The 53,259-nt window shown below is 44.0% G+C and overlaps 1 protein-coding gene across 1 annotated transcript; it reads right to left on the bottom strand.

Moving 5' to 3' along the window:
- Nucleotides 1-14,705: 14,705 nt before the first annotated feature.
- On the bottom strand, nucleotides 14,706-52,867 carry LOC139460830 (uncharacterized). The gene is made up of 27 exons (XM_071242303.1): nucleotides 52,761-52,867; nucleotides 50,798-50,895; nucleotides 50,080-50,286; nucleotides 48,184-48,396; nucleotides 46,980-47,137; nucleotides 46,060-46,182; nucleotides 44,533-44,620; nucleotides 43,647-43,792; nucleotides 42,973-43,074; nucleotides 42,780-42,839; nucleotides 42,226-42,349; nucleotides 40,830-40,939; nucleotides 39,755-39,919; nucleotides 38,627-38,762; nucleotides 37,262-37,468; nucleotides 36,649-36,894; nucleotides 35,946-36,103; nucleotides 29,163-29,282; nucleotides 27,758-27,869; nucleotides 26,896-27,056; nucleotides 25,743-25,844; nucleotides 25,220-25,300; nucleotides 21,495-21,618; nucleotides 20,285-20,400; nucleotides 17,783-17,959; nucleotides 16,393-16,747; nucleotides 14,706-14,880 (listed from the first exon to the last, which is right to left on the bottom strand). The coding sequence occupies exons 2-27, from the start codon at nucleotides 50,889-50,891 to the stop codon at nucleotides 14,777-14,779; spliced, it is 3,789 nt and encodes a 1,262-aa protein (XP_071098404.1). The 5' UTR covers nucleotides 50,892-50,895; nucleotides 52,761-52,867; the 3' UTR covers nucleotides 14,706-14,776.
- Between the last annotated feature and the right edge of the window lie 392 nt (nucleotides 52,868-53,259).

Below are 53,259 nucleotides of genomic sequence, written 5' to 3'. Positions count from 1 at the left end.
CCATATATGCCAACATAACTCCCATGTATGCCTACATAACACACACATGTGTCAATATAACTTGCACGTATGCCAACATTACATCCATGTATGTTACCATTACATCCATGAATGCAACATAACACCTATGTATGCCAACATACCATCCATTTATGCCACCTTTACATCCATGTATGCCAACATAACTCCCATGTATGCCAACATGACAGCAAAGTATGCCACCATTACATCTAAGTATGCCAACATAACATCCATGTATTCCAACATTACACGCATGTATGCCAACATAACATCCATGTATTCCAACATTACACCCATGTATGCCAACATAACACCCATGTATTGCAACATTACACACATGTTTGCCAACATAATACCCATGTATTCCAATATAACATCCAAGTATGCCAACATTACATCTATGTATGCCACCTTTAGATCCATGGATGACACCATTACATCCATGTATACCAACATTACATCCATGTATGCCACCATTACATCCATGTATGCCACCATTACATCCATGTATGCAACCATTACATCTATGTATGCCAACATTACCTATGTATGCCAACATTACTTCCATGTATGCCACCATTACATCCATATATGCCACCATTACACCCTTGTATGCCATTATTACATCCATGTATGCCACCATAACATTCATGTATGCCAACAAAACATCCATGTATTCCAACATTACACCCATGTATGCCAACATACATCCATGTATGCCACAATTACATCCATGAATTCCAACATAACACCCATGTATGCCACCATTACATCCATGTATGCCACCATTACCCCCATGTATGCCAACATTACATCCATGTATGCCACCATTACATCCATGTATCCCAACATAAAATCCATGTATTCCAACATTACACCCATGTATGCCAACATACATCCATGTATGCCACCATTACATCCATGTATGCCACAATTACATCCATGTATGCCAACATAACATCCATGTATTCCAACATTACACCCATACATGCCAACATAACATCCATGTATTCCAACATTGCATCCATGTATGCCAACATAACATCCATGTATTCCAAAATTACACCCATGTATGCCAACATACATCCATGTATGCCACCATTACATCAATGTATTCCAACATAACACCCATGTATGCAACATAACATCCATGTATTCCAACATAACACCCATGTATGCCAACATTACAACCATGTATACCACCATTAGATCCATGTATGCCAACATTATATCCACGTATGCCACCATTACACACATGTATGCCAACATTACATCCACGTATGCCAACATTACATCCATGTATGTCACCATTACATCCTTGTATGCCAACATTACATCCATGTATGCCAACATCACATCCACGTATGCCACCATTACACCCATGTATACCACCATTACATTCATGTATGCCACCATTACATCCATGTATGCCACCAATACATTCATGCATGCCACAATTATATCCATGTATGTCACCATTAAATCCATGTATGCCACCATTTCATCCATGTATGCCAACAAAACATCCATGTATGCCACCAATACATTCATGCATGCCACCATTACATCCTTGTATGTTATCATTACATCCATGTATGCCAACATTTCATCGATGTATGCCAACATAACATTCATGTATGCTACCAATACATTTATGCATGCCGCCATTACATCCATGTATGCCACCATTACATCCATGTATGTCACCATTACATCCATGTATGGCAAAATTACATCCATGTATGGCAACATAACATCCATGTATTCCAACATTACACCCATACATGCCAACATAACATCCATGTATTCCAACATTGCATCCATGTATGCCAACATAACATCCATGTATTCCAACATTACACCAATGTATGCCAACATACATCCATGTATGCCACAATTACATCAATGTATTCCAACATAACACCCATGTATGCAACATAACATCCATGTATTCCAACATAACACCCATGTATGCCAACATTACAACCATGTATACCACCATTAGATCCATGTATGCAACCATTATATCCACGTATGCCAACATTACACACATGTATGCCAACATTACATCCACGTATGCCAACATTACATCCATGTATGTCACCATTACATCCATGTATGCCACCATTACATCCATGTATGCCAACATTACATCCACGTATGCCAACATTACACCCATGTATACCACCATTACATCCATGTATGCCACCATTACATCCATGTATGCCACCAATACATTCATGCATGCAACCATTATATCCATGTATGGCAAAATTACATCCATGTATGCCACCATTTCATCCATGTATGCCAACAAAACATCCATGTATGCCACCATTACATTCATGCATGCCACCATTACATCCTTGTATGTTATCATTACATCCATGTATGCCAACATTTCATCGATGTATGCACACATAACATTCATGTATGCTACCAATACATTCATCCATGCCGCCATTACATCCATGTATGCCACCATTACATCCATGTATGTCACCATTACATCCATGTATGGCAAAATTACATCCATGTATGGCAACATTACATCCTTGTATGCCAACATTACATCCATGTATGCCACCATTACACCCATGTATGTCACCATTACATCCATGTATGCCACCATTACATCCTTGTATGCCAACATTACATCCATGTATGCCACCATTACTTCCATGTATGCAACCATTACACCCATGTATGTCACCCTTACATCCATGTATGTCACCATTACATCCATGTATGCCACAATTACATTCATGCATGCCACCATTACATCCTTGTATGTTACCGTTACATCCATGTATGCCAACATTACATCCATGTATGTCACCATTACATCCATGTATGCCACAATTTCATCGATGTATGCCAACATAACATTCATGTATGCCACCAATACATTCATGCATGCCACCATTACATCCATGTATGCCACCATTACATCCATGTATGTCACCATTACATCCATGTATGGCAACATTACATCCATGTATGCCAACATTACATCCTTGTATGCCAACATTACATCCATGTATGCCACCATTACACACATGTATGTCACCATTACATCCATGTATGCCAACATTACATCCTTGTATGCCAACATTACATCCATGTATGCCACCATTACTTCCATGTATGCCACCATTACACCCATGTATGTCACCATTACATTCATTTACGCCACAATTACATCCATGTATGCCAATATAACATCCACGTACATGCCCCCAGGTACAAAACAGAACCTTATTTACATTTATCGCTTTTCTCAATTTTTCACAAACAACTTTTCACATGTACCAACCTTGATCTTTCTGCAAAAGATTTCACAATGCCATCTTTATGTTATCATTGTACAGAAGTCCAAGCTGATTTATTTTTGCATCAGAAAGTTTATTTAACAGCATTGTTGATTTCTTTATACTTTAGCTTCTGTCAGTTAAAAAATGTTTCTGCAAGATTAAGACAGTTTCAAAATACTTTGGTTGACACTTCCTCAAAGATATTTTATCTGCTAGCTGCTGTGAGTGAATCCCTAGGTATTGCTAAATCACTGAGGTCATGTTGACATGTTGACAACAAAGGAATCTCAAATGGAGATCTCAAGTAATAAGTGTCCCTTGAGAGATAAATGTACATGTTGTTTATGTTATCGCTGGGTGTATGCCAACGAACCTCCCAAGTATGCCAACATAACATTCATGTATGCCAACAGAACATCAATATATGCCAACATCACATCCATGTATGCCAACAAAATATATATGTATGCCAACATAACATTCATGTATGCCACCATTACATCCATGTATACCAACATTACATCCCTGTATGCCACAATTACATCCATTTTTGCCACCATTACACCCATGTATGCAACCATTACATCCATGTAGTCCACCATTACATCCATGTGTGCCAACATTACATCCATGTATGCCACCATTATATCCATGTGTGCCAACATAACATCCATGTATAACAACATAACATCCATGTGTGCCAACATAACATCCATGTATACCACCATTACATCAATGTATGCCACCTTTACATCCACGTATGACACCATTACATCCACGTATGACATCATTACATCCATGTATGCAACAATTACATCCATGTAGTCCACCATTACATCCATGTAGTCCCCCATTACATCCATGTATGCCAACATTACATCCATGTAGTCCACCATTACATCCATGTATGCCAACATTACATCCATGTATGCAACCATTATATCCATGTGTGCCAACACAACATCCATGTGTGCCACCATTACATCCATGTATGCCAACATTACATCCATGTGTGCCAACATAACATCCATGTATACCAACATAACATCCATATGTGACACCATTACATCATTTTAAACCAACATTACAACCATGTATGCCACCATTACACCCATGTATGCTACCATTACATCCATGTATGCCACCATTACATCCATGTGTGCCAACATAACATCCATGTATACCAACATAACATCCATATGTGACACCATAACATCCTGGTATGCCACCATTACATCCATGTATGCAACCATTACACGCATGAGTGCCAACATTACATCCATGTGTACCACCATTATATCCATGTATACCGCCATTACATCCATGTATACCACCATTACATCCACGTATACCACCATTACATCCATGAATGCCAACATTACACCCATGTGTGCCAACATTATATGAATGTGCGCCAACATTACATCCATGTGTGCCAACATTACATCCATGTATGCCACCATTACGTCCATGTGTCCCAACATTACATCCATGTATGCCACCATAACATCCATGTATGCCAACATTACAACCATGTGAACCAACATTACATCCATGTGTGCCAACATTACATCCAAGTGTGCCAACATTACACCCATGTATGCCACCATTACATCCTTGTATGCCAACATTACATCCATGTATGCCACCATTACATCCATGTATGCCAACATTATATCCATGTGTGCCAACACAACATCCATGTATGTCAACATTACATCCATGTATGCCACCGTCACATCCATGTGTGCCAACATTACATCCATGTATGCCACCATTACATCCATGTATGCCACCATTACATCCATGTATGCCACCATTACATCCATGTATGCCAACATTACACACATTTATGCCAACATTACATCCTTGTATGCTATCATTACATCCATGTATGCCAAAATTACACCCATGTATGCCACAATTACATCCATGTATGCAACCATTACACCCATGTGTGCCACCATTACATCCATGTGTGGCAACATTACATCCATGTATGCCAACATTACATCCATGTATGCAACCATTACACACATGTATGCCACCATTACATCCATGTACGACACCATTACATCCATGTGTGCCAACATAACATCCATGTATGCCAACATTACTTCCATGTATGCCAACATTACATCCTTGTAAGCCAACATTACAACCATGTATCCCACCATTACACCAACATATGCCACCATTAGATCCATGTATGCCACCATTACATCCATGTGTGCCAACATAACATCCATGTGTGCCAACATTACATCAATGTATGCAACTATTACATCCATGTATGCCAACATTACATCCATGTGTGCCAACATTACACCCATGTATGCCACCATTACATCCATGTATGCCACCATTAGACCCATGTATGCCATCATTACATCCATGTATGCCACCATTACATCCATGTATGCTACCATTACATACATGTATGCCAACATTACATCCATGTGTGCCACCATTACACCCATGTGTGCCACCATTACACGCATGTGTGCCAACATTACACCCATGTATGCCACCATTACATCCATGTATGCCACCATTACACCCATGTATGCCACCATTACACCCATGTATGCCACCATTACATCCATGTGTGCCAATATTACATCCATGTGTGCCAACATTACATCCATGTATGCCACCATTACACCCATGTATGCCACCATTACATTCATGTATGCCAACATTACATCCATGTATGCCACCATTACATACATGTATACCACCATTACATCCATGTATGCCACCATTACATCCATGTATGCAACCATTACACCCATGTATGCCACCATTACATCCATGTGTGCCACCATAACAGCCATATATGCCACCATTACACCCTTGTATGCCACCATTACATCCATGTATGCCACCATTACATCCATGTATGCCACAATTAGATCCATGTATGCCAACATTACACACTTGTATGCCAACATTACATCCTTGTATGCCAACATTACATCCATGTATGCCACCATTACATCCTTGTATGCCACCATTACATCCATGTATGCAACCATTACACCCATGTGTGCCACCATTACATCCATGTGTGCCACCATTACATCCATGTATGCAACCATTACACCCATGTGTGCCACCATTACATCCATGTGTGCCAACATTACATCCTTGTAAGCCAACATTACGACCATGTATCCCACCATTACACCAATATATGCAACCATTACACCCATGTATGCCATCATTATATCCATGTATGCCAACATTACATCCATGTGTGCCAACATAACATCCATGTATGCAACCAATACATCCATGTATGCCAACATTACATCCATGTATGTCACCATTACATCCATGTATGCCACAATAACATCCATGTGTGCCAACATTACATCCATTTATGCCAACATTACATCCATGTGTGCTACCATTACACCCATGTATGCTACTATTACATCCATGTGTGCCACCATTACATCCATGTGTGCCAACATTACATCCATGTATGTCACCATTACATCCATGTATGCCACCATTACATCCATGTATGCCAACATTATATCCTTGTAAGCCAACATTAAAACCATGTATCCCACCATTACACCCATGTATGCCACCATTACATCCATGTATGCCACAATTACATCCATGTGTGCCAACATAACATCCATGTTTACCAACATAACATCCATTTGTGACACCTTAAAATCCATGTATGCGAACATTACATCCATCTATGCCACCATTACACCCATGTATGCCACCATTACATCCATGTGTGCCACCATTACACCCATGTATGCCACCATTACATTCATGTATGCCACCATTACACCCATGTATGCTATCATTACATCCATGTATGCCACCATTACATCCATGTGTGCCACCATTACACCCATGTGTGCCACCATTACACCCATGTGTGCCAACATTACATCCATGTATGCCACCATTACATCCATGTATGCAACCATTACACACATGTATGCCAACATTACATCCATGTATGCCAACATTACATCCATGTGCGCCACCATTACACCCATGTATGCAACCGTTACACCCATGTGTGCCAACATTACATCCATGTATGCCACCATTACATCCATGTATGCAACCATTACACACATGTATGCCACCATTACATCCATGTATGCCACCATTACATCCATGTGTGCCAACATAACATCCATGTATGCCAACATTACATCCATGTATGCCACCATTACATCCATGTGTGGAAACATTACATCCATGTATGCCACCATTACATCTATGTATGCCACCATTACATCCATGTATGCAACCATTACACACATGTATGCCACCATTACATCCATGTGTGCCAACATTACATCCATGTATGCCACCATTACATCCATGTGTGCCAACATAACATCCATGTATACCAACATTACACCCATGTATGCAACCATTACACCCATGTATGCCAACATTACATCCATGTATGTCACCATTACATCCATGTATGCCACCATTACATCCATGTGTGCCAACATTACATCCATGTATGCCACCATTACATCCATGTATGCAACCATTACATCCACGTATGCCAACATTACATCCATGTGTGACACCTTAACATCCATGTATGCCACAATTACTTCCATGTATGCCACCATTACACCCTTGTGTGCCACCATTACATCCATGTGTACCAACATTATATCTATGTATGTCACCATTACATCCATGTATGCCACCATTACATGCATGTGTACCAACATTACATCCATGTATGCCAACATTACATCCTTGTAAGCCAACATTACAACCATGTATCCCACCATTACACCAATGTATGCCACCATTACATCCATGTATGCCACCATTACATCCATTTATGCCAACATAACATCCATATATACCAACATAACATCCATGTGTGACACCTTAACATCCATGTATGCAACAATTACATCCATGTATGCAACCATTACACCCATGTATGCCACCATTACATCCATGTGTTCCACCATTACACCCATGTATGCCACCATTACATCCATGTATGCCACCATTACTCCCATGTATGCCATCATTACATCCATGTATGCCACCATTACACCCATGTTTGCTAGCATTACATCCATGTATGCCAACATTACACCCATGTATGCTATCATTACATCCATGTATGCCACCATTGCACCCATGTATGCTATCATTACATTCATGTATGCCACCATTACACCCATGTGTGCCACCATTACACCCATGTATGCCACCATTACACCCATGTGTGCCAACATTACATCCATGTGTGCCACCATTACATCCATGTATGCCAACATTACATCCATGTGTGCCACCATTACACCCATGTGTGCCACCAATACACGCATGTGTGACAACATTACACCCATGTATGCCACCATTACATCCATGTATGTCACCATTACATCCATGTATGCAAAAATTACATTCTATGTATGCCACCATTACATCCATGTATGCCACCATTACATCCATGTAAGCCAACATTACATCCATGTAGTCCTCCATTACATCAGTGTATGCCAAAATAACAATCTTGTTTGCCACCATTACATCCATGTATGCCACCATTACATCCATGTATGCCACCATTACATCCATGTGTGCCAACATTACATCCATATATGCCAACATTACATCCATGTAGTCCACCATTACATCCATGTATGCCACCATTACATCCATGTATGCCACAATTGCATCCATGTATGCCACCATTACATCCATGTATGCCACCATTACATCCATGTATGCCATCATTACATCCATGTATGCCACCATTACTCCCATGTATGCCATCATTACATCCATGTATGCCACCATTACACCCATGTATGCTAGCATTACATCCATGTATGCCACCATTACATCCATGTGTGCCACCATTATACCCATGTCTGCCACCATTACACCCATGTGTGCCACCATTACACGCATGTGTGCCAACATTACACCCATATATGCCACCATTACATCCAAGTATGCCACCATTACATCCATGTATGCCAAAATTACATTCTATGTATGCCACCATTACATCCATGTATGCCAACGTTACATCCATGTATGCCAACATTACATCCATGTAGTCCTCCATTACATCAGTGTATGCCACAATTACATCCATGTATGCCACCATTACATCCATGTATGCCACGATTACATCCATGTATGCCACCATTACATCCATGTAAGCCAACATTACATCCATGTAGTCCTCCATTACATCAGTGTATGCCAAAATTACAATCTTGTTTGCCACCATTACATCCATGTATGCCACCATTACATCCATGTATGCCACCATTACATCCATGTGTGCCAACATTACATCCATATATGCCAACATTACATCCATGTAGTCCACCATTACATCCATGTATGCCACCATTACATCCATGTATGCCACAATTGCATCCATGTATGCCATCATTACATCCATGTATGCCACCATTACTCCAATGTATGCCATCATTACATCCATGTATGCCACCATTACACCCATGTATGCTAGCATTACATCCATGTATGCCACCATTACATCTATGTGTGCCACCATTATACCCATGTGTGCCACCATTACACCCATGTGTGCCACCATTACACGCATGTGTGCCAACATTACACCCATATATGCCACCATTACATCCAAGTATGCCACCATTACATCCATGTATGCCAAAATTACATTCTATGTATGCCACCATTACATCCATGCATAACACCATTACATCCATGCATACCACCATTACATCCATGCATACCACCATTACACCCATGTATACCACCATTACACCCATGTATACCACCATTACATCCATGTAGTCCTCCATTACATCCATGTAGTCCTCCATTACATCAGTGTATGCCACAATTACATCCATGTATGCCACCATTACATCCATGTATGCCACCATTACATCCATGTAGTCCACCATTACATCCATGTATGCCACCATTACATCCATGTATGCCACAATTGCATCCATGTATGCAACATTAGATCCATGTATGCCACCATTACATCCATGTATGCCACCATTACATCCATGTATGCCACCATTACATCCATGTATGCAACCATTACATCCGTGTATGCCAACATTACATTCTATATATGCCACCATTACATCCATGTGTGCCACCATTACATCCATGTATGCCACCATTACATCCATGTGTGCCACCATTACATCCATGTGTGCCACCATTACATCCATGTAGTCCACCATTACATCAGTGTATGCCAAGATTTCATCCTTGTTTGCCGCCATTACATCCATGTATGCCACCATTACATCCATGTATGCTACAATTGCATCCATGTATGCCACAATTGCATCCATGTATGCCATCATTACATCCATGTATGCCACCATTACTCCAATGTATGCCATCATTACATCCATGTATGCCACCATTACACCCATGTATGCTAGCATTACATCCATGTATGCCACCATTACATCTATGTGTGCCACCATTATACCCATGTGTGCCACCATTACACCCATGTGTGCCACCATTACACGCATGTGTGCCAACATTACACCCATATATGCCACCATTACATCCAAGTATGCCACCATTACATCCATGTATGCCAAAATTACATTCTATGTATGCCACCATTACATCCATGCATAACACCATTACATCCATGCATACCACCATTACATCCATGCATACCACCATTACACCCATGTATACCACCATTACACCCATGTATACCACCATTACATCCATGTAGTCCTCCATTACATCCATGTAGTCCTCCATTACATCAGTGTATGCCACAATTACATCCATGTATGCCACCATTACATCCATGTATGCCACCATTACATCCATGTAGTCCACCATTACATCCATGTATGCCACCATTACATCCATGTATGCCACAATTGCATCCATGTATGCAACATAAGATCCATGTATGCCACCATTACATCCATGTATGCCACCATTACATCCATGTATGCCACCATTACATCCATGTATGCAACCATTACATCCGTGTATGCCAACATTACATTCTATATATGCCACCATTACATCCATGTGTGCCACCATTACATCCATGTATGCCACCATTACATCCATGTGTGCCACCATTACATCCATGTGTGCCACCATTACATCCATGTAGTCCACCATTACATCAGTGTATGCCAAGATTTCATCCTTGTTTGCCGCCATTACATCCATGTATGCCACCATTACATCCATGTATGCCACAATTGCATCCATGTATGCAACATAAGATCCATGTATGCCAACATTGCACCCATGTAGTCCACCATTACATCCATGTATGCCAACATTAAATCCATGTATGCCAACATTACTCTCAGGTATGCCACCATTACATCCAGGTATGCAAACATTACACCCATGTATGCCAATATAACATCTATGTATTCCACCATTACATCCATGTAGTCCACCATTACATCCATGTTCTCCACCATTACATCCATGTGTGCCAACACTACACCCATGTATGCCAACATTACATCCATGTATGCCAACATAGCATCCATGTATGCCACCATTACATCCATGTGTGCCACCATTACAACCATGTACATGTATGCCACCATTACACCCATATAGTCCACCATTACATTGATGTAGTCCACCATTACATCCATGTATGCCACAATTACATCCATGTATGCCAACATAACATCCATGTGTGCCAACATAAGATACATGTATTTCCAATATATGTTTGGGAAGAAATGCCATCCATTCATTCATTCATTCATTCATTCATTCATTCATTCATTCATTCATTCATTCATTCATTCATTTATTCATTCATTCATACAGACACAGTGATGTAACACTTATTGAAGACATCTGAAAAATGACACTTCCCGGGGTTTTAGGGAAATGCATGGTCTTGCTGGACGTTTCTTAGGGCAGCGCATACTTACTCTTTTAGCGAATACCTGGTGTCATCACTGATCTTCAGTGATACACGCATATACCAATATTTCGCCTTTTACGCCCAATAGAATCTTGTTTCGGAACTCCACAATATGGTCAAGCAGCATTTTTTGGTGCATTCCTAGAGAAATGGTTTACAAACTAAGGGAGGGGGTAAAATGTCTGTGGTCTGTGGTGCTATGGGGTCGGTTTCAACAGCATGGGTCAACACGTGATTTGCCAAGGTCGGGACGACCATGAGTAACCAAGACCCCCGACCAAGATCGCTACATCCGACTGCGCCACCTACGTGAAAGGACGACCACAGCCACCTCAACCGCATTCCAAATAACCGGACTGCGCGGAAACTCCGACCAGAGTACGAAACCCTTTAAGAGCAGCAAGTCTACGAGCAAGACGTCCTGTTCGACGCGTCATATTGAGTCGGCAACACCGTCAACAATGACTGCATTGGTGTCGTCAACACAGGGCATGGCCTCAACTGCGATGGAGAGCTGTTTGGTTCCGCGATGAATCAAGATTTCTCCTCCCTCGAGGGATGGAAGTGCACGGGTATACAGACATCGGCGTACAGGAAGTAGATAGGTTTGATGGGTGTAGCGTTATGATGTGGGCGGATATCTCTCACCATGGCAGGACAGGTTTGGTCCATATCCAGGGCAATCTTACGGCTCAAGGATACAACAACGAAAGTTTTCTACCACATGTCCTCCCAATTGCAACCAACGGCAACGGTGTATTCCAGCAGGAAAACGCCCGACCGCATACAGCATGGATCACAAGAGCCTGTCTACACAACAACAACGTTGATGTTCTCCCCTGGCCCTCCAGATCCCCGGATTTGGACCCGTTAGAGCACCTGTTGGGTCAATTGGATAGACGGCTACGCCGACGTCAACCACAACCCCAGATGTTGCAACAGTTGTTTTTTGCGTTGCAGGCCGAGTGGGCTACCATTCCACATGATGTGATTCGCCTATTCATCTCATCCATGGGAGATGTCATGCCGCTATCGATTCCATCGGGGAACATACGCGTTATTGATGGTAGATGACCTTCAACTTGGACGTTTCCTATGTACCGATAACTGAGATGACTGCAGTAAAAAACTGTTCCCTCCACAACATGAATGTATTTTCCTACCTCACACAAATCTGGCTTTGCGTTTCTTTTTTTGTAAGAGTATATCAGCTGGCATGTTGTACACACCAAATACTGATACGTTACTATAAGCTCACGTGCAGCATACGACACCCACTGACGCGTTAATATAGGCTAGCGCGCAGTAAATAACGAACAAAGACACGTCATTATAAGCTGACACTACAACCCCAATTCAATCACGCAGGCACGTGTTATACTTCCTTGTCGTGTTGATAGAGTAAGCTAAGACCTGGAAAGAATACAATCGGTGTTTTTTGTTCCATTTCTTCTGTAACATTCTCGAAGAATGGGTTGTACTCACCTGTGATCGATTTTTGCCTTCACGTTGCTCGTATCCAGAGGAATGTCTTTGCTGACAAAGTTTCATGCACCTGCCTCAGACACGCACTGACCTGAAATATCTCCCCGTTTAAACTACTGACCTCCTTTAATTCAATAAAAACATCTCACAGATAAACTAGTCATTAATTAATGTGCACTTCGTGTCTCTTCCTGATAGTGGTTGTCTGTCCCATACCATCATGAGGTTTTATTTTTATAAATACTTCGCACCTACGTGCCTGTGTTAGACGCGACAATTTGAGGCACACTTCCAAAGGAAGACAAACGACAAGGCAAAATGATATATCAATTACACTGACCATTCATGATTCATTTCATGCGATATTATTTCTGTTGGAAATGCTGGTTGCTAACATTTCGTGGAGTACACTGATGACAATCTTCGAGAGGTGATTGTAGTTCGTTGTTAAACTCCACAGTCCATATCCAAGCTGTATCAGGGTAGCCTTTATATAATGGTATTCACTGATGGTATTTGTGTTTGGACTCAAACCCGGCTTATCAGCTTGACGAGCCATAACTTTATACATGAGACAACCCCACCACCATAATTAGAAACAGATAAACTTCAAGAAATGTGTTATTTTTAAACATTTGAATATGACAGGTTTGCATGCATGAACGTGTTCTACATGGTTTGTGTGTGGGGTGTTTATCGCTTCACTCAGCAATATTCCAGCAATGTGATAGTGGGGTACAATGTGAGAAGCACTTTGCTGGTGACCACGCCCTGGACTTTGCTGCAGCTGGAATATTGCTAAAAGAGACGTAACCCCACTCTCTCCCCAGCTGCTTGAGGCGATGTCTAACAAAAAAGCCGTTGCAGTTTTTACCGTCTATATGGAGCTAGAAATGTAACAGATGAACTTTTTTTATTTTTTTTATAGTTATTGTTGCCCCATAACAGACATGATCATGGAAATCAGTTTGAAACAGTTAAAGTAAGCAGAATGTGTGTAGGTAGAGTCACATCATCGGAATCCGATGTTTCTTCTTCTAGACATATAGATGGCCGCCCCAGTCCCCAGTACGCCCCCAACAATCACCATGGCGACACTCACGCCCACCACGACACCTGGAAGGAATAGGTACACAAGTTATAAAGGTCACATGGTGCAGACTCAGTTGATCCCACCTTAATTAAAAAGGAGTATATTATTAAACATGTTTTTTCTTCAAAGAAAATCAGTAAACGCACTATCGTGATTGTCTGGTTCATCGATCACATGATTGTCTGGATTGTTTACAGACCATCGTCACTTTGCAGAAGTACTGCTATGCGGCTGCAGACAGCTTATACTTCCTATTTTACGCAAATTGTGTGACTGGCGGGTTCTACAGCTAGGGCAGGACATGCTAGCTAACCTTTCCGCGAACACCTGTGTCATCACTGATTTTCAGTGATCCAATAATATAACTATCACAACTATTTGTCCTTTTACACCAAATGGAGATTGTTTCGGCGGATAATCGAGAACATAGGTTCTCTTGCGTTGTCGTTTCAGAAAACCTCCAGTGCCTTCATCCTTTTATTCTCCAATCAGGTTAAATCTCACGAACAGGGATGCTATGATATACTCATGATTGTTATTATACAATTTCCATTGATATTGTAACATGTGAATGTATCTTGCTAGAAATTTAGTTTACATTTGAAGACAATGTAATGACATGTGGAATGGTGCAAACCGAAAAGTGAAAAAAAAAATTACGCCCGTTTTCTTATGTTCATGACAAGTATGTTTGAAACATGTAAATGTTGATTAATTATGTTTCTTTTTTTTGCGGTTTATAAGTTAGATGAAACATTTACCCTCGTCCCTGACGCCCCCCCCCCCCCCCCCCCCCCCCCCCCCCCCACCCGATTTTATCCCTTGGATTCAGGTTTTAAATCGCATTAAACCCAATAACCTGTTTTTTCATATACGTCAAATATCTGAACGTTTTTGATTAATCGCGTGTACAACTGGAAAACTCTAAAGGTCTTCTTCGTGCTTCTACATCGACAAAACACACCCCACTGCCATGGCAACATTTTTTGCCGATCTTTGTAATATCTGCAATTCAAGCTTCTTACAGCCAAACCGGCGTCTGAGATATTAGGTTATACCTTGATGTACCTGTCGACTTGAGTGAGTGAATGTGGTTTTACGCCGCCTTTAGCAATATTCCAACAGTATCGCAGCAGGGGACACCAGAAATGGGCTTCACAAACTGTACCCATGCCGGGAATCGCACCCGGGTCTTGACGAGCGCAAGCTTTAACCACTGTGGAGTAGTCAAGTGGTCACACAGAGAGCCCAGGTTCGAGCGGCGTAAAACCATGCTCACTCACTCGATAGATCAATGTATTCATAGGCAAGTTGTCGTGTGGATAGGCCTAGTAATTTTGAAGCATGTAGTAGCATTAGATACCTGATTTACTTATTGTTTTGACCAATAATAAGCAAGCATTCGTCAGTGTCATGGAAGAGTTTACTGATATTGCCCAGTGGAGTTTGTTATTAACCGACTCTTCATACACGTGAGTGATACTGTTTCTCTACAGCTGGGTATTAACACAAGCTTCAATCAGTCGACTCCTTACCTGTTTTGTATCCTGCATGGCCGTATCCACACAGAATATTTGCCAACGAAGAACCATATAGACCTGGTGTTGTTATATGGAGTTTTGCTGTTGTTGGTTTGAGACCCTGACCATGTGAGCTCCTCCCAGGGCGGGGCACGGGGGTGGTCGAAGCTTTAGTCGCCTTCCCCGAAGGTTTTGTTTGTGGGACTCCAGTTGTCACAATTTTCGTGGGTTTTAATACTTTTGATGTTGTCCGTGTTGTTGGTGATGGAGATTTAGTGGCTGATGCGGCTGGTGATGTTGTTGCTGATATTGCGGTCGTTTTACCTTCCTCTGTAATGTCACGGAATGACTTAGGTAGAGCTGCAATTGCCTACGAAAGGGACATAAATACATTTAAAATTTTAAAAATCAATTCCTATGAATGTTCACTTCTATATTGAGGTTGTGTATGTTTCTTTGTTGTTTAATGCCGCAATCTGCAATATTCCAGCATTATGACGGCGGACCGTAAATAATCGAACCTGGACCAGATAATCCAATGATTGAAATCACAAGCATCCATCAAAGCAATTGGGGTACGATGACATGCATCAACCAAGTCGGCGAGCTTGGCCATCCGAATCGAACACACGCTACTGGCGTGACTGACACAGTTTTAATCGCCAGGTTACCCAACATACCCCAAGGTATTATTAAACGATAATATTAACCTTTACTTAGAAGTGAGTTAGTATTTTGGGTTTAAGGCCGCTTTTAACATTAATCCAGTGATATCTTATCGCGGCGTGTCAGCCCAATATGGGAGGAAAGCCTGAAGTGATGCAGTTCTCAGACGTTTACCACTTAGGTGAAAGCCACAAGCACGGGTATGGTGCTGACAAACCTAGAAACATAATCGGGGCGAACCGGGATTCGAATCCACAAGCAAAGGTTTCTGACGTGCCCAAGAGACGCAGCTCTGCGCAGGGAACTGAGTCGCTGTTGACGACCCGACCACCTTTCCCGATGTAGTTATGTACCATTGTGAACACCTTCGTAATATACAAAGGACGAGGAACCGTTGTGTATTATGTTATAATGTTGCGACAATAATGATAGAGTATTGCGCCGTTGTTCTCGCAGCTGCTTCTTGTTATCTATCTATTTTAGAGCATAGCCACATACTTGAGTTGCAAGAAGAGCATATCAGTATAGGTAGTAAACAGCTCGCGACAACGTCTCTATTCATTTCCATTCACGGTCATCGAAACCACAGACTAGGCAGGCGTCTGTGCAATTCTCGAGCAGCAGTGTACATTGGGATATAACTTTTTACACGTGACCAAAATGATGAGCGCACATTGGATGAGAGCATTTCACTGGGGTCCTATTCGTTGCGAATATATTCAAACACGACAGTACTAACCTCAACGTAACTGCCAAATACTGCTTGAATCATGAAAGCATGGTCCTTAATAAGTTGCGCAAGTTTTGCGACAGCACTGTCGAGCGACGTCTCTGTGATGTTGACGTTCACGTCCCCTTCGATAGGCGCAGTGCCCAGCAAGGTGAATCTCACGCTGACGGTGGTGGTGAAATTTATCTGAACAATGCAAATGTAATAGCTTAAATTAGATGGGAAAAGTGTAGAGGGACGTGTGTCACATGTCGGTGACATATCTGTGCTTTATGTTAGAATATAAAATATTAAATTTGAAACCTTATTTTTTTCAAATGTGTAAATGACGACGGTTTAGCAATTGCAATTATCAGCCAATGACTTCACTGGTGCTGCGTTAATAACATATAAGCTTGGCCTGCTAAAGACTGGGTTTTCTACCATACGCCATGGAACATCCGGTGTTCGTAACATGGAGTGATGAAAAGGAAAACGCTAACTGCCAGTCAATTTTAAAACATGTCACACTATACCATAATATTTTTTTACTTTTGACCAGGTCATGTCTCGTCTTTTTATCACACGAGAAACACTTACCTGTAGGTGAATAATATTAATGCGGAGAGGTGAGACAATGAGAAACACTTACCTGCAGGTGAATGTCATTAATGCGGAGTGGTGAGACAATGAGAAACACTTTTCAAGTAGCTGAATAATATTAATGCGGAGAGGTGAGACAATGAGAAACACTTACCTGTAGCTCAATGTCATTTATGCGGAGTGGTGAGACAATGAGAAACACTTTTCGAGTAGGTGAATAATATTAATGCGGAGTGGTGAGACAATGAGAAACACTTACCTGTAGCTAAATGTCAACTATGTGGAGTGGTGAGACAATGAGAAACACTTTTGAGTAGCTGAATAATATTAATGCGGAGAGGTGAGACAATGAGAAACACTTACCTGTAGCTCAATGTCATTTATGCGGAGTGGTGAGACAATGAGAAACACTTACCTGTAGCTCACTGTCATTGATGCGGAGTGTTGAGACAATGAGAAACACTTACCTGTAGCTCAATGTCATTTATGTGGAGTGGTCAGACAATGAGAAACACTTTTCGAGTAGCTGAATAATATTAATGCGGAGAGGTGAGACAATGAGAAACACTTACCTGTAGCTGACTGTCATTTATGCGGAGTGGTGAGACAATGAGAAACACTTTTGAGTAGCTGAATAATATTAATGCAGAGAGGTGAGACAATGAGAAACACTTACCTGTAGCTCAATGTCATTTATGCGGAGTGGTGAGACAATGAGAAACACTTACCTGTAGCTCACTGTCATTGATGCGGAGTGTTGAGACAATGAGAAACACTTACCTGTAGCTCAATGTCATTTATGTGGAGTGGTGAGACAATGAGAAACACTTTTCGAGTAGCTGAATAATATTAATGCGGAGAGGTGAGACAATGAGAAACACTTACCTGTAGCTGACTGTCATTTATGCGGAGCGGTGAGACAATGAGAAACACTTTTCGAGTAGCTGAATAATATTAATGCGGAGAGGTGAGACAATGAGAAACACTTACCTGTAGCTCAATGTCATTTATGCGGAGTGGTGAGACAATGAGAAACACTTTTGAGTAGCTGAATAATATTAATGCGGAGAGGTGAGACAATGAGAAACACTTACCTGTAGCTCAATGTCATTTATGCGGAGTGGTGAGACAATGAGAAACACTTTTCGAGTAGCTGAATAATATTAATGCGGAGAGGTGAGACAATGAGAAACACTTACCTGTAGCTCAATGTCATTTATGCGGAGTGGTGAGACAATGAGAAACACTTTTGAGTAGCTGAATAATATTAATGCGGAGAGGTAAGACAATGAGAAACACTTACCTGTAGCTCAATGTCATTTATGCGGAGTGGTGAGACAATGAGAAACACTTTTCGAGTAGCTGAATAATATTAATGCGGAGAGGTGAGACAATGAGAAACACTTACCTGTAGCTCAATGTCATTTATGCGGAGTGGTGAGACAATGAGAAACACTTTTCGAGTAGCTGAATAATATTAATGCGGAGAGGTGAGACAATGAGAAACACTTACCTGAAGTTGAATGTTATTAATGCAGAGAGGAGAGACAATGAGAAACACTTACCTGCAGGTGAATGTCATTAATGCAGAGAGGTGAGACAATGAGAAACACTTACCTGAAGGTAAATGTCATTTATGCGGAGAGGTGAGACAATGAGAAACACTTACCTGAAGGTGAATGTCATTAATGCGGACAGGTGAGACAATGAGAAACACTTACCTGAAGGTGAATGTCATTTATGCGGAGAGGTGAGACAATGAGAAACACTTACCTGAAGGTGAATGTCATTTATGCGGAGAGGTGAGACAATGAGAAACACTTACCTGAAGGCGAATGTCATTTATGTGGAGTGGTGAGACAATGAGAAACACTTACCGGAAGGTGAATGTCATTTATGCGGAGAGGTGAGACAATGAGAAACACTTACCTGAAGGTGAATGTCATTTATGCGGAGAGGTGAGACATTGAGGGAATCTTGTAAGGCTGAGAGTGTGTCATGTTTAAACGTCTCTCTGCTGGAGGATATCTGGGAACTGTAGGACCCTGTGGAGAATGAAATATTTGTTTGTTGTGTTATTTGGGTGGCTTTTTCGTAATCAGCAGTATTCCAGCTGTATGGCGGTGTTCTGCAAAGAAGTGAGTCCAGACCATCCAGTGATTGACATCATGAGCATGGATCCACGCAATTGGGCGACGATAACATGCATGAAACAAGTCAGCGAGCCTGACCACCCGATCAGTAAAGTCGCCTCTTATGACAAGCAGAAGTTACTGGACAGATATATTCTCACCGAAATGTTTCCACGCAAAACACAAAAACATATGGACATGCATGTAGTGTGAAAAAACTTTGAATTATTTGACACATATTAATACTAATTTTATTACGTAATTATATCCAATGGTTTTATATATACCGATGGCCAGGACAGCAAGTATTTCAAGTTTACGTTAACTTCAACGGGAAACAAACTTCAAATTCGTCATGACAATCATGAGATGTGTGTCACGCGCTGTCCAGCCTTCGCTCTATGTTAATCAAACCGAAAGTTCAATAACACAAAAGAGCTGCAAAATCTAAATCATGAACATTCTGGATTGTCCAGTATATAATATCTCCCTTCCATCACGATCAATGATCTGGTCCCTTTCGCCGCATTAAGCTCGTTTTGAGCCCTATTGGAATGACACGGCACTTAAATGGGTATACAGGGGCGGTCGGGTAGCCTAGTGGTTTAAGTGTTCCCTCGTCACACTGAAAACCCGGGTTCGATTCCCGACATGGGTACATTGTGTGAAGCCCATTTCTGGTGTCCCTCGCCGTGATATTTCTGGAATATTGCTAAAAGCTGCGTAAGACCATAATCACTCACTCAACAAAATGCATTTCCAATCAAATTATACGGTTTGTCGATGATTGCAACAAGCGAACGATACTAGCACTCGACTCGCCGAGCCGTCTCAAACACAACTGTAAACACATAGTAGCATAAAGACTTTGTTCCCCTTTTCCCCACAGCCATGAAGACAAAGGCGACAACTACTCATCATTTAATGACAGTCCTCCGGATACTTACTTTGCATTATATACTTCAAGCCTCTGCCATTACATACTTACTAACTAACTTACTACCCACCAGGAATTGAAAACTGTAGAATCCTCTTCTCTTGACCCCTGTAGCATGAGCGGATGTCCCAGCTCAGGAGGTTGGGCCTAGCCTGGATGAAGTTGTAGATGTTGTACGTGTACTTGACGTTGTACTGCAACCACAAGAGGGAATGTCTCAGTCTGAGTAGACTAGTTGTAAGAAGTCCCCAGCAACTCCAAGTCGTAAGAGGCGATTCAACATTGTCCCCACCCACACCCACACCCCCACACCCAACCACCCCCTCATCCCCACCCACACCCACACCCACACCCACACCCACACCCCCAACCACCCCCACACCCCCACCCACACCCACACACCCACCCACACCCACACCCCCACACCCAACCACCCCCACACCCCCACCCACACCCACACCCACACCCACACACCCACCCACATCCACACACCCACACCCAACCATCCCCACACCCCCACCCACACCCACACACCCACCCACACCCACACCCACACCCACACCCACACCCACACCCACACACGCCTGAACTAACTAAGCAGACACGAGACTAAGCATGAAACTCACTCACTCAGCAAGGTAGTACTTATGCAAGATAAAAGGTGCACAACTCCCTGCAGACATGCTGAGATATTGATCAAGGGGGCGTTTAACGCAACTCACTCACTCGCTCAGCAAGGCACCACACACAATACTTATGCAAGATAAAGGGGCACAACTCACTGCAGACATGCTGAGATATTGATCAAGGGGGCGTTTAACGCAACTCACTCACTCGCTCAGCAAGGCACCAAACACAATACTTATGAAAGATAAAGGGGCACAACTCACTGCAGACATGCTGAGATATTGATCAAGGGGGCGTTTAACGCAACTCACTCACTCGCTCAGCAAGGCACCACACACAATACTTATGCAAGATAAAGGGGCACAACTCACTGCAGACATGCTGAGATATTGATCAAGGTGGCGTTTAACGCAACTCACTCACTCGCTCAGCAAGGCACCAAACACAATACTTATGAAAGATAAAGGGGCACAACTCACTGCAGACATGCTGAGATATTGATCAAGGGGGCGTTTAACGCAACTCACTCACTCGCTCAGCAAGGCACCACACACAATACTTATGCAAGATAAAGGGGCACAACTCCCTGCAGACATGCTGAGATATTGATCAAGGTGGCGTTTAACGCAACTCACTCACTCGCTCAGCAAGGCACCACACACAATACTTATGCAAGATAAAGGGGCACAACTCACTGCAGACATGCTGAGATATTGATCAAGGGGGCGTTTAACGCAACTCACTCACTCGCTCAGCAAGGCACCACACACAATACTTATGCAAGATAAAGGGGCACAACTCACTGCAGACATGCTGAGATATTGATCAAGGGGGCGTTTAACGCAACTCACTCACTCGCTCAGCAAGGCACCACACACAATACTTATGTAAGATAAAGGGGCACAACTCACTGCAGACATGCTGAGATATTGATCAATGTGGCGTTTAACGCAACTCACTCACTCGCTCAGCAAGGCACCACACACAATACTTATGCAAGATAAAGGGGCACAACTCGCTGCAGACATGCTGAGATATTGATCAAGGTTGTGTTTAACGCAACTCACTCACTCGCTCAGCAAGGCACCACACACAATACTTATGCAAGATAAAGGGGCACAACTCACTGCAGACATGCTGAGATATTGATCAAGGTGGCGTTTAACGCAACTCACTCACTCGCTCAGCAAGGCACCACACACAATACTTATGCAAGATAAAGGGGCACAACTCACTGCAGACATGCTGAGATATTGATCAAGGTGGTGTTTAACGCAACTCACTCACTCGCTCAGCAAGGCACCACACACAATACTTATGCAAGATAAAGGGGCACAACTCACTGCAGACATGCTGAGATATTGATCAAGGTGGCGTTTAACGCAACTCACTCACTCGCTCAGCAAGGCACCACACACAATACTTATGCAAGATAAAGGGGCACAACTCACTGCAGACATGCTGAGATATTGATCAAGGTGGCGTTTAACGCAACTCACTCACTCGCTCAGCAAGGCACCACACACAATACTTATGCAAGATAAAGGGGCACAACTCACTGCAGACATGCTGAGATATTGATCAAGGTGGCGTTTAACGCAACTCACTCACTCGCTCAGCAAGGCACCACACACAATACTTATGCAAGATAAAGGGGCACAACTCACTGCAGACATGCTGAGATATTGATCAAGGTGGCGTTTAACGCAACTCACTCACTCGCTCAGCAAGGCACCACCCACAATACTTATGCAAGATAAAGGCGCACAACTCACTGCAGACATGCTCAGATATTGATCAAGGGGGCGTTTAACGCAACTCACTCACTCGCTCAGCAAGGCACCACACACAATACTTATGCAAGATAAAGGGGCACAACTCACTGCAGACATGCTGAGATATTGATCAAGGTGGTGTTTAACGCAACTCACTCACTCGCTCAGCAAGGCACCACACACAATACTTATGCAAGATAAAGGGGCACAACTCACTGCAGACATGCTGAGATATTGATCAAGGTGGCGTTTAACGCAACTCACTCACTCGCTCAGCAAGGCACCACACACAATACTTATGCAAGATAAAGGGGCACAACTCACTGCAGACATGCTGAGATATTGATCAAGGTGGCGTTTAACGCAACTCACTCACTCGCTCAGCAAGGCACCACACACAATACTTATGCAAGATAAAAGGTGCACAACTCACTGCAGACATGCTGAGATATTGATCAAGGTGGCGTTTAACGCAACTCACTCACTCGCTCAGCAAGGCACCACACACAATACTTATGCAAGATAAAGGGGCACAACTCACTGCAGACATGCTGAGATATTGATCAAGGTGGCGTTTAACGCAACTCACTCACTCGCTCAGCAAGGCACCACACACAATACTTATGCAAGATAAAGGGGCACAACTCACTGCAGACATGCTGAGATATTGATCAAGGTGGCGTTTAACGCAACTCACTCACTCGCTCAGCAAGGCACCACACACAATACTTATGCAAGATAAAGGGTCACAACTCACTGCAGACATGCTGAGATATTGATCAAGGGGGCGTTTAACGCAACTCACTCACTCGCTCAGCAAGGCACCACACACAATACTTATGCAAGATAAAGGGGCACAACTCACTGCAGACATGCTGAGATATTGATCAAGGGGGCGTTTAACGCAACTCACTCACTCGCTCAGCAAGGCACCACACACAATACTTATGCAAGATAAAGGGGCACAACTCACTGCAGACATGCTGAGATATTGATCAAGGGGGCGTTTAACGCAACTCACTCACTCGCTCAGCAAGGCACCACACACAATACTTATGCAAGATAAAGGGGCACAACTCCCTGCAGACATGCTGAGATATTGATCAAGGTGGCGTTTAACGCAACTCACTCACTCGCTCAGCAAGGCACCACACACAATACTTATGCAAGATAAAAGGTGCACAACTCACTGCAGACATGCTGAGATATTGATCAAGGTGGTGTTTAACGCAACTCACTCACTCGCTCAGCAAGGCACCACACACAATACTTATGCAAGATAAAGGGGCACAACTCACTGCAGACATGCTGAGATATTGATCAAGGGGGCGTTTAACGCAACTCACTCACTCACCAAGCATGCCCCTATGTGAGATGAAGGAACACAACTTACTGCCGGTACACTAATCTGCATCTGAACTGGAACTCCGCCACTGAAGGTCTCCTGACTCTGCTGGACTCGGGCATATTGACTCTGAAATACACAATCATCTGTTCCTTGGCGCTCTGGAGATTGCTTGGGAAGGGTTTGAATGTAAGTGAGTGAGTTGGGTTTAACGCCGCTTTTAACAGTATTATAGTTATATCACGGCGTGTCAGTTTAATGTGGGAGGAAAGCCCGAAGTGAATTAGGTCTGAGACGTTTACCACTTTGATGAAACCCACGAGCACGGGTATGGTGCTGACAAACCTAAAAACATAATGGGGGCGAACCGGGACTCGAACCCACAATCATAGGTTTCTGGCGTGCCCAAAGGACGCAACTCTGCACAGCGAATCGCGGCGCCTTAGACGACTGGGCCATGCGTGCCCCCTCCATGGTGCACGAACGCTCCGGTCGGTGAGGGATAGTCTGGGATCCAGGTACGGAGCAAAAGTTGTATTTTTTACAGGGACAGATTCGCCAATTTACGCACAGAGGCAAATCGCCATTCAAACGTGGAGTTGAATCTTGTCTGCGGTGGATAGTCCGTCCTGACGGCCACAAACCTCTCTGTCGGGATGTCTCTTGTTGTTATCTGTCAACATCACAGTCACAAGTGTTAGGCAATTATATAAGATAGATACGCGATAAATCGCAAAGACCAATGAAGAATGAAGCGTGGTTTATTTCACGATAAAACATTGTTCTGTCATGACGTCATTTCTCGAGATTCGAACATACGCTTGCAACTTGATAGCGTCGTCTATTGGACGACGTTGTTTTTTAGAGGGGAAAGACACTAGATAAACCTAGTGGCCGAACCATCGCATCAAAAAGCGGGAGAGAAATGACAATCGGTATTGGGACAAAGGGTACTGGTAATCGACGTGAGTATTGTGAGAATATGCGGGAGATACCCACCTGTGATAAAATGGACATTGTCGAGGTCGGATTCGACAGAGGCAGTCATCATTATTTAAATACAAGTACATCATTTTAAAGCCTGTACATTTTATCATCATCCTTAAAGAGTTTGTACATAGTTTTGATATCTCATATAAGAAATAAACGACTCGTGGTCGTTGTTTATCGTACAATAAAACACTGCAGTGAGAGGAGTTAATTTCTTAAATACATGTTGGTACAAACAATGTGTGCTTCTTAATTTGCAAAGTATTGCCCCAGTTACCAATAACGTCTTCTGCTACTACCACTGCCACTACCACTACCATCACCACTGCTACTACTACTACTACTACTACTACTACTACTACTACTAAGGACTACGGCTACAGCAGTAACTACTAACACCACAACCGCTGCTACTACCACTACTACCACTACTACCACTACCACTGCTACCACTACTACCACTACTTCTACCAACACCACTACTATTACTACTACTACTACAACTACTACTACTACTACTAAGGACTACGGCTACAGCAGTAACTACTAACATCAATACCGCTGCTACTACCACTACTACCACTACCACTGCTACCTCTACTACCACTACTTCTACCAACACTACTACTACTACTACTACCACTGCCACTTCAACACACATGCGTTCCATCAGGTCAACACGAACTCAGCAGAATGTATTTCCAAGAACTTTATGTTTTCCTGACAACAGTTACCTGCCCTTCATAGGAATAGTCCTTGACATCCGTGTGGAAGATCTGTGATGCTGTCTTCATTTGGACGTAGATTCCGTTGTTACTGATGGCATCAAAACTGTTTTTTTCAATGGTCCGACACGTGCAGGTCCCGGTGTTCGTGTTCGTCACATAAGCAACCCCTAGGCCGAACATAACATGCACACAAGTTGTTTATAATTAAAATAATAAAAATACCGACAAAAACACGAATTAAGTTAAAATGTTGAAATGTTTCCGGGAAGCAAATTTACAAATGTAGGTTGATATGACATGGCAATTTGAATTCTTACAAGTGTTTAGTCAGGTGAGGTTAATTTAGCTTAAAGTTGAGTTTCAGAATATTACATTATTGCGCGCGCGCGCAGACACACACACACACACACACACACACACTACCACACGTACTAACACACACGCACACACACACACACACTACCACACTTACTAACACACACTAACACGCACACACACACACTACCACACTTACTAACACACACTAACACGCACACACACACACTCACACATATCAAAAGACGTCACAAGATGATAATTGATGGTACTTGCCCTTCCTGTGGCGCGGCATTAAGGGAATAAAACAAGGAGACAGCATATTGTGTCTGAGTAGGGTAGTCATGAAGACTGCGGTATGGTATCTCAATGGGACTTGCACTATAAAATTGATAACAATCGATAACCTCAACGCCATGCTCATGAAAGCGATGTCCTATCCTCCATTGCACTGCTGAGTGCGGCGTTAAACAACAAACCAGCCAGCCCATTTCACAAGATAACCGTAGCGCTAAGACGCGGCGTGGAGGCAGTTGCGCCTCCTCTCACTTACCGGTAGTGAAGTCATGTACTTCTGTCACACGTGGTCCAACATCTGTATCATTCAAGCTTGGTGCTTGAGTGTAGGTATATTTCGTCACCCGCAGCTTCGTGTCGTAACTCTCCTGGGTTTCAACCATACGATATTGTCAACAGTAATACATCAATGGATTGTTCGCGAAGTGTATTACGTATGTACAGTGAATGCTCCGTATCAACATTATACTGGCTGCTCCCTAGGCGACCATCACGTGTGGATGTACGCGCAGTGACAACAAGGTAACCACGCCTACAGTATAAAGTAACCGCGCCTACAGTATAACGTAACCGCGCCTACAGTATAACGTAACCGCGCCTACAGTATAACGTAACCGCGCCTACAATATAAAGTAGCCACTCCTACAATAGAAAGCAACCCCGCCTACAGTAAAAAGTAACCACGCCTACAGTATAAAGTAGCCACTCCTACAATAGAAAGTAACCACGCCTACAGTATAAAGTAGCCAGTCCTACAATAGAAAGTAACCCCGCCTACAGTAAAAAGTAACCACTACTACAGTATAAAGTAGCCACTCCTACAATAGAAAGTAACCCCGACTACGGTAAAAAGTAACCACTACTACAGTATAAAGTAGCCACTCCTACAATACAAAGTAACCCCGCCTACAGTAAAAAAGTAACCACTACTACAGTATTAAGTAGACACTCCCACAATAGTAAGTAACCCCGCCTACAGTAAAAAGTAACCACGCCTACAGTATAAAGTAGCCACTCCTACAATAGAAAGTAACCCCGCCTACAGTAAAAAGTAACCACTACTACAGTATAAAGTATCCACTCCTACAATACAAAGTAACCACGTCTACAGTAAAAAGTAACCACGCCTACAGTATAAAGTAGCCCCCCCCCCCCCCCCCTACAATACAAAGTAACCCCACCTACAGTAAAAAGTAACCACGCCTACAGTATAAATTAGCCGCTCCTACAATACAAAGTAACCACTTATACAGTAAAAAGTAACCACGCCTCCGGTGTAAAGCAACCAGTCCTGTAGTATAAAATAATCTCTTCTACAGTATAAGGTAACCACTTCTACAGTATAAACCACGCTTACAGTATAAAATGAGCACTCCCTCGTGCAGGTGAATGTCCTCTGACACCATCCACAATAAGAGTTGTATATGACATCTGCCTTGTCGACTCACCTCCCTGTGCCTGATGTGACCTGTGTCATCCACTATAAGAGTTGTACATGGCACCTGCCTTGTCGACTCACCTCCCTGCGCCTGATGTGGCCTGTGTCATCCACTATAAGAGTTGTATATGGCACCTGCCTTGTCGACTCACCTACGTGCGCCTGATGTGGCCTGCGTTATCCACTATAAGAGTTGCATATGGCACCTGCCTTGTCGACTCACCTCCCTGCGCCTGATGTGGCCTGTGTTATCCACTATTTCTACTGTGAAGGATCCTGCTGGCGCTATGGCTGGAAACGATCTTTTTGGTGTTCTTCCTGGGCATGTGATCAGGTCAGGTGTCTTTGAGAAACGCAAACATATTTTGGCTTTGAAACTTGATGTAAAAAAATAATTAATTGATCGTTTAACTATTACAAGGACAACAGCATAGCTTAACATAGACTGAGTGAGTATGGCTTTTAGAAGCATTTAGCAATATTCCAGCAATATCACGTCTGGAGGCACTAGAAAAGGGCTTCCCAAGTCGAAAATCCAACCCGGGTCTTTCGGCGTGACGCGCGTACCTGTTAATCAATGACCCCCCCTAGCTTAACATGAACAGGAAGTGAAAGTGAAAACTCACGCATTTACTTATATTCAAACTCATAATCACTTACCCAAGTCCATGCCGTTCAAATATCATTTGTTCCATTACCGACATGGGTACATTGTGTGAAGACCATTTCTGGTGTCCCCCGTCGTGATATTGCTGGAATATAGCTAACAGCGGCGTAAAATCAAACTCATCCACTCAAATATCATTTATATCTACCATTGTTTTTTAATCTTAATAAAAAATAATATTTTCATTGTATATTTGTTCATCTAAACTGTAGGTTCAGTTTGCAAACAAGTACCGGCAGCTAAATGGGAAAGTATAAATCCTGCTGGTCGTACAACAACTTTAACTCCTCATGGGTATACACTTAGTTACAGACCCGATTAAATGTATCGGTTGGTCAGATTGATTTGGTTTATGCGTGTCATCGTATCCCAATAGCGTGGATCGATGCTCATGATGTCAATCACTGATTGTCTGGTCCAGACTTGATTATTTACGGATCGACGTCATATAGCTGGAATATTGCTAAGTGGGCGTTAAACAACAAAACAAACAAACAAACATTTGGTTACTGGCGATCTGTAGCCAGATTGTGTATTGTACTTTCTGGTAATATTATTAATACGCAAATATTAGTTTGATATTATAAATGGGATAATCTAGTTATTGTACTGTCCATCTTCGATAGGTATTGATATGTTAGAACTTATTAACTTGTGCTAGTTGCGATATGGCTGAAATACCGCCGATGTTACTTTAAAGTTCAACTCACAATCATCTACTTTGTCATGTGGACACTGGACAATTATGCGAGTGAGTGTCCCTTCCCTTTGAACGGTATTTTAGTCCTATGATCTAAATGTGGGAGGAAATGGAATACAGGTCGTATACGCATGGTTATGTTGCGAGGGATTCGAACACTTGACTCATAGTTTCTTGCACAACTTATGAATGCGTCACTGCAGAGTACTGCAGCACCTTAAACTACTGAGACACCCATGTCGCACGATAGTGTGAAGCAGCAGATACAGTTTCCTAAATGCCTGTATCTGGTGTTGTCTTATCCGAGGCCATTTTGTAAAACGAAAATAATTGGTTTTAGAATCCTTCTAATAGGGGTTGTAATTTGAACACCGACGCATCGAAGACGGAACCATGTTCAACACAGTTGACTGAGCATCTATATCACGCGCCTGTACCCCCAACACAGTAGACTGAGTATCTGTATCCCGCCCCTGTACCTCCAACACAGTAGACTGATTATCTGTATCACGCCCCTGTACCTAAAACATAGTAGACTGAGCATCTGTATCCCGCCCCTGTACCTCCAACACAGCAGACTGAGCATCTGTATTACGCGCCTGTACCTCCAACATAGTAGACTGAGTATCTGTATCACGCTCCTGTACCTCCAACACAGTAGACTGAGTACCTGTATCACGCCCCTGTACCTCCAACACTGTACACTGAGCATCTGTATCACGCCCCTGTACCTCCAACACAGTAGACTGAGCATCTGTATCACGACCCTGTCTCTCCAACACAGTAGACTGAGCATCTGTATCCCGGCCCTTTACCTCCAACACAGTAGACAGAGTATCTGTATCACGCCCCTGTCCCTCCAACACTGTAGACTGAGTATCTGTATCCCGCCCCTGTACCTCCAACACAGTAGACTGAGCATCTGTATCACGCCCCTGTCCCTCCAACACATTAGACGGAGCATCTGTATCACGTCCCTGTCCCTCCAACACAGTAGACTGAGTATATGTATCACGCCCCTGTCCCTCCAACACAGTAGACTGAGCATCTGTATCCCGCCCCTGTACCTCCAACACAGTAGACTGAGCATCTGTATCACGCCCCTGTACCTAAAACATAGTACACTGAGCATCTGTATCCCGCCCCTGTACCTCCAACACAGTAGACTGAGCATCTGTATTACGCGCCTGTACCTCCAACACAGTAGACTGAGTATCTGTATCACGCTCCTGTACCTCCAACACAGTCGACTGAGTACCTGTATCACGCCCCTGTACCTCCAACACTGTAGACTGAGCATCTGTATCACGCCCCTGTACCTCCAACACAGTAGACTGAGCATCTGTATCACGCCCCTGTCCCTCCAACACAGTAGACTGAGCATCTGTATCACGCCCCTGTTCCTCCAACACAGTAGACTGAGCATCTGTATCCCGCCCCTGTCCCTCCAACACAGTAGACTGAGCATCTGTATCCCGCCCCTGTACCTCCAACACAGTAGACTGAGTATCTGTATCACGCCCCTGTACCCCCAACACAGTAGACTGAGCATCTGTATCACGCCCCTGTACCTCCAACACAGTAGACTGAGCATCTGTATCACGCCCCTGTCTCTCCAACACAGTAGACTGAGCATCTGTATCACGCCCCTGTACCTCCAACACAGTAGACTGAGTATCTGTATCACGCTCCTGTACCTCCAATACAGTAGACTGAGCATCTGTATCACGCCCCTGTACCTCCAACACTGTAGACTGAGTATCTGTATCACGCCCCTGTCCCTCCAACACAGTAGACTGAGCATCTGTATCACGCCCCTGTCCCTCCAACATAGTAGACTGAGTATCTGTATCACGCCCCTGTCACTCCAACACTGTAGGCTGAGCATCTGTATCCCGCCCCTGTCTCTCCAACACAGTAGACTGAGCATCTGTATCACGCCCCTGTCCCTCCAACACAGTAGACTGAGCATCTGTATCACGCCCCTGTCCCTCCAACACAGTAGACTGAGCATCTGTATCACGCCCCTGTCCCTCCAACACAGTAGACTGAGCATCTGTATCACGCCCCTGTACCTCCAACACAGTAGACTGAGCATCTGTTTCACGCCCCTGTACCTCCAACACAGTAGACTCAGCATCTGTATCACGTCCCTGTACCTCCAACACAGTAGACTGAGTATCTGTAGCACTCCCCTGTCCCTCCAACACAGTAGACTGAGCATCTGTAGCACTCCCCTGTCCCTCCAACACAGTAGACTGAGCATCTGTAGCACTCCCCTTTACCTCCAACACAGTAGACTGGGCATCTGTATCACGACCCTTTACCTCCAACACAGTAGACTGAGCATCTGTATCACGACACTGTGCCTCCAACACAGTAGACTGAGCATCTGTATCACGACCCTGTACCTCCAACACAGTAGACTGAGTATCTGTATCCCGTCCCTGTACCTCCAACACAGTAGACTGAGCATCTGTATCCAGCCCCTCTGCCTCCAACACAGTAGACTGAGCATCTGTATCACGCTCCTGTACCTCCAACACAGAAGACTGAGTATCTGTATCCCGCCCCTGTACCTCCAACACAGTAGACTGAGCATCTGTATCACGCCCCTGTCCCTCCAACACAGCAGACTGAGTATCTGTATCCCGCCCCTGTACCTCCAACACAGTAGACTGAGTATCTGTATCCCGCCCCTGTCCCTCCAACACAGTAGACTGAGCATCTGTATCCAGCCCCTCTACCTCCAACACAGTAGACTGAGCATCTGTATCACGCTCCTGTACCTCCAACACAGTAGACTGAGTATCTTTATCCCGCCCGTCCCTCCAACACAGTAGACTGATCATCTGTATCACGCCCCTGTCCCTCCAACACAGCAGACTGAGTATCTGTATCCCGCCCCTGTACCTCCAACACAGTAGACTGAGTATCTGTATCCCGCCCCTGTCCCTCCAACACAGTAGACTGAGTATCTGTATCACGCCCCTGTCACTCCAACACTGTAGACTGAGCATCTGTATCCAGCCCCTCTGCCTCCAACACAGTAGACTGAGCATCTGTATCACGCTCCTGTACCTCCAACACAGTAGACTGAGTATCTGTATCCCGCCCCTGTCCCTCCAACACAGTAGACTGAGCATCTGTATCACGCCCCTGTCCCTCAAACACAGTAGACTGAGCATCTGTATCACGCCCCTGTACCTCCAACACAGTAGACGGAGCATCTGTATCCAGCCCCTCTGCCTCCAACACAGTAGACTGAGCATCTGTATCACGCTCCTGTACCTCCAACACAGTAGACTGAGTATCTGTATCCCGCCCCTGTCCCTCCAACACTGTAGACTGAGCATCTGTATCACGCCCCTGTCCCTCCAACACAGTAGACTGAGCATCTGTATCACGCCCCTGTCCCTCCAACACAGTAGACTGAGCATCTGTATCACGACCCTGTACCTCCAACACAGTAGACTGAGTATCTGTATCACGCTCCTGTACCTCCAATACAGTAGACTGAGCATCTGTATCACGCCCCTGTACCTCCAACACTGTAGACTGAGTATCTGTATCACGCCCCTGTCCCTCCAACACAGTAGACTGAGCATCTGTATCACGCCCCTGTCCCTCCAACATAGTAGACTGAGTATCTGTATCACGCCCCTGTCACTCCAACACTGTAGGCTGAGCATCTGTATCCCGCCCCTGTCTCTCCAACACAGTAGACTGAGCATCTGTATCACGCCCCTGTCCCTCCAACACAGTAGACTGAGCATCTGTATCACGCCCCTGTCCCTCCAACACAGTAGACTGAGCATCTGTATCACGCCCCTGTCCCTCCAACACAGTAGACTGAGCATCTGTATCACGCCCCTGTACCTCCAACACAGTAGACTGAGCATCTGTTTCACGCCCCTGTACCTCCAACACAGTAGACTCAGCATCTGTATCACGTCCCTGTACCTCCAACACAGTAGACTGAGTATCTGTAGCACTCCCCTGTCCCTCCAACACAGTAGACTGAGCATCTGTAGCACTCCCCTGTCCCTCCAACACAGTAGACTGAGCATCTGTAGCACTCCCCTTTACCTCCAACACAGTAGACTGGGCATCTGTATCACGACCCTTTACCTCCAACACAGTAGACTGAGCATCTGTATCACGACACTGTGCCTCCAACACAGTAGACTGAGCATCTGTATCACGACCCTGTACCTCCAACACAGTAGACTGAGTATCTGTATCCCGTCCCTGTACCTCCAACACAGTAGACTGAGCATCTGTATCCAGCCCCTCTGCCTCCAACACAGTAGACTGAGCATCTGTATCACGCTCCTGTACCTCCAACACAGAAGACTGAGTATCTGTATCCCGCCCCTGTACCTCCAACACAGTAGACTGAGTATCTGTATCCCGCCCTTGTCCCTCCAACACAGTAGACTGAGTATCTGTAACCCGCCCCTCTCTCTCCAACACAGTAAACTGAGCATCTGTATCACGACCCTGTACCTCCAACACAGTAGACTGATTGTCTGTATCACGCCCCTTTCCCTCCAACACAGTAGACTGAGCATCTGTTTCACGCCCCTGTACCTCCAACACAGTAGACTGAGCATCTGTATCACGCCCCTGTACCTCCAACACAGTAGACTGAGCATCTGTATCACGCCCCTGTACCTCCAACACTGTAGACTGACATCTGTATCACGCCCCTCTACCTCCAATACAGTAGACTGAGCATCTGTAGCACGCCCCTCTACCTCCAACACAGTAGACTGAGCATCTGTATCATGTCCCTGTACCTCCAACACAGTAGACTGAGCATCTGTTTCACGCCCCTGTACCTCCAACACAGTAGACTGAGCATCTGTATCACGCCCCTGTCCCTCCAACACAGTAGACTGAGCATCTGTTTCACGCCCCTGTACCTCCAACACAGTAGACTCAGCATCTGTATCACGTCCCTGTACCTCTAACACAGTAGACTGAGCATCTGTAGCACTCCCCTGTCCCTCCAACACAGTAGACTGAGTATCTGTATCACGCCCCTGTACCTCCAACACAGTAGACGGAGCATCTGCAGCACGTCCCTATACCTCCAACACAGTAGACTGAACATCTGTATCACGTCCCTGTACCTCCAGCACAGTAGACTGAGCATGTATACCACGCCCCTGTCCCTCCAACATAGTAGTCTGAGTATCTGTATCACGCTCTTGTCCCTCCATCACCACATGAAACCAAAGCCTCATAACATCTTGTTTTTTTATCAATTGCCACTGTACATCAAAAGTGGCGTGTATAAACCTTGATACAGAACTCTCGGTGAATGTGAAAAATATGAATCGCTTTTATTTGTATTGTTATGGCTATAGAACAACTAATTATAAATAATTTTTTATGTTCGTGTGAGCCTCTCCACATTATTTATACGATGCTTTGCTATGCTTTGCTTTGCGGTTTACGTGGGGCGTTAAAAACTCCTCAGTCACTGACAGAGGCAGGTGTTGCCAGTATTTCTGGACATGCTCAACTAAATGCATCTTCCCGGTGCAATGGAGTTAACTGACTGTTAAAGTCCAGTTTCCACCCTTGCCGAACTTGGCTGCGCTTACCAGTATCCAATGACAGTCCCTTACCTCAAATGGGTCGTCGATCTGCAGGAAGTTCTTGAAGTGGAAGAAGTTGTAGATGTTCACATAGTTCAGAGTGGGCGTCACCCTTTTGTCCTCCCCCACTACTGTGGCCCTGACGGGGGCGTTAGGCCAGTTCAGGGCGGTGTCCCAGCCGTTAGGGTCTGAGACACAAGACCAGATGTTCTCATGGAGAACAATTCAGGAAATAATTCACCTCACAGATCTCTGGAGAATTTCATGTTGATTTAAGTAACTGAACAGCATTTCTAACAATGGAAAAATACATCGTATGTGGCTGTGGGTGTTTATCATACGCGTATGGCAATTATGGTAATTGTCCAATTGTATCGTACATAATATCATATTTGTCGAACTTACAATACATACATACACACACACACACACCAGAATTTGGTGTCGCGGGCCATGGGGTAGCCATTTGGGCACCCTCACGGACGACCAGGGATAAAATCCACACACGAGGACAAGGCGTAAACCTTGAGGTAAATTAGCAGTGGCATTACTACTTATTGCTAAAGCGTAGCCCGGTAGAGTGCACACTGATGGTCGAGTTGTTACAAACGACACATCGACTACAGACGACGTGGTTATAACGTGGACGTCGACTGGTTAACCCCACCATCCATTAATGCTGGTTACTAGTTCTGGAGAAAGTAGCTGAAACAACATTCACCGTCCCTCCTACCTGCGAAATACCACATGACGTCCATGTTGTTGTTGTTGCCGCCGGCGATGTTGATGTTGGTCACCGACCACGACCTGACTGCGATGCCCCTGATGACGTCGCTGCCCACGTAGGTGTAGTTGCGGCCTTTGTCGTACAGAAAGGTGCCGGCCAGGGAGAATATCCTCCCTTTGCCCTGAGCGTCCCCCGTGTAGCCGACGAGATCCGACAAGTTCCCCACACCCAGTCCTGATACCTTGCAGGTTCCTTCGGAGATGAAATGTGCATATTTCTAGTGCGCCACATGCACTAAGAAGGGGCTACAGTATTACCCCGGGGAATAGATGAGCGTGCACTCGATGTGCAATCTCAGCTCTCTGGGGAGTATACAACACAAGCTGCCTGTGAGGCGTTAGAGAAAAACATATTACCATCTCACCCTACCGGGTACCCATTCACTGCTGGGAGATCGTGACGAGAGCCATGCATATTTCGAACAAAGGAGAAACCAATCAAGTTGATTTGCTGTGATATAACCGGCCTTAAACAAAACCAACTCCAACCTCCCCCCGAAATATATATATTTATATATATACCATCTGGTTCTTTGTATCACGGCATCCGACCTACTTACCCTTCTGCATGTTGATTGTGCGGACTTCCTTGTTGCTGAGATTTATGATGGTCTGCGTGACAGCGCCCTCTGCTTTGTGACGTTGGGACAGCTGATTGGCTGTGTTGTTGAAAGCCTCGGCAGTTTCCGTGGACATGTCCATTTCCGGCATGATCTTCTGAATGATGACGTCATACACGAAGGGGAAGCTGGGCAAGGGAACGTAATCTGTAAATCAATTGTGTCTTTATTAGATTCGTTTGTTTGTTGTTTAACGCTGCTCTCAACAACATGTCAGCTATAGGACGGCGGTCCGTATATAATCGAGTCTGGACCAGACATTCCAATGTCTGACATCATGAGCATTGATCTACGCAATTGGGATAAGATGACATGCATCAACCAAGTCAGCGAGTCTGACCACCCGATCCGGATAGTCTCCTCGTACGACAAGCATGGGTTGCTGGGCATCTATATTCTTATTAAGTTTCTACACACAAAAATAAACACATGGACATTGCAAATAGTATTTGAATGCTTTGAATTATTTGAAACATACATATATCTATAGGTTGTATCTTAGCAAGCAAGGGTTGCTGAAGACCAATTCTCAATCGGATATTCAAAGGAAGATTATTTCATGTTTAAGAGGCTCACGCCATTGGCCCATTCTCATGTATGAGAATATATGTGTGTCCAAGTGTCCCCTGCTGTGACAAAGCGACTCAAAAAGCTCACTCTTTTGTTGTATTAAAGTACAGTATGTCGACTGTTTAAACGTTTTTTAAATTATGCGTGAAATAATTTCCGAGTGAGACGTCATATGCCCCGTTCAATTCTCAAACAAAAAAAATAGGGCTCCCCACAGCGAAGCCGACATCGCAAGCGCTGTGCAGATTAAACAGGCTAGATTGGGAGCTTTTAGAGTAGGTTCGTGTGGTTTTCTTACGGCTGAGTTACAAAAATACTATTTGACAGCTCGATTAGCTTAGAAGCCAGTGTTTATCAAACCTAGATTACAATATATATATATAGCTACGCGATGCATATTTTCGTCACTGGAGTAGAAACGGAATAAGGCTCGCACCCTTATCCCTTATGTCTTCTTGGCTGGCTGGCTTGTTTGTTTGTTGTTTAACCCCGCACTCAGCAATATTCCAGCTAAATGGCGGCGGTCTGTAAATAATCGAGTCTGGACCAGCCAATCCAATGACTGACATCATGAGCATCGATCAACGCAATTGGGACAAGATGACTTGCCACCAAGTCAGTGAGCCTGACCACCCGATCCCGTTAGTAGCCTCTTACGACAAGCATAGTCGCCTTTTACGGCAAGCATGGGTTGCTGAAGACCTATTCTACCCCAGATCTTCACGGGTCACTGACCAGAGGTCGTTGCTGGTATCGTCATAACAGTGGACGCAGTTGTTGGTGCCGTCATGGGCGATGAAGTGGACGCAGTAGATGGTTCATTCACAGAGATTTCTTTGAAGGAATTCGGGACTGGGGTGATGAGGAAAGGCTGAGAACACAAATGAACAGTTTCAGCTAGAGAATGTTTATCTAAATCTGCAGCCAGTAATAGTTAAGCTGCAAGCGCGTGGCAGCAATCAACGGCAAAAGAATATGAAAGGACGGGTACAGAATAAGTATTTGTGCCTTAATTTTACATTTTTACTCTGCCCGATATGGGCATTCTGAATTTTGTCCCTAACCTGGACCCCTAAGTACATTTAGGCCTGACTTTCCCCAAGATGGTCAATAACTCCTCCTCCAAGTAAACTGACTAATCCTCCCTCTATCCACATCTCAGATGAAGAATGATGCATTTGTCGAGTCCAAAGGACATGCCGATATCATTAGAAAAGGACTCGACAAGCAGAATCTGTTTTTTTTCAGTGTGGATCCTCCATTGGCAATAAGTCCAAGGTCACTGATAACCTTCCTCTTTGCTGAGCAAAAAACTTAAAGGCAAACAGAAAAGCAAAGGGCTAAAAGAATCGCCTTGACAGTAGCAGGAGTAGTAGTGAGTGAGTAAGTTGGGTTGAACGCCGCTTTTAACAGTATTACAGTTATACCGTGGCGTGTCAGCTTAATGTGGGAGGAAAGCCCGAAGTGATGCAGGTCTCAGACGTTTACCACTCCGGTGAAACCCACGAGCACGGGTATGGTGCTGACAAACCTGGAAACATAATCGGGGCGAACCGGGATTCGAACCCACAATCATAGGTTTATGGCGTGCCCAAGGGAAGAAACTCTGCACAGCGAATCGAGGCGCCTTAGACAACTTGGCCACCCGTGCCCCCAGTAGTAGTAGAATTAGTAGTAGAATTAGTAGTAGTAGTAGTAGTAGTGGTAGTGGTAGTAGTAGTAGTAGTAGTAGTAGTAGTAGAATTAGTAGTAGAAATAGTAGTAGTAGTTGTAGTAGTAGTAGTAGTAGTAGTAGTAGTAGTAGTAGTAGTAGTAGTAGTAGTAGTAGTGAAGTCCTATACTTTCCAATCAAGTGTCTCTTACCTTGTTCGTGTCGGGAAGATACACGAAGAACTTATTCTGGTGAAACGCGCGGCGTAACATATCGCCAGCGACACCTAGCGGTGTCTGTGTCACATTTCCCCTAACAGGGACGGGTGCCACTCCCAGCATGTCAAAATTGACAAGGAAATCCTTCTTGTTCTCCAGCTGAAATACGTTCACCACGACTAGAATAATCAGGCCCGCCATTGCTAGGTAATCATTGCACACGTGGTCAATGTTTATTATATACTGAGCCAAACTAGTAAGGGAGCATGAATAGTTTTGGGGATATTTTTTTTGTAGTGAAGACTCAGCAAACAATTTCACATTAATATCCTCCAAACTATTAGGTTGAGTATATGTGCTCCACAAACCGTTACTTACAATGTCTTACAAATATTTACAAACTTTCGTTTTGCAATTTGGATGTCATTAGTCAACATGTCCCTAATAGTGAGAGAGTGAGTATTGCATTATGCCGCATCAGCAGTCTTAGGCAGCTGAGAGTCCAGGTGAGGAGTGGTCAGCTGGTCAGACATCAGCCACGAATATTACAGCTACATGACGGTGGCCTGTACGTAATCACGTCTTGGCAAGACTAATGACCGACAGCAAGAACAAAGACCGGCCTCATCAGGACACGTAGACAAAATGCCAATACCACATGCATCCCCACAGAATTCTCGATGAAGCAGATTCTATTGGGCGTGAAGGCAGTTTCTGTTTGTAAACCTTTCAAGACAATCAGACATTTCAAGGAGGAGCGTTCATCATTTTTGTTCAACTATTCATTTCCACAATCACCAAGCCCGCGCTTAGAATATGACATAAACACTCCCCAAGCCCGTGCTTAGAATATGACATAAACACTCCCCAGCCCGCGCTTAGAATATGACATAAACAATCCCCAAGCCCGCGCTTAGAATATGACGTAAACAATCCCCAAGCCCGCGCTTAGAATATGACGTAAACAATCCCCAAGCCCGCGCTTAGAATATGACGTAAACGATCCCCAAGCCCGCGCTTAGAATATGACGTAAACAATCCCCAAGCTAGGGCTATATGACTACTGCACCTGGAAGTTGACAATCCTCAGCGGAGACACGCCCGTGAGACCAATGACAGACAGGACGACAGCGTACTTGAACAAATCAGGACTAGCTTGTATCTGGCCACTGTATGTACCTGGAGCAAGCAGAAACAGATGATCTATCTCTTCTGAACAATCCTCGACTAACCTGGAGTGGTATTTCTTCATTCTGTCCTGATAAATACACCTGACCCATTCTCCGCCACAGCAAGGGAGTTAACTCTAACTGACCGTAAAAGTCACCCTTGCCGAACTTGGCTGGAATTATGGATTCTATGGATAGCCCAATTTAAAATCGCTTAACAAAATCGACATCCACTTCGTAAACTGCCGTGCTGATTTCGGTCGATTGCAGAGTGAGTTAGTGAGTATGGTTTTACGCCACTTTTAGCAATATTCCAGCAATATCACGGCAGGGGAAACCAGAAATGTGTTTCACACATTGTGCCTACGTCGGGAGTCGAACCCGGGTCCTCGATGTGACGAGCGAACGCTTTAACCACAAGGCTACCCGACCGCCCCGTCGATTGCAGAATTTGAGCAAAAGACATGTTTACCGCCAATTCGGCGTCAAAAGATACTTTCCAAATCTGTTCAAGTTTTAATCAAGGTACTCACGTGATTTGATGCACTTCGCCAAATAGACCCGTTTTATTATAATATAGATTTTGATCATCGATGAAGCAAATGCAAGTGATATGAGAGGTGACATCTGATTGGTCAATAGGAGGGACATAGAAGGGACATAACTAGTAATAACCTCGGGTGGCGCTGCGATCGAGCCCAGAAATCCCAGCCTTGTTCGGCAAGGGTGGAAACTGGACTTCTACGGTTAGATAACTCCCTTGCCTCGGGAAGATGGGTTATGCAAAATTGTGTTCACTCGTTTATTGTGAACACGTTTGTATTAATACGAAATTACGAACAAAATAAGTCTGGGGCGTATTTTCAGGTTCTACAAGAATAGACACTCTTTTATCTGTGAGGTGAAATGGGGTTTAACGTCGCGTCCAAGATTATTGCACTTATATAGCGACGTGCATGTACGTGTGTGTGTTTGTGTGGCAGCTTGTACTAGTCCGGACTGATGCCGATTTATAGTGCTAGCTCACTGAGACACCATGCCGCAGTTTAACATGAATATCCCACTCAGACACTGTATACTGACTCTGAGCCGACCAGTCCTTGTTTTAGCCCCTTAATGCCGATCGCCAGACAGGGTAACAACAAGTACCATATTTTAACGTCTTTTAGTATGACGCGGCCGGGGATCGAACCCCGGACCTTCCGCTCTCCGGGCGGACGCTCTACCACTAGACCACGAAGGCGGTCCACTCTTTTATCCATTGAAACGTATACGTTGAGGTGAAGGAAAGTATACCCGACACGGAGAACTGGAACACACGCCTTGGAAGATTCTGGTAGCACGAGCTGACGTCCCACGTGTTCAGGTCAGTGTTGTAGGGGGTCAGGTAAAACAGGTTGTAGAGCAGCTTCTCTGCTATCTGCAATCACAGATCAAAGAATCTGTATCCAGTGTAGAATTGGATCCCAGGATCCTATGCTTAAATGATCGTCATCATCATCAGCAGCAGCAGCAACAGCAAGGTTATTGCTATTGTCGTTATTGGGTGACCAAGTCGGCAAAGGCGCTGCAATTAGCTGTGCAGCGTCCCCTGACACCAATCGTGGTTCCGAATCCCGGTTCGCCCAGATTATGTTTCTAGGTTTGACAGCACCGTACCCGTGCTCGTGGCTTTCACGGAAGTGGTAAACGTCTGAGACCTGCATTAGTTCGGGATTTCCTCCCACATTTAGCTGACACGATGTAAATAACTGGAATGATTTTCAAAGCGGTGTTAAATCCAACTCACTCACTCACTCACCCACTCACACACTCTTATTATTATTATTATTATTTATTTTTTTAATTACCTGCGGCATATTCATCCTCATCTGCAGAAGGGTCCCTGCTGCCAGCGATGTACCTTCTTTCTGATTATAGACAAAACACTGAAAAGGTTTTACCAGAACATAGGCACATTTGTTTCATAGGCACCCATTACACATGTAAAACATAAACTGTACTTCGTATCGCTTAAGTTAATTGTTCACTGAAGTCATTTACCTGTGAAAAGAACCACTCCAGTGTGGTATTCTGGGGCATTTCAGGAGGGTAGTCAGTGCGGGTAGCCACGAACACATCAGTCGATATGCCTCGAATAGCTTCCTGAAACCACGTCATTCACATCAACATTGACAATGGTAGATTATTGGCTGAATATGAGAGAGAGAGAGAGAGAGAGAGAGAGAGAGAGAGAGAGAGAGAGAGAGAGGGGAGGACTGAATCAAATACACACTCAGGAATTTATATTGTGTTGTTATTTGTGTTTTCATTATTTCAACAGGTTGTTTTCATCGTAATCACCCTGAATATCAAGGTGTCGCGGCTGGGCGATTCCATTTACCTGAGAGGCTTTGTTTAGAGTGAGTGCACCGTGTTCGTAGCCCACTTGTGTATGTGGGTGACATGTGGGGTCCGTGGGGTGAGTTAGTATGGTTGTATGCCGCTTTAAGGAGTATTCCAGCTATATAACGGCGGAGGACACCAGAAATGAGCTTTAAACATTATACCCATATGGGGATTCGAACCTGGGTCTTCGGCATGACGAGCGAACGCTTTAGGCACTAGGCTACCCCACCGCCCCGCGGGTGACATGAACTCAACAGTCTAGGCTAACGCCTGGTGCGTTGAAATCCACACCCCCTTAACAGGACAACTAGCGTATACTTCAATCTTACAACTCCTGTGTAGACGGCGTCAGTGACGTCCATCATGAACGCCTGCGCCGCTGTCTGGATCCGCCCCTTGTCTGTAGTGGCGTCATGAACGCCGATTGGGGAAACGCTACAGTTGCCCCATTCCAAGTCTATGACGTAGGCCACACCTACAAAAGAACGCCATAAACATACTTATACCAACCAGGTAGTTATAGTACCAGGGAATGCACTCTTTAAACTGATTGCCAGGCACACAAATGACGTACCTGCGATTAACTTCTTCAAAAACCGTCTAGAGCGTCTGCCCAGGGAGCGGAAGCTCGGGGGTTCGCGTTGTACCAAAAATACTCAAATCTGTGCTTTGAAACAAAATGCAGGGAGTCGAACCCTTTCGTTGGACGTGATGCTGAAGACTTTGAAATCTAATACCCCATCACCCGACAAGGTAAATGTTGAGACTTTCACATAACCCAGGAGAGAATGCAAAGTTTCGCTCTGATCACACATCCATATCACAGAATTGAAGCCTGATAGCAATATTTTTTCTTTGTTATTTGTTTAATGCCGCTCTTGGCAATATTTCAGCTATATTATGGCGGTCTGCAAATAATCGAGCCTGGACCAGACACCCCAGTGATTGACATTATGAGCATCGATCTGTGCAATTGGGATCGATGGCATGCATCAATAAAGTCATCGAGCCTGACCACCCTCTTACGACAAGCATAGTCGCCTTTTACGTCAAGCATAGTCGCCTTTTACGGCAAGCATAGTCGCCTTTTACGGCAAGCATAGTCGCCTTTTACGTCAAGCATGGGTTGCTGAAGACCTATTCATCCCCGGATCTTCACGGGTTGTCTTGGCAATGGGACATGTATGGCAAGTTCATGTGAAACATTCTACCCACCTGTGTTGAAATCCTGTATGTTCGCCAGATGAGCCGACTTTTGGTTGTAAATGTGTTTACCAAGTTTCATCTGTGTGTCCAGCCAAATCTACATAAAATTGAAAAAAACACCTTTTTTTATATATATGTGTGTGTCTCCCCGATCTTGAAGACAAGTATTGCTGCATGGACAATGTTTAGTTAATCTCGCAACAAGCAGCAATCTTTAATGTCATGTTTGATAAATGAATACATTGAATATCATTTTCAAGCATTCAAGCATTTTTTTACGTTTTTGTATCCACAAGGCGAAGGAAATCTAGGCCATGCCCACGAAATATGTTTCAATTGTTACCTTGTTTCGTTTTGTCCCTGTGTGTACATCTGACTGCACTTCTTAACGTTATCATAGGACAGACCGACTGTCAACAACGTCTGACCGTGGCCGTGACGTCTCATAGACTAGGGTTAGAGTAGCTTCCCTCTGACAACAGGCAGTTACTCTAGCGGACAGACCGATGGATTGCCGCGAAAGGCAATTACAAACGATTGTTGTTTTGCGTATATGTTGCTTCGCCACTGTATAAGAAACAGATATCAGTTGGAACTATATTGGCTACTGTCACTGTCCGACTGACACATCACTTACCCTGTGACGTAATAAATATTAATGCGCGCATTCCAGGAAGACTCGCAATGTTTCGGTAATGTTTGTGAGAGAGGGAAAGCGATTTTGAAGCACAGAATTAAAGAATGGCATCATATGATAAAGTGGTTATCACGCTTGTGTGTTTGGGATGTATTAAGAATAAACAATATGTATTTAGCTCGCCAGGGCTCGCTAAATACAATGTTTGTGCCTAATGCAGGATATTTACCATCCCCAAACACACTCGCGTGATAACCTCTATGTATTTTTGCTCTGACCGCCACTGATTTCGTATCGTTGTCTATCTTTGTGCATGTTACTGATTATTATCGGTGACCTATTATTTGACGCATCAGTGACAAAAATGATGTCAGATGCAATTCCCTATTTTGTCTTAGGTTCCCGTGTTTTTTCAAGTGAATAATTGACTTGCCTTTGCGGTGGGGCAAGATTCGCTCAGCTTTTTGGTATCATTTTCTGGTATCATTAGTCGATGGTGAGTCATAAACACTTGCTCATGGTATAGTCGGAATATTTTTGTGGCAGCGATCGCTGAATATGGAAAAGGATTTGTCGCGTGTATTTACTGATTAGATTTATCAAAGTGGCATACCAGTAACACCCGGCGTGGACACTGTAAACACTGTCAGCAATTAACTTGACGTCACGCTTGGATTCTGAGCAAGGAATTCACTGGTCATCTGAGCGGGCAATTCAGTGTCAGCTGCCAACCACAGGTCATTGTGCAAAGTTATGGAACAACTATGTTTCAACCATAACATGGTTTAAGTCGGATCCATCACTCGAATCTGTCGGGGCTCGTTGATTCTACATCCCGATTCAACAGATTCTGCTTATTTCTCCATCACGTAAAAATAAGTATCAATGTTCATTCCTACCTCAGTATTACTGAGTAGTTTCGTATGTGTCTCCAGCAGTTCAACTTGTACTGAAAACGATGATGGAATACTTGGCATCGCTTTGTGTACTCTGCGCCCGCCACAGTAGATGAGATCGGGCACCTGTTGAAGAAATACAATAGTTACGAAGAATTGTATACAGATGACATCAGATGCTGAATAAACTGTTTGTCAACAAGCAAGTGCGGATACAGTATGTTAGAGTGAGTGAGTTGGATTGAACAATGTTCCAGGTGTATCACGGCGTGTCAGCTTGATGTGGGAGGAAGGTGATGCAGGTCTGAGACGTTTACCACTTCAATGAAACCCATGAGCATGGGTATGGTGCTGATAAACCTAGAAACATAATCAGGGTAAACCGCGATTCGAACCGAAGATCATAGGTTTCTGGCGTGCCCAAGGGACGCAACTCTGCACAGCGAATTGCGGCCTTCCCTCTTACAGAACATATGCGTTCAGAAATTACAAATATGTTTTGAAAATATATCCCCAAATGAGTTATGGTGCAGTTACACGTTTACGTTTAGGTACACCCTTACACCGATACATAATTTAAATATATGTGTAACAAACCTCTGCTGTTCCACCCACCACCATGCCTTATGAGAATATAATGCATATACTCCGTATATATTGTTTAATAAGCAACAGCATCTGGGGATATCACAAAATCTTAGGAAAGACGTCTCAACGCCGCAGTCACCCACATTCCCCTTTTTTGATGGCGGCCTGTATAATCGAGTCTCGTCTAAAGAAACAAGTCATTGTTATTACGAGGAACATCTTCGGGGTGCGATGACACTCAATCTACCAAGACATCAGATCCACCGATCCAGGGGACCACAGTGGGACGGAGTCAAAGAAAGGGAGTTTGAAAATGCAGTGCGTTGTTTGAATACCTGAAGAGCGTCTTTTGTTGTAATCCAATCACTGAAGTGAAACATGTCGAAGATTTGTTCGAAGTATTTATGGCCACCGGCAGGACCAGAGTGACCTTGAACCCAGGCTCGAACAGGAACTACTGCGAGGCCCATTCCAGTATCCCACGAATCTGGATCTGTCAGAAACAATGCATCATGGATACATGACGTCATTTATACTTGAAGTCATCGCAGCTGCGGTAAAACTCAAGCACGATTTTCATCATGAGTCTTGACATGCTTCACAAGAGGATCATCAGACAAATAAATGTGTGCAAAAGTGCACAAAACAATTCTATCCTGAAGAGCCCCAACGTTAATCAAACTACGTCCCCCCATAATGATTGATAAATATCAGCGATTGAGAGAAGAGCGAGGGTGGTGGGATCTATTGTCTGACATGATTCTTCGTGTGAGGGTCTCAATACCATGAATTTCTTGTTTCGTCCAATCAACAACACCAACAGAATACGAAAGGACGGGCACAGCATAAGTATTTGTGGCTTTGACTCTGTTGCGAGCGTTCAGCTATAAACTCCAGATTTTCTAAAGTCTACATTTGTACCCCGCCCGAAGTTTTTCCTTGATATGGGCATTTTAGAGTTTGTCCCTAATCTGCATCCCTAAGTACGTATAGCCCTTCCACGAGATGGTCAATAACTCCTCCTCCAAGTAAAGTGACTGATCCTCCCTCTTCTACCTTGCCACGTTTCAGATGAAGAATGTTGCATTTGTCGAGTCCAAAGGACATGCCGATGTCATTAGAAAAGGACTCGACAAGCAGAATCTTTTTTTTTTTCAGTTTGGACCCTCCATTGGCAATAAGTCCAAGGTCATCCATGTAAAGGAGGTAAGTTAGGGGTGTTTTGGATCTGTGCTGAGGAGGTCCAGGATGATAATCTTCCTCTTTGCTAAGCAAAAAGCTTAAAGTATTTAATGGCAAACGGAAAAGCAAAGGACTGAAAGAATCGCCCTGAAATATTCCTCTTCTTCTAGAAATGGGTTCGGAAGTCACCACCTACCCCTGCGAATACATCTCTAGTTGAGTTGACCAGCAATTCATTAAAGACTATTATTATTATTATTATTATTATTATTATTATTATTATTATTATTATTATTATGTGTACAGTTAGTCTCACACAACAAGGAAATATGACAGTCATGCGTGGCACAGCCTCACCTGAAAAATACCATGTTACATTCATGGTTGCGTTAAAAGCGTCCCAGGTTTGACAGGAACTCCACTTCCGAACGCGTATCCCCCTCACCGTATCTGTTCCCTGATAAACCTGGGTGGCGTCTCGACCGAGCTGGAGGATACTGGAGGCGTTGCCGTGGTCACCGAATAGGTAGCTCACCTTGGAAGTTGATATATTCGTCACAACGCAGGTTCCTGGAGAGAAGGAGTGGATGCATGTTGTTTTATGGCACATCCAACAAGATGCAATAATCGTGTGTGAGTGAGTGTGGTTTAACGCTGCTTTTAACAGTATTCCAGTTATATACTCGATAGAAACCAACATATCTAGATAACCATAGTTACCAGTTAGAACAGTCGTTTACAGTCACGTCGGAGAGGCAAAGATAGTTAGTATAATCCTTGTTTTAGTTATTCTTGAACCAAACCAGGTAACGCCGCTTTTAGTGAGTGAGTATGGTTTTACGCCGCTTTTAGCAATATTCCAGCAATATCACGGCGGGGGACACTAGAAATGGGCTTCACACATTGTAGCCATGTCGGGAATCGAACCTGGGTCTTCGGCGTGACGAGCGAACGCTTTAACCACTAGGCTACCCGACCGCCCCAACGCCGCTTTTAACAGATGTTCAGTTATGTCACGGCGTGTCAGCTTAATGTGGGAGAAAAGCTCGAAGTGATGAAGGTCTCAGACGTTTACCACTTCGGTGAAACCCACGTGCACGGGTATGGTGATAACGAACCAAAATACATAATCGGGGTGAACCGGGATTCGAACCCACAATCATACGTTTCCGGCGTGCCAAAGGGACACAACTCTGCACCTAAGACGACTGGGAAATCCGTGCCCCCGTATCGCGGCCATAGATCCCCCGGGATAACACCTGGGGTAGGGTAACAGAAAATGTCAGGAAGGTCACAGAAAATCATCTCGGGGTCACACACGAGATTCTCATTGGTCGTGTCTGAAGATCGGCTTTGAATTGTTACACCTTTTAATAATACACTTGTCAGTAATCGCCTCTGGGCTAGGAAACTTGTTTCTGGACTGGCTGACCGATGGTCTAGGACAGTAGAGGCACATGGCTATCGTGAAGCTATCTCTCCTGAGCAATGGATCGGGTGGTCAGACTCGGCCATGGGTTGTTTGTTTGTTGCTTAGCCGCACTCAGCAATATTCCAGCTATATGACGGCGGTCTGTAAATAATCGAGTCTCAACCGACGGCATGATAATTACTCATAGTACCAGACAATGGGTTGTTTGGTTGACACACGTACCTACGCACGCACACACACTCGCAAGCACGCATCCACGCACGCACGCACACTGCTATAGGGAGGAAATGGGCTATGTTCAAAATATTTCCTTGCGAATGCAGCACGGTCGGGTAGTCTAGTGGTTAAAGAGATTCGATTCTCGACATGTGTATAAGGGGTGAAGCTCATTTCTGGTGTTCCCCGGCGCATTATTGCTGGAATATTGCTAAAAGCGGCGTAAAACCAAACTCACTCATTCACTCTTTGCAAATGCAAACTTCAGTAGATAGAATAGAGGTTATAGCTGCCTAACGGAGTTGGTATTATGTTTGTTTGTTCGTTTAACGCCGCACTCAGCAATATTCCAGCTATATGACGGCGGTCTGTAAATAATCAAGTCCGTACAAGACAATCCAGTGATTGAAATCATGAGGATCGATCCACGCAATTGGGATACGATGACATATATCAACAAAGTCAGTGAGCCTGACCACCCGATCCCTTTAGTTGCCTCCCACGACAAGCAGAGTCGCTTTTCGCGGCAAGCATGGGTTGCCGAAGACCTATTCTACCCCGGCTCTTCACGGGAGGTTAATATTATGAATTCTGTTTGGACCTACCTTCCTGTGGAACCACTGTCAGCAGCTCATCCAAGGCGTAGTGGAAGTAGTTGTACACGCGCACTCCCAGCAACGTTTGCCGGACAGCGAGCTGTTGTGTTATCCCGTTAAAATACTCATTGATGCTTGTGGTCGTGTTCTCTGTGACTGACTTCATCTCGATGTGGACCTCGTATGTGTTGACTAAAGCAGGCAAGGGAGGCTGCCCTGGAGACAGGGTCAAATTGTCACCTGAAATTGGGTACTTTTATGACATCATCAAGCATAATCATATCATATACGCGCTGATTGCCATAGTGTTAGTGTCACCACAGTCACCTCTTTGTTTGTTTCCTTCTTTATTCATCTCAGCAGGTACAGCATATATATACATGTCATGTCAGCATATTGTTGTGCATGGGGAGGTAGAGAGTTGTGTGTACAGCTATTCATACATATACATTCTTGCCAATAAAGTCATCGTACTGTGTCTGTGTGTATTACAGATTGGTTTTTAAACAAAGTCGGGAAGGAAGACCAGAAACTAAAAAAGTTGGCATAGTTACAATTTGTAAATGACATTACCTTTGGGGCATTGTAATAACTAATTATCTCATGATGTATGTGTTCTGAATGTGGGTTTAATCTTTTCCTGGACATTCTACACTCACCCCTCAACCACTGTGACAACCTACCTACACATTCTGAATCTCCATTGACTACTGCTGTATCAACTCACCTGCTGCTGGAGTGGGTAACTTCCAACACCCACTCCCTCCTTTGGCATCCACCACTGCGTGAGGTAAGACTGCTAGTAATATCAGAATCCACATTGTCCTGGAAATGCAATATCAATGGCACTTGAAGACACGAGTTCCCACGTGACCCTTGTTCCTGCATCGATCACGCATATGTTAACCATACAATTATGCGACGTTAAGAATTTTCATATAACAAAAGAACGTTAACCAACAACCCTTTTATTTTGAATAAGCTTTGTCGATTTGTCACTTCGTATCCGAATTGCCTAGATCGATGCTCAGGGTATAAAATACTGGATTGTCTGGTCCAGACTCGATTAATAACAGACCGCCGTCATGAATAGAGAGTTAACCCTCTTCAAGACCAGTATACTGCCGTCAGTACATAGAGCGTTAACCCCCTTCAGGACCAGTATACTGACGTCAGTACATAGAGAGTTAACCCTCTTCGGGACCTGTATACTGCCGTCAGTACATAAAGAGTTAACCCTCTTCAGGACCTGTATACTGCCGTCAGTACATAAAGAGTTAACCCTCTTCAGGACCAGTATACTGCCGTCAGTACATAGAGAGTTAACATTCTTCAGGGCCAGTATACTGACGTCAGTACATAGAGAGTTAACCCTCTTCGGGACCTGTATACTGTCATCAGCACATAAAGAGTTAACCCTCTGCAAGACCTGAATACTGCCGTTAGCACATAAAGAGTTAACCCTCTTCGGGACCTGTATACTGCCATCGTCACATAGAGAGTTAACATTCTTCAGGACCAGTATACTGTCGTCAGCACATAGAGAGTTAACATTCTTCAGGACCTGTATACTGTCGTCAGCACATAGAGAGTTAACATTCTTCAGGACCTGTATACTGCCGTCAGCACATACAGAGTTAACACTCTTCAGGACCTGTATACTGCCGTCACCACAAAGAGAGTTAACATTCTTCAGGACCAGTATACTGCCGTCAGCACATAGGGAGTTAACATTCTTCAGGACCAGTACACTGCCGTCAGCACATAAAGAGTTATTTATACTATTACTTTCGCGGGGGCCGTTGTCCTGACGTCAGTTAAAGACCTGGCTTGTGCTGGAGACCCAGCGTCATTAGAGGAAATAGGTATACGGTATACAGTTCTTATCGGTGATCGGCAGCCATTTGTTATGGATCGATATTTAGGCTATCGATGTATTCATACGCACCGTTTTGTGTGAAATGTTTTTATATTTAAATGAGGTTTCTGTTGCAAAAAGGAAACATCTTTTTAACTAACCAGAATCAAGTCAGTTAACATATTGGTGTAATCGACAAAAGGAAAAGCACATCTTGGATTAACAGTTACCTGAACCTCAACGGTCATTTTACATATGCATCAAACAGTTTTACAGCATGGAGTCTGCTGTGAAGATCCGGGTTCGAATTGGTCTTCAGCAACCCATGTTTGTCGCGAGAGGCGACTAACGGGATCGTGTGGTCCGGCTCGCTGTTGGCATCGCATGATGCCATTGTATCCTAACTGCTAGGTTGATGCTCATGGTGTCAATCACTGGATTGTCTGGTCAAGACTCGATTATTTACCGACGACCCTCACACAACTGGAGTATTACTGATTGCGGCGTTAAACAATAAACACACATGCAGTGCTATCTAACAAAGGGGGGTAACTCTTGTTGTAAGCATATCAACCCAAACGCTCTGGATGATTTATGTTTAATAGTGAGTGAGTGAGTTTGGTTTTCCGCCGCTTTTAGCAATATTCCAGCAATATCACGGCAGGATTCGAACCCGGGTTTTCGGCGTGACGAGCGAACGCTTTAACCACCTGGCTACCCGACCGCCCCTATGTTTAATACAACCAGCAGTCCGTTGACATCACTTCCAAGACACACAATGATATACCATTCCACATGGAAGAGGTATCTGTACATATGCCTGGCAACTCACCTGAATTTGCCTGTATGATGATTGAGTACCTTTGTTCAATTTGACACCGTTTTCTGTGGACACAAAAACGCAATCTTCGTTGACAAGTTCTCCTATCATCACCTGTAGACTGGGGTCCAGGTGTGAGGTCATATTCCAGCAGGAATTACTACATCTGTATGAAGCATTTGGCAATATATTGAAATGTTTACACACAGCTCGTTGATACAGGCTTCAAATTGTGTTATCAAACACCAGTCTGATAACAAGGGACACACAGTACCAGGCCATTGTAGTTGTTCGTATAGATAACAGACATATATACATATAGCTTAGTAATCTAGCATCACAGTTCTAAATTACGCTTAAGAAGTAGTGGGATTATGAAATATAAATGCCAATACCAAATATTAGAACAAAGAAAAGTGTTGACGACAAATATCCTATGGACGAACTATGGTCAATACGTTAATGTGTCACAGCCTGTGATTATGGAACAGGTACCAAGAAACCTAAAATG

The sequence above is a fragment of the Haliotis cracherodii genome, unplaced genomic scaffold (assembly GCF_022045235.1).
Source record: "Haliotis cracherodii isolate W230 unplaced genomic scaffold, xgHalCrac1.p SCAF_14, whole genome shotgun sequence".
NCBI classification, from domain to species: Eukaryota; Metazoa; Mollusca; class Gastropoda; order Lepetellida; family Haliotidae; genus Haliotis; species Haliotis cracherodii.
The sequence above is the reverse complement of the archived record's forward strand: the minus strand, read 5'-3'. Positions and strand labels throughout refer to the sequence as shown.

Excerpts from the sequence above, each read along its gene's own strand:
- LOC139460830 (XM_071242303.1), bottom strand. The coding sequence starts at position 50,891 with ATGTGGATTCTGATATTACTAGCAGTCTTACCTCACGCAGTGGTGGAT. Across the intron at positions 47,138-48,183 it reads TGTAACATGGTATTTTTCAG|ATCCAGATTCGTGGGATACT; the intron begins GTGAGGCTGTGC and ends TGTTTCTGACAG. Across the intron at positions 46,183-46,979 it reads CAACAAAAGACGCTCTTCAG|GTGCCCGATCTCATCTACTG; the intron begins GTATTCAAACAA and ends TTTCTTCAACAG.